The 72089-nt window shown below is 41.5% G+C and overlaps 1 protein-coding gene across 1 annotated transcript; it reads right to left on the bottom strand.

Annotated features, from left to right (window-relative positions):
* Positions 1-20346: 20346 nt before the first annotated feature.
* CD9 (CD9 molecule) lies at positions 20347-59466 on the bottom strand. Its single transcript, XM_063447823.1, has 8 exons — positions 59267-59466; positions 36436-36538; positions 34657-34754; positions 32043-32117; positions 28158-28271; positions 26835-26930; positions 26277-26360; positions 20347-20741 (listed from the first exon to the last, which is right to left on the bottom strand). Exons 1-8 carry the CDS (start codon positions 59330-59332, stop codon positions 20676-20678), a joined length of 702 nt encoding a protein of 233 aa, XP_063303893.1. The 5' UTR covers positions 59333-59466; the 3' UTR covers positions 20347-20675.
* Positions 59467-72089: the final 12623 nt, after the last annotated feature.

Raw genomic sequence — 72089 nt, 5'->3', positions numbered from 1 at the left:
ATTTCAGAAGAATATTTAATTAATTCTGTTATTTTTGTATTCCCTTTAATTTTTTGAGCAGTGTATATCTATACATATAAAAATATATACAAATAAAAAATATGTACATATAAATAGATATAATTACATAAATATAAACGTAGGATAAAACACATATGTGACAACTGTATATATATTTAAATTCTATGTGTATATTTATGTTATCTTTTAACATAATTAAGTCATTCTATTAATTATAATTTGAGGGACCAGCCTGACAACCCAGGCAGCAAGTACAGAGAATTAAATTTGTGTATTTTAAATTGTGTATTTTATTGCAGTAAAATCTAACAGTAATATGACATTCACAGTTAAAATGTCATGCAAAACTTTAAAAATAACACATTTTCTTAATTTTTCATACTTTTTTTAGATTTTATTCACATTCAATTATGTTGCATATTTAAATATGTGTTACGAAATGCACACATTATATATAAGTGTGGGTGCACTTAATATGAAAAAGGTGAATTATGGTTGAACAACATATAGCGCAAATTCCAGGTCAGTGAGAAACAGCTAAAGGGCCATCCCAAAGACCCATTAGACCAGTGATGGTGAACCTTTTTGAGCCTGAGTGCCCAAACCGCAATCCATGCCAACTTTTTTCTCGCAAAGTGCCAACACAGTAATTAAACCATAATACTGAGGTTTAAGTTTAGAAAACACAACTCATACAGTTGTCCGAACTAATTCTTCTCTTCTCTCCCCCCAGCATCTTCCCTTCTCTACCCACAGCATATCCCCCTCTCCCCCCAGCATCTCCTCCTCCTCCTCTCCTCTTCTCCCCCCAGCATCTCCTTCTCCTCCTCTCCTCTTCTCCACCCAGTATCTCCTTCTCCTCTCCCCAGATTCTCCTCTTCCTCTACCCCAGATTCTCCTCTTTCTCTCCATTTCTCCTCCAGCATCTCCTCCTCCTCTCCCCCTGATTCTCCTCTTTCTTTCCCCCAGATTCCCCCTACCTGGTGGATCCAATTCCTTCCTGCTGCTGTGAGGGGGTGTGGGCATGAGGGAGCACTGACTTACGTGCTGTTCCAGCACTGCTCCCTCCGTTGATGCCGCCGGGAAACAGGAAACTACGTCAATCAGTGCTCCCTCGCAGCCCTCCATCCCACCCACCAGTGGCACCTTAACAACATTATGGGCCCTGGGCCAAGCAGTGCACTGGGGCCCTGCCTACACACAACTCACAGGAATAACATTTTTAATTATAGATAAAATTAGGCTTATATTTATTAGTATCTCCAACAAATGCAATACATAAAATACATACACACAGACTGCTGAACAAATTCACACACAGACTTCTGAATACACACACACTGCAGAATACATAAACACCGACACACACACAGTCCGCTGAATACATGCACACAGTCCGCTGCATACACAAACAAACACACAGACTGCTGAATACGTACACACAGTCTGCTAAATACACACACACAGACTGCTGAATACAGACAGCCGAATACACACACTACTGAATACACACACACAGAATGCTGAGTACACACAGACAGACTGCTAAGTACACAAACTCCTGAATACATACACACAGTCTGCTGAATACATACACACAACACACACACATAACTACTGCATTAAGGGATGCAGTGTATGTGTTTGTGTGTGAAGTGCTGTGTGTGTGAGGGGTGCTGTGTGTGTGTGACGGGTGCTGTGTGTGTGTGTGTGGGGGGGGGGGGGGGAGGGGGGTGATGGGGTAGCCCATCTACCACCTACAGCTCCACTGCCTCTTGCAGCCCCTCTACCACCTGCAGTCATTCTAACCCCTGCAGCCCCCATAAACCCTCTAGCCCATACAGTTCCCCAGCGCCCTCTACTCCCTGCAGCCCTTTTAACCCCTGCAGCCCCTCTTCCCCCTACAGACAATAACATTTATCTCCTACAGCCCTCTACCCCCAACAGCTCTTAAAACAACTGCATCCCCTACATCTCCATTCCCCCCTGCAGCCATTCTAACCACTGCAGCCTCTATAACCCCTCTACCCCCTATAGCCCTTCTAACTCCTGCAGCCCCCTACCCCCTGCAGCCATTCTGCAGCCATTCTGCCCCTCTACCCCTTGCCGCCCCTCTACCACTTGCAGCCCCTCTACCCCTTCTAACTCCTGCAGCCCCTCTACCCCCTGCCGCAATTCTACCCCTACAGCCCCTCTTTCCCCTACAGCTGATCTACCCCTTGCAGCCCCTCTACACACTGCAGCCCCTCTACCCCCTGCAGCCATCCTATCCCCTGCAGCCCCTATAGCCCCTCTAACCCCTACAACTCTGCAGCCCCTTTAATCCGTCTACCCCCTTCAGCTCTTCTAATCCCTGCAGCCTCCCTATCCCCTGCAGCCCCTCTTCCTCCTACAGCCCCTAAAATCCCTGCACACCCTACAGCCCCACTACCCCCTACAGCTGATAAAAGCCCTGCACCCCCTACAGCCCCGATACTCCTGCATCAACTAAAGCCCTATTAACATCAAGCACCCACTACAGTCCCTGTGCCCATTACAGCTCCTATGCCCACTACATCCCATTTCCTCTGCCCCCACTGCTGCATCTATTTCTCTCTGCACCCACTACAGCCCCTATCCCTCCACTAGAGCCCCTATTAACCCCTACCCCCACTATAGGCTTTATTACTCCCTTTCCTCACTAAAGCCCCCATAACCACTACAGCTTCTATGTCCCTGGCATCCACTGCAGCCTTTATTCCTTTGCCCCCATTGCGTCCCATATGTCCCCAGCACACGCTACAGCCCCTATTAACATTTGCACCCACTATGACCTTTATCACCCTGCATCCTATGCTATGACCTCTAATCCTCCCCTACACCCACTACCCCCACCTGCAATTACTGTTATGATTTATTGGTAGAAATTATTAGTCCTCCCTAACGGGGGCAGCCTACAGATCAGGTAACTGAGGCATGGGGGGGCAGCCTACAGATCAGATGAGTGAGGGATGGGGGGCTACCTACAGATCAGGTAAGTGATAAGGTAAGTGAGGTATAGGGGGGCAGCCTGCAGATCAGATAAGTGAGGGATGGGGGGCAGCATAGTTAAGTGAGGCATGCAAGGAGCAGAAAAAGTTAGCAAGGAGCAGGAAGGGGCAGCAAGAAGCAGGAAGGTTCTGCAAGGAGAAGGAAGGGTCTGAAAAGAGCAGAAAGAGTCAGCAAGGGGCAGGAAGGAACAGAAGGAGCACAAAGGTAAAGGAGCAGAAAGAATCAGAAGGAGCACAAAGGCAAAGTAAGATAAGGAGCAGAAAGGGCCAGCAAGGAGCTGGAAATGGCAGCAAGGAGCACAAAGTGGCAGCAAGGAGCTCGGGGGGCAGAAGGAGCACAACGGTAAAGTAGGAGAATGAGCAGAAAGGAACAGCAATGAGCAGGAAGGGTCAGCAAAAAGCAGGAAGGGTCAGGAAAGAGCAGGAAGGGTCAGCAAGAAGCAGGAAGGAGCATCAAGAAGCAGAAAGGGGCAGCAAGAAGCTGGAAGGGGCAGAAGAAGCGCAAAAGTAAAGTAGGAGAAGGACCAGAAAGGAATAGAAATGAGCAGGAAGGATCAGCAAGGAGCCGGAAGGGTCAGCAAGGAGCCGGAAGGGTCAGCAAGGAGCCGGAAGGGGCTGCAAGGTGCAGAAAGGGGCAGGAAGGGACAAAAGGAGCACAACGGTAAATGAGCAGAAATAATCATAAGGAGCACAAAGGTAAAGTAGAAGAAGGAGCAGAAAGGGCCAGCAAGGAGCTGGAAAGGGTCTACATGGAACAGAAGGGGGCAGAAAGAAGCAGGAAGGGTCTGCAAGGAGAAGGAAGGGTCTGCAATGAGCAGAAAGGGACAGAAGGAGCACAAAGGTAAAAGAGCAGAAAGGGGCAGGAAGGAGCTGGAAAGGTGAAGTAGGAGAAGGAGCAGAAAGGGAAAGAAATGAGCAGGAAGGGTCTGCAAGGAGCAGAAAGGTGCAAGAAGGGACAGAAGGAGCACAAAGGTAAAGGAGTAGATCGAATCAGAAGGAGCACAAAGGTAAAGTAGAAGAAGGGGCGGAAAGGGCCAGCAAGGAACTGGAAAGGGCAGCAAGAAAGTAACTGGGAAGGTCAGAAAAGCACAAAGGTAAAGTAGAAAAAGGAGCAGAAATGAATAGAAATGAGCAGGAAGGGTCAGCAAGGAGCAGGAAGTGTCTGCAAGGAGCAGAAAGGAACAGAAGGAGCAGGAAGATAAAGGAGCAAAAAGAATCAGAAGGAGCACAAAGGTAAAGAAAGGGGAAGGAGCAGAAAGGAACAGGAAGGTAAAGTATGAAAAAGAACACAAATGTGCAGGAAGGGACAGAAAGGGGCAGCAAGTTGCTGGAAGGGGCAGAAGGAGCACAAAGCTAAAGCAGGAGAAGGAGCAGAAAGAGTCTGCAAGGAGCAGAAAGGGACCAGAAATAGAAAGGAGCAGAAGGGCGCAAAAGAAGCAGAAAGGTAAAGGAGCAGAAGAAGTCAAAGAGGAGAGAAGACAGTGTCAGAAGAATAAGAAGACTGTGTCAAATGCAGAAGAAGAAAAGGAGATTGGAGCAAGAAGGACAAGTGAAGTAATCCCACATCATAAGGCTTTGGTACTTGGGCCTGGTAGGGAAACTTTGGACCTTCTCATCTCCCCAGGTAAAAAAAAATCTCAGTGTTAATGTGTTTTTTATTTACTGAGTGTCAGAAAGTACAGAGTGCCGTTGGGTAGAGGATTGGCTAGAGCGGTCAGCTAGCACTCTAAGCCAATCAGTAGCTCCCATTCATAAATAAGTAAAACATTTTTATAAACCAGAAACTAGCGATTGGGCCTTAGAGCGTCAGCTGACTCTAGTCAATCAGTGGCACCCATGCCTGACGTCAATCTGCACTTCCTGACACTACGGTTTAGAAGCCGAATACCACTGAGCGACCTGGAGATCTGAAGCTGGAGGAAATCTTTGGGGTTAAACCATTTAAGAGAGGTTTAACCCCTTAAAGGAAAGAGAGCACCCAGGGGCCTCCTGGCATCATAGCATTTTCACTTAGTTGAAGTTGTTATGGTGACCAGAATGTTCCTTTATTTGGTTAATGGAACACTATAGTGTCAGGAGTACATGTATTCCTGACACCATAGTTGTGAAAACGCTATTCACCTTGGCTTTATGTGATAATGACTATGCCCCTTCATGACACTGTTAAAAAGGGGCCAAGCATGGATGTCATTATAATTTTAACCCCCTCCACCCCCCGAAAAAATTCCTGCGGACGCCCATGCACACAGCCATTATTGTCTAAACCGTTGGCAACAAAAGTGAGTACACCCCTAAGTGGAAATGTCCAAATTGGGCCCAAAGTGTCAATATTTTCTGTGGCCACCATTATTTTCCAGCATTGCCTTAACCCTCATGGGCAATGAGTTCACCAGAGCTTCACAAGTTGTCACTGGAGTCCTCTTTCACTCCTCCATGGCGACATCACGGAGCTGGTGGATGTAAGAGACCTTGCGCTCCCCCACCTTCCGTTTTAGGATGCCCCACAGATGCTCAATAGGGTTTAGGTCTGGAGACATGCTTGGCCAGTCACCTTTACCTTCAGCTTCTTTAGCAGGGCAGATGTCATCTTGGAGGCGTGTTTGGGGTCATTATCATGTTGGAATACTGCCCTGCGGCCCAGTCTCCAAGGGGAGGGGTCCATGCTCTGCTTCAGTATGTCACAGTACATGTTGGCATTCATGGTTCCCTCAATGAACTGTAGTTCCCCAGTGCCGGCAGCACTCATGCAGGCCTAGACCATGACACTCCCACCACCATGCTCTACTGTAGGCAAAGACACACTTGTCTTTGTACTCCTCACCTGGTTGCCACCACACACGCATGACACCATCTAAACCAAATAAGTTTATCTTGGTCTCATTGGACAACAGGATATGGTTCCAGTAATCAGTAATCATAGTCTGCTTGTCTTCAGCAAACTGTTTGTGGGCTTTGTTGTGCATTATCTTTAGAAGAGGCTACCTTCTGGGACGACAGCCATGCAGACCAATTTGATGCAGTGTGCGGCATATGGTCTGAGCACTGACAGGCTGACCCTCCACCTCTTTAACCTCTGCAGCAATACTGGCAGCACTCATACATCTATTTCCCAAAGACAACCTCTGGATATGACGCTGAACAAGTGCACTCAACTTCTTTGGTCGACCATGGTGAGGTCTGTTCCGAGTGGAACCTGTCCTGTGAAACCGCTGTATAGTCTTGCCCACCAAGCTGCAGCTCAGTTTCAGGGTCTTGGCAATCTTCTTATAGCCTAGGCCATCTTTATGTAGAGCAATATTTCTTTTTTTCAGATCCTCAGAGAGTTCTTTGCCATGAGGTGCCATGTTGAACTTCCAGTGACCAGTATGAGAGAGTGTGAGAACGAGAACACCAAATTTAACACACCTGCTCCCCATTCACACGAGACCTAACAAGTCACATGACAACAGGGAGGGAAAATGGCTAATTGGGCCCAATTTGGACATTTCCACTTGGGAGTTTACTCACTTTTGTTGCAAACGGTTTAGACATCAATGGCTGTGTGTTGTTATTTTGAGGGGACAGCACATTTACACTGTTATACAGGCAGTACACACTTACTACTTTACATTGTAGCAGTGTGTAATTTCTTCAGTGTTGACAAATGAAAAGATATAATAAAATATTTACAAAAATGTGAGGGGTGTACTCACTTTTGTGAGATACTGTATCTATCTATGTCTACCAAAGTGTAGTACAGTATATGAACTGTATGCTCAGCCCTGTGTCGACTTCTTGGTGCGTTTATAGCTGGCATCTAAGTTTAGCACACAGCATGGTCCATCGCTATGTTGCTCTCTAAATAACGTTAGGGAGTGCTAACTGATCTTTGCCCATTGAGAAATCAGCTTATACCCCTTTTAAAATGTACTCTCTTTTCCTGTCCTGTCAGCTGAAAGAGAATGGGCTAACCCATTCGTATATGCTGCCATTTTTTTCCAGACATTATGTAATATAGGAAGGTCCCAGTGGGGAAAGAAACACATATAACCTAATTTTTATAATATTTTAACTATTTTTTTTATATCTAATAAAAAAAAATATTTGTTATATTACTTACCCATCGTGTTCCTGATACCTATTGGAGTGAATGGAATACTAAAAAGGAGTTCCAGAACCGGTTCCCAACCAGGGTAGGATTTGTGATATGCGTATTTCTTACTAATGTCTGAGAGTGCAATCATTCCAGCAGCAATACTATTATTTAATACAGTATTGCACTATGTCCGGTTTATATTTGTTGTTTTTTTTTTAGGTATACAACTGTATCCCACTTGTTTTTGATATTTCTATTATATAATATTTACAGGGCATTTATTTATAGCTCCCTACTTTGTCATTGGACCATAGTGAAAAATGTAATATGACATAATATATATATCTAGTCGATGCATAACAGTATTTTTTTTTCTCTGTTCACTGTGGTGCCTAGCTATAATGTTATAATGTTATGTATAGAGTTTCTCCCTGTGGATTTGTCTCCCAAAAATATGTGCACCAATAGAGGCACTGTGGGTTTGCTAAAGATGACTGTCGGACTATCTCGGTTAACAGTCTGTGAAGGTTAGTTATTCACTAAATTTCAACTGCAGTGGTATCTATCAGTATTGCAGAATTGAGGATAAAATAGACATAACTATAGTGGAGTTGCAGATTTTTTATTCATTATTTTTACATCGGCTAATTGAGCCTTAAATCTGCTGTTCAGATTTTAAGTCACTACCATTTTGTGGTGAATACATTGAGGGGGATGAGACTGTAAAGAACTGAACTGGAGGGGATTGCCGACATGGCAAAATAAACTTTATGGAGGCAGCTGTAGGAAAATAAATTAGCAATTTGTTGCTATAGGAAGGTATGTGAGATGGATTAGAGGAGAAACATGGCTGTGAGGGAGAGGAACAGAGGCGTAATGGCTAGAGGAAAGGTGCCCAGGGGGTTATTGAAAAATTGAGGGATGCAGAGTTATGGGGGTTGCTGCAACATTGAGGGATGCAGAGTTGTACCTTAAGAAACAGTAGAATAACAAACAATCAAAAAACACATAACTACTCAAAAAAACATCAATCAGTATAGTGTGACTCATTTTCACAAGAAAACAGTTAAGTTACTTAATTCAAATGATTATGAATATTAGGCTTAGTCAATGTGGATGTTGTGTCACATAGCATTACCAGTAAACATCACAGCCTGTAGACAAAATGTCTATGACTGTGACTAAGTCAAACCATTTACATATAATGAAAACACACTTTGAAAGAATAGCCCTATGTATAAACTCAGGGTTATAATTAGTATTAGAAACATATAAAAAGTCCATATATACTATGCAAAAAGAACAATTGAATGCTTGACCATATAAAGGATACATTTATTTAGCAAGTAATTTCAAGTATCTAATGTATTTATTTATTTTGGAAACTAGTCTGTTAAAATTACATTTTAGAACATTAATTAAAAGCACTTTGGAGAGAAAAAAGTAAGTAGATTTTATTTCCAAAATTAAAACACTCAACTATTTTCTGGTTTTCCTGTTAAACAGAAACAGGTTTGCGTTAAATGGCTAAATCTGAACTGCAAGACTACATCCTGCTTAAAAATACATGTGTTTGTAATCATTTTTCATGGGCTCTTCCTAGCACTTAGTCATCTTTTCCATGCAGATGTTATGAAGAAAATAAAAAAAATACTAGAAAAGAGTGAAAAAAGATCATACGCTAGATGGCTCAGAACTTCATTTTATTTTATTTTTTTTACTTTGTTCTCTTAAACTTTATATAGACATGCCTATGAATTACACATTTATCATGATATACATTAAAAAAAAAAATTGTAAAATAAAATGTAATACACATACAACTGCAAGGCAAATTTGATGGGGTTTTCACTAAATTTACTTTTCTTTGAAGTTCATAAATCCTTCTTTAAAATCCATGTGTTCTGACTGAGAACCAATGAAAAATGATAAGCAGCTCAGAAATTGCCTAGTAACAGATTTATTACGAGTAACCTGAACCATTCTCAGAATAAAAAAAACTTGATCAAGGCCATCATCCGGTGTCACAGGCAATTTAAAAGAACACTATAGGGTCAGGAACACAAACATGTATTCCTGACCCTATAGAGTTAAAACCAACATCTACCCCCCCCCCTAAATATAGTAAAATTTTACTTGTAATCAAGTCTGCAGCTGCTGCCTCTGCACCTGATCTGCCTGCTTACAGCTGACATCATCAGAAGTGATTCTGTGAGCCAATCACAATGCTTTCCCATGGGATTGGCTGAGACTGTCGAGGAGACAGATCAGAAGCAGAGGCAGCACACGTCAAACACAACCCTGGCCAATCAGCATCTACTCTCAGAAATGCATTAAATCAATGCATCCTTATGAGAAACGTTCAGTGGCTGCATGCAGAGGACGGAGACACTGAATCCAGTGCTGCAGATTGTGCAGCACTGCCCCAGGAAGCGCCTCTAGCAGCCATCTCAGGAGCGGCTAGTGGAGTTATCACAAGGCTGTAATGTTACACTGCATTATCTATATCTACACAATGTTTACTGCAAAAAGCCTGAAGGGAATGATTCTACTCACCAGAACAAATACAAAAAGCTGTAGTTGTTCTGGTGACTATAGTGTCCCTTTAAGCTAAAGGCCATAGTTTGGGCCAGTGAAGTACTTTGTGGACCAGCTAGTGAGTAAATATATCTTACCTACTTGGACTGCATTGCTCAATGGCATCAATGGCTTCCTCGTAAGTAGCATCACTGGGATAATCTCAAGTCATTTTCTTCTAAAATGACCATGTGTCTGGCCAGATGCTTTACCAAGCATTAGCTGTAACTTGGCACTAGACAAAACCTAATTTCCTGATGCATGGAAGCACTCTGAGACCAAAAAAGCAGCAACATGATAGGGATGTGCATGGGCAAAAAATTTGGTTCTTCAGTAATTCGGTTCGGTTCGGCATTTCGAAATTCGGGACTTCGGCAATTTGGCACTTCGGTTCGGCACTTCCGAAAATTGGGAATTTGGCACTTTGGGTAAGTGTAGGGTTAGGGCTAGGAGTAGGGTAAGGGTTAAGAGTAGGGTTAGGGTAGAGTAAATGTTAGGAGTAGGGTTAGGGCTGGGTTATGGGGTTAGATTTAGGAGTAGGGGTACCCTAGCCCTACACTAACCCTAACCCAACCCTACCCCAAACCCAACCTGGTTACGTGGAAGTCAGCTGGGGAATGACCATGTGCCTACCAACGGTCCTGAGGAGGCCCATGGGGTGGTGACCCGACAGCATGCTCGCACCACCCAGCACGGCTCACACTCTGAGGCTCAGGTAGGCACCAGTAACATTCCCCTTGCCCTCTTGTACTGGGATACTCCTGACAAGTTTGGTAGTGGAGTGGTTTCTGGTCACTAGCCAGGCGGGGGTTGGAAAGGTAGCGGTTTATGTGGGAGAGGGGATTACTATACCGCATAGCGGAGCGGGAGAGTTCAGGGACAGCTCCTACAACCACCAAGCAGCTGGTGGTCCCCAGGAAATATCGACATGAGCTGTTGAGGATAGCTCATGATATCCCCCTGGCAGGGCATTTGGGAGTGGGTCATACCAAGCATCGACTCACCCAAAGCTTCTTCCAGGCATCTCCAACGACGTGTGGCAGTAGTGCTAGTCATGTGATGTCTGTCAGAAAGTGGGGAGGCAGGGCAAAGGGCACAAGTCCAAACTCCAGCCCCTGTATCTCCAACGATGTGTGGCAGTAGTACTAGTCATGTGATGTCTGTCAGAAAGTGGGGAAGCGGGGCGATTGGCACAAGGCCAAGCTCAAGCCCCTACCCATTATTGAAGATCCCTTCGGCAGAGTAGCTGTCGACATTATAGGTCCCCTGGCTAAGCCTAGCTCCTCTAGAAACAAATATATTCTGACCATTGTGGACTACGCTACTCGATACCCTGAGGCAGTCACCCTGAGCAATATTCAGGCAGGGACTGTAGCCGAAGCCTTGATGCAAGTGTTCTCTAGGATGGGTTTTCCCAGAGAGATCATCTCAGATCAGGGCACCCAGTTTACTGCTGAGATAACGCACCAACTGTGGAAGGTATGCGGCATTAAACTAATCCTGAGCTCCCCTTACCACCCCAGACTAATGGCCTGTACGAGCGCTTCAATGGCACGTTGAAGCAGATGCTCAATATCTTCACGGTGACTTGCAAGGATTGGGAAAGAATCCTGCCGCATCTCCTGATCGCATACTGGGAGATGCCCCAAGATTCTCTCAGTTGGCCACTTGGGGGAAGCAGGTGCAGGAGATACAATTTAGATATTTAGATGTAAGTCCCAGGAAACTGGGTTATATTGTACTAAGGGCCCAGGAAACAGAGCATTGCCTGTACCCTTCTTATACCATATTGTATGACGGGCAGGGCTCGAGGGCACTTTTTTCACAGCAGGAATGCCGTTCCCCCTGGCACTAACCAAGGGGCGGCAAAAACTGTCATGGGGGGCCATCTGATGAACTCCGGGGCGGGCGCCTGTCTACCTATCAGATGCAGCGAGGGAGCTATGTTCTCCCAGCTCTGCTCCCTCGCAGACGTCATATTCCGGCACCGGGCATCAGTAGACAGCCCATGAGGGAGCAGAGCTGGGAGAATATAGCTCCCTCGCCGCGTCTGATTAGAACAGCCGCCTGCCTCACTGCAGCCTCACTGGACCCATCCATGCCAGTTTTCCCAAAATGTAGGGAGGCTGGGAAATATCAATTCTAATAATAATAATTTATATATATGTCTGTTAGTGTGTGAGTGTATGTCTGTTAGTGTACACTACCAGTGGGATGAAGGATGGGGTAGGTACCAGTCACCTGGCCCTTACTAGGTATTATTGGAACCAGAATACCCTACACTTTTTAATTTTAATTTTTTATATATTTTCTGTGCTTTCCAATGCTGTAGTGTAGAGCAATGTATTGAGCTGCTCTCTACTTCGGCACTGAAAGTTTTAATTTTAACTGTTGTGATGAGAAAAAAATTACTATAAGTATATTTTTAAGTTAACTGTTTTTACATTAAATGTGTTGCTTGTTAGTTTTAGATATAGGAGCCATCTTTGTAAAAAAATAAATAAAAAAAAAATGTGTATTGTTAGCGAGGATGCTTAAAGGACCACTCTAGGCACCCAGACCACTTCAGCTTAATGAAGTGGTATGGGTGCCAGGTCCAGCTAGGGTTAACTAATTTTTTTATAAACATAGCAGTTTCAGAGAAACTGCTATGTTTATCAATTAGTTAAGCCTTCCCCTTTTTCCTCTAGTGGCTGTCTCACTGACAGCCGCTAGAGGCGCTTGCGTGATTCTCACTGTGAAAATCACAGTGAGAGCACGCAAGCGTCCATAGGAAAGCATTATGAATGCTTTCCTATGCGACCGGCTGAATGCTCGCGCAGCTCTTGCCGCGCGTGCGCATTCAGCCGACGGGGAGGAACGGAGGCGGAGAGGAGGAGGAGAGCTCTCCGCCCAGCGCTGGAAAAAGGTAAGTTTTAACCCTTTTCCCCTTTCCAGAGCCGGGCGGGAGGGGGTCCCTGAGGGTGGGGGCACCCTCAGGGCACTCTAGTGCCAGGAAAACGAGTATGCTTTCCTGGCACTAGAGTGGTCCTTTAAAGGGAAGTCCTTTGAAAATTGAAGGTAATAAGGGGAATAGTCCTCCAGTAACAGTTTGTCTGACAGTCAATGGAGTTGTGTTCTTGTAAACAACGAGGGACACAAAAACTACTACATTAACCCCTTTAGGACAACTGTTTTTGGAATGTTGTACTATTGAGGACACAGGCTGTTTTAACACATTATATATTGTTTTTATCACTTTAAGGTCGACTTTCTTTACATACCATTATTTTGTTCAGATCATGTAATGTATTCTAAAAAAAGAAAAAATAATAAAATATGGTGAAAAAAAATGAAAATTCCCCACTTTTTCTGACTTTTATTATAAAAATAAAATAGACAACCCAGGGTGTTCTATCTGGAGTATTTTGCCACCTTTCATGAATCCATTTTTACCACTAATCTTTGCAGAAAGAAATATTTTTTTTTCCCCCACAGCTTGCAATTCAAGTGTAAATTTATTGAAAATGTAAAAGGTTACTGTCAAACAACACCCCGGTATGTGTTCAGCATCTCTTTAGTACAGTGATACCACCCACACATAGGTTTGTTGAGTTGTTTGGTGGGTAATAGAAAGTAATGGGATTGAAACATTTTATAAATCAATTCTGACTTTTTTTTCCCCACACTGGGACGACATCATGCAGCTTGGGTCCAATATCAAATTCTACCCCCCCCCCCCCCAATAGCATGCATGTACACAGTCACACATATACACCCAAAACAATTTTGTGGATGCAATTTTACCAACCCACCCGTTAACATCAGCGATAGATATAAGCACGCAAACAAAATAGATGTGTTGACACACATACAAGACAATTGAATAGAAAGAATTAAAGTGCTATGCACTTGGCCATTTAGATGTGAAAAGTGGTTAGAGAGCATCCTGGGAATCAATTGCCCTGCCCACGTAAACATTACTAATCAATGAGTTCTCCCCAACCAGGCAAGCATTTAGTAAAAGGAGTTCTGAAGGATTTTCCAGAAAGGAACTGCAATTAATGCATTAAATGTGTAAACCTTGTATATCACACCAATGAGCAGCAAATGCATAAACCTTTTATATCATTCCAACGACAAGTAAATGCACAAACTTGGTACATCATGCCAATTAACATTAAATGCATAAACGTGATACATTATGCCAACAAGCAGTAAATACATAAAAAAAAAATCTGCCAGGTGCAGAGCTGCAGACCATGTGGTAGAGATCTCACACTTGAAATGTCAGAGTGGTGCCGTGTATCCCACACCAATGCTCTGATTGGCCGAGCTCAGAAGATCTCCATCACATGGTCTGCAGCTCGGCACCTGGCAGAGCTGCAGACTGGAGGCTGTGTTGGGCTCTCACTCTTACCCTGCAGACTACGTGGATGGGCCCCACACCAAGTGGCACACAGAGCAAGGCGCTGGCCCAAGGACCCGACAGCTCAGTGTGCCCTTCTTCCCTGGCACGGATGGGATCTGCCTCAACATCTGAATTAACGACAGGTTTGATGAGCTTGCTACATTTTAGAAACAGATTTGCGCAAGCCAGTGCAAACCGGCTAAATCCGACCATTGGTAATAGGCCACATTTGGGGGAGAAGGGTGCATTTCAGTTTTCCAACATGGAATTTTGATGTATTGTCAACCTGCGCCTTTGTCCTATTTAAGACATTTCTGAAGCCGGACAATATCATTTACCCCCATCAAACCATATCTTTTTGAAAAGTAGACACCCTAGGGTGTTTCAAACTGTGGCATCTTAACACTTTCTGTGCACCAATTCTACAACCTACCTTTGTCAAAGCTTTGGATTTTTTTTTTTCCACACTTCAGGCCTGAATTGACAGATCATGTTATCTCCTGAGTACAGCAATACCACTCATACATAGCGGTACTAAACGCCATATTCGGGAGGTTAACATTTCAGTTTTATAAAGCATATATTTTTAAAAAGTAGATAAAATGTAAAAAATATTCAGAAAAGATTTCTCTAAAAAAATGAATCACAACTGGCATTCCCCTATTACAGGATCAACCAGTGTTTGTAAGCTGTATGGTAGAGCTTGAAGCAGTCTCCAATCAGAGCTTTCAATCAGACAACAGGTAATGTTACTTCCTGGTTTCGTTGGCTCAATGCAGCTGCCCTCAGGAGGCAACAATTGCCCAGAGCACGTGACTTACAAAGACTTCTCATTGAGCTGCATTAGGAAGTCTGTGATTGGACAGCCACAAAAAGTCTGGGCTGGGTTAGAAGTGCTTGCAAAGGCAACAGACATGAGAAGTGCAGGCTTTGCAAGATGATGTTAAGAAATATCCTCATTAAAATAAATAAATAACCCAAGTAAAAACTTCCCTTTTAATTGTGTATATCTACCAAACAGTGATTTTTATTGTATTTGGGCAGTGGAGTGTTCCATTAAGGGGTTTTTATTTTATCAGATTCTGTCCAAATCATTCTGGCTGTTTCACTCCTTTCTAAGTGCATGAGCTGTTCTGACACAGAGCCTGCCTCCCACCAGCTTCATATCTCTGAATTGATTGGCACAGACTGAACCTCTGACTTAAAAAACAAACAAAACAAAAAAAACTATAACATTCCCTAGCACAACATGTAGATGAAAATGGATTCTCTATCACTTAAGGTTAAAGGGACACTATAGCCACCTGAACAACTTTAGCTTAATGAAGCAGTTTTGGTGTATAGAACATGCCCCTGCTCAATCCTCTGCCATTTAGGAGTTAAATCCCTTTGTTTATGAACCCTAGTCACACCTCCCTGCATGTGACTTGCACAGCCTTCCATAAACAATCCCTGTAAAGAGAGCCCTATTTAGGCTTTCTTTATTGCAAGTTCTGTTTAATTAAGATTTTCTTATCTCCTGCTATGTTAATAGCTTGCTAGACCCTGCAAGAGCCTCCTGTATGTGACTAAAGTTCAATTTAGAGAGTGAGATACAATTATTTAAGGTAAATTACATCTGTTTGAAAATTAAACCAGTTTTTTTTTTTTTCATGCAGGCTCTGTCAATCATAGCCAGGGGAGGTGTGGCTAGGGCTGCATAAACAGAAACAATGTGATTTAACTCCTAAATGGCAGTGAATTGAGCAGTGAAATGATCTATACACTAAAACTGCTTTATTTGGCTAAATAAAGTTAGGTGACTATATTGTTCCTAACAGGTACCCTTTAACCCCTTAAGGACACATGACGTGTGTGACATGTCATGATTCCCTTTTATTCCAGAAGTTTGGTCCTTAAGGGGTTAAAATATTTTTCCCACTTCAATCTACACTCAAAAACAATTATGTTCAAGCAAAAACCAGATTTGATACCTTTGTAAATATATTAAACTGAAAGAAAACAAAAAACACAACCTAAAATCACTTTGACATAAGTATTCAGAAACTCAGTACTTTGTTGATCCACCTTTGGCAGCCATTACAGCCTCAAATCCATTTGAGTAGGATGCAACAAGATTCCACACTTGGATTTAAATTTCTGCCATCCGTCTCTGTAGATCCTTTCAAGTTCTGTGAGGTTGGATGGGCGTTGTCAGGGAATACCGATTTTCAGGTCTTTACAGAGAGCTTTGGTTGGGTTCAAGTCTGGTCTCTGGCTCAAGACCATTCACAGAGTTGTCTCTAATCCAGGGGGGGAACCTTTGGCCTAGTCTGATATTCTGAGCACTCTTGACAAAGTTTTCATTAAGGAAATCTCTATATTTGGCTCCCTTCAGCTTTCCCCCACTCATGATAGGTCTCCCAGCCCCGGCCAATGAAAGCACCTAAAAAAGCATGTTGCTACCACCATCATGCTTCACCATTAGTATGGTATTGCCAGGTGATGAGCGATGATTTTCCAGACAAAATGCATTGAATTGAAGCCAAACAATGTAATCTTCATTTCATAAGATGAGAGAAACCTGCCTCTTCTCAGAGTACTTTAGATGCTCTTTTGCAAATTTCAAGAAAGGCTCCCACGTGAGGATAGGATGCCATAAAGGCCAAATTGGGTTAGCGCCAGAGATGGGTGGAGATGGGAGAAACTTGTGGAAGGACAACCATCGCTGCAACACTCCACTATTGTGACCATCCGATTCTCGGTCCCTTCTCTTACCAAGGCCCTTCTTTCTCAGTTTAGCCGGGTGTCTTGAAACTTATGGAGGCCACTGTACTCTTAAAAACCTTCAAAGTAGCCAAACATTTTGAAGCCTTCTCTTAATCTCTGCCTCAAAAAGTCATGTCTCTTTAACATCATGGCTTGATATTTGCTCGAATATGCATTTAGAGCTATGACATTTAATATAGATGGTTCTTTCCAAATCATGTTCAAGGGGCGGGGCCGGGCCGCCGAGCTGAGAGGCAGCAGAACAATATGCCTCCCGGCCTGAACGCGAAAAAACGCTAAAACTCGGCATATAAACTTACTTAATACCGAAATGACCGACACATCCCTATCAAGCAGCATCCAAGCTTCAGGGAGATCCCAAACAGGGACGGGTACCGAGTCAAGAACACCGCAAATACAAAAGCGGACCTACTCGCCATCACAGACATGGAAAATGGCGGCACCCAAAGACACATCGATCACTGATTGGCGGCCAGCGAGACGGCAGACTGCCAGCTCCGCTACCCACACGGAGGACCATACCGTTACGAGAGGCGGCCCGGCCCCGTTCCCCCCCCCCCCCCCCACCGGCCGGGGGGGGGAGACAGACCCGGCCACATGGTGGTGGCGCGCCCCGGGCGAACGATACCGCGAGGGGTTTGAGCAGACCGCCTGCACGGGCAAAGGCAACCAGAATGGAGCCCGCCCGAAGATCTGCCTCAGACAGAGAGGCAACGGGAGCCAACCATGGGCGGCTCACACGGGCCCTGGTAGAACCGAGCGCTAGACTGATCCCCCGCGCTGAGTCCCTGACCGCCGGAGAAGTGGATACCCGGGCTTCTGGGTCTGGGAGGTCCCCGGAGAGCCATGTCCCCGATGCCGTGAGCCCGGTGGGGCGGGATTGTGCCACCCTCCCGACGGACCGGTGGTCGCGGGGGTGGAGCACCGGCCCCAAGCATGTGGCCGACACCGGGCGAGACACTGGAGTACACACCTCAGGAGGCCCACGTGGAGCTGGGGAGGTGCAGGGAGCGGATGCCCCGAGGACTTTTGTGGTGGGGTCCGACGGACAGCTACTACTCCTGAGTGCCCACAGCACTGTGGGGATCCGACCGGTGAGCAGAGACCGACATGGGGAAGAAGGAAGGAGGCCTGGCGACCCAGGGACGGTGTGGTTGCAGCGCCATGGGAGACTCCCTCCGGACGGCTAGGTGGTCTGACAAGGCCTTGCTGCCGTTCGATAGTTCACAATTCTTTATTTTCCTCTTTTGATCTTTATTGAATATTTTATTTTACATATGGTTTTTTCTTTTTTTATTATTATTATTTCCACGCTTGTATGTACAATTTAAGCAATTAACATCAGTGTGCAGGTCCTCCACGAATCCAGGGGCCGTTAATAAGCCCAGCAAAGCATGTACCCTGCTTTCACAGCCCCACTAATTATTACACACAATGCGAGGCATGCCAATATTGCCCTTGACTAGCGGCAGCAATGATGTAAACAGGATGTATTGATGCCTCAAGATGCCTGACTAATTTAAATTAATGCACGTATTGTTACAAAAGCTTCACAGTTTTTATATTACAGCCTCAAGCCAAACACAGTTATATATTACAGCATGTTAAATGACATGGTTATATGCACAACCCCTTTACCAGAACTACATGGTGTGTTAAGCCAATTGCTTTATTTAAATGCGCATAACCAAGTTTACATGTTTCACGTTGATCTATTTCTACTTAACTATAAACATGTGAGATAGACAGATAAGGCGCGGGCCAGGCAGCAAGGGCTTCGTACCCTGCGTTACTAAATGTGCCTAATGTACTTGATATATCTAACTCTGCAAAATTTATGTGTGCTTAATTCTTGTCAAAGCTTGGTTACTTTGAATCACTCGCATACAGCTACCAGCGCCTTTAATCACTTTCAAGTATTGCGTAATTGCGTGCAGAGTACATGCAAGATGAGCACTAGCTACTGAAAAGACGACTACCCTAATGAAACATATAGCAGTAAATCGTTTTAATTGCATAGATCAGTCGACAGTATGTTATGTTATCCAGGTTATGACAAATCCGCCTTTGCGTAGGCGACCAAATGCTTGCACTTCTCTATACTGATGCTTACGCCCCTGCGTGGGCATTTACCCGCTTTCCCACAAATCAATCCGAGATATGCGTTTATATTGTGAAAACAATAAACATATTCAAAACAAATCATGTTCAAAACGTATTGAATTTGCCACATTTGAACTCAAATCAAAGTATAAAAACATATCAAGTATTATATAATGGAAATGGGATCTAAGCTAAATTTCAAGTGCCATGGCAAAGGGTCAGATAAACTTATTTTTAAGAAGCTTGCAACATTTCAAAAATCAAGTACTGTGGATCTAAATACTTATGTCAAATGTGAGATTTTTTTTTTTATGTTTAATATTTTTGCTATGGAAACTCCCTAGCCAGTGTAGGAGCGGTTCAAATGCCAGCATGCTGGCAACATGGCCTGTGAAAGCAGACTGTAGGAGGAGCTGAGGACAGACCGGAGGTGGAATTTACATGAAGAGTAACACCCATTAAAGTTGAGCCATGAAGCAGAGGAAATGGCAGTGCTGGAACAAGCTATGATGAGTAAAATCTCAGTATTTTACACTGAATGAAGCATTTATCTCTACTATACATGATGTATACAATGTATTTGGGCAGAATTTAGCTACAGCTTTGAAATACCTCTTCTGCAACTGTCACTAGTCTAATACTATCCTTACCTTTTTGTGTCATTTTACCCCACTCCCTCTAGCCTGTAAGCTCATTGAGCAGGGCCCTCAACCCCTCTGTTCCTGTGTGTCCAACTTGTCTGGTTACAACTACATGTCTGTTCGTCCACCGATTGTAAGGTGCTGCGGAATCTGACGGCGCTCTATAAATAATAAAATAATAATAATAATAATAAATAATACAACTAATTTGTAGCTTATAGAGGTCAGTTAATTGTTAGAGTTCCCAGATATGATGGGACCTCATAACATACATTTCAAAAAGAGGGGCATGTTTCATTTCTCTAGCAATGTGTTGGGGGAGGGCATGGCATTTATTACTAAATTATTGTATGAATGATTTATTAAACTAAGCAAGCATCTACAAACAAGGTTGAAGTATATGTATACATACTCATTTATGTCTAAACCCAATTCGTTTAAAACCCTGATATTTCAAATACAAGCTTATAGTGGAGCTTCTTTTTCTTGCATATAACCAAGGCATTTGGATCCAATGAATTGTGGCACACCTCTGTAAGCAGAAAACATGGGAGATGAGCAACTAAACTTAAAACTTTTCAGTACTTATTTTCGGGAGGCCAGAAATGTATACATAGCTGCATCAGCAGCTGGCTCATCAGCTACCGGATTCCTACGGATCAACTTGTCCAGACAGCTCTATACAGATGCATGTTAATAGTTAAGATCAGAAACAATACACATTTTATAATTTTTTTTTTTTTTTAATTAAGTACCAAATTATATTCAACATAAGTTATATTTTGATTAGGATTTTAAGAAAGCAAACCGATTAATCTAAATTGGGTACACTGAATACAGTCTTTTGTAGTTATACAATATATATATATTTGTGTGTATTTAACCCATCAACAAATCATGTACCTTGTATCATTGGTTTACAATTTAGACTTATAGTAGCAAAAACATAAAAAAGGAAAGCAAACATTGCATTAAAAGAAAAACAAAAATATAGCACAACTTCTTAGAAAATGAGGTTTGGAACATTATGAAGTCATTCCCCCATATTAATGTTTCTATACAAATCTCCATTATACCATTTCCCTGTTATTTCGGATTGCACAACAGAGAACCATGCTGAAGATCATGCCAAATATCTGGAAAAGAAAAGAGACAAATTCATTAAAAAAAAAAAAGTCTCTTTAACGTGGATATTTGTACATTTATAATTTAGCAGGGATCAGAGAGAGTCCAACTCCTTTCAAGAAATGTCAACTTATGAAATTGGACTCACAATGAAATTTCAAACAGTTTCAGTTTGTACAAAAAAGATCAGTAATGTAAAATGTTAGCTCCCTTGATGGAGAACTATTTTAGATGGGAATTATTCCAGCGAACGTGCTCTGCCAATGAATTATGTCCAAATACGGACAAAATAAATACTGTAAATGTGGTTTCTCTGGGTGCTCACAATACTAAGCTCAAGTTTCCATTCCACTTTAAGGATCAAAATGTTTGAAAATGGTGTGCCTATATACTGTACTTCTACTGAAGTACTTCTCAACTACTTAGATAGATCATGAATGTAACGGCTGTAAAACCAGCATCACACTTATTAGGAGACTATCTTTTATCTGTTAACCCAGTCACATAACTTGCATTTACCTTTTATGGGATGTTCATTTAAAAAAAAAAAAAAATTAATGTAGCTTTAAAGATTAAGCAACTGACTTCACAATCCTACTCAGTCCTGGCACGGTCAGTTCAAAGTTTACATTGGAGAAGAAACAGAACACATTGTCTCTGTTTCACCTTCTCCACCTTCACCTCCATGTGGATATTGGAAGCAAACTGTATGGACATCTCTCTGCTGATGGGTTGGTACAGAGGCGGATTTATATCAAAAGTAAAAGGCAGAGCTCCTGTCATAGAGCCCAAATGAAGGCCCTCCTTTCCAAACTAGAGGTAACTGAAGTATTAAGGATTTCTACATTTTTTTTATTTATTAATTTTTTTATTTTTCGAAAATGTATCACAATAGACAGTACAGGACTTTAAAAAATAGACAATAAAACAATAAATACGTTCCGACAGTTCTAGCCCTCTAAGATACTGAATCTTTTAATTTATTACCCTTAATTATCCTCTTAATTATAAATTAGACGACATACCAAATTTAGTATCTTTACTTCAACTTGAGAGAACCTTAAATAGCTATTTACTGTCTATGATAAACCATGTAAACATAAAAACAAAACAAACATAAAGTCATACTGTGCCGAGGTCTATATATCCTGATAGATAATGCCTTACTATGGGGCTTGATATTTTCCCCTTTACTTATAATTTTCTTATACTTTCTCTTTTCTTCTTTTTTTTTTTTTTTTTTTGTTTTAAAGAAAATGTACGTTATTAATAGCCAAAAAAACGGCTTTATATAGAGATGCAAAATATAGAAGCATTACAGCCCCATGAACCTTATCAACAGTGTTAGCTCTGTAAGATGTAAAATTATTAAGACATTTTTCTGATCTGTCTATATTCATAAGTTATTTGTCACAGTAAGTTTATCATCTTTTATTCTTCTCAAAAAAATTGTTTTTATTATTGTTCACTACGTAGTTTTTAACAGTAATGTCCAATACTCATACTGTGCTAAAATCAAATAATGGATACCACTATTTTCCTTATGTAGGGCTTAACTTTTTTACCCATTCCTCCCATTGTTCTATTCTTGGATTAGTATAGTTGTCTTGTCTCAGGATTCCAATCTCCATTTTGCAATGGTTCAGGACCTGAAAATTTTATCATGTCCCAAGAGGGGGAATCAGATAATTTCCAATATCTCGCCAATGTTGTTTTAGTCTCCGTTAAGATGTGAATCACTATATCTTTTTTGCTTCTTGAAATTCTAGGCCAACCTAGATGTAATACGAAAGACTTACAGGTAAAGTCAAGATCTACTTTTATCACCTCTTGACAAAATGTTGCTACTTTATTCCACAGTTGACTTAGGTTTGGGCACGACCACCAGATGTGGACATAGTCTGCTCTAGATGAGCCACATCTCCAACACTTATATTGAGAGGATGAGTACATTTTTGCCAGTTTAGTGGGGACAGAATGCCATCTATTAATGATCTTATAATCACTTTCAGATGAATTTAAACAATGAATAGCCTTAGTTACGGCATTATTTGCATTTATCCACTCATTTCTTGTAATAGTAACCTGTAGGTCTTTTTCCCAAGATACAAGGGCTGGAAATGTTGGGCTTGATTTATATAATTTATATAGTTTAGCACAATGTGATACTAATTTTTTATTACTTTTAGAGTCAATTAAATTCATGAATGTATGTAATCCTTCAGATGACTCTATGGCCCTATGTTTATGTAAAAATGCTTTATCCTTAAATATGTAAATTTCTCTCTATAGGGAAGGGAAAATAGCTGCCCAATGTCCTCAAAGGACATAATTTGATTCTGTTGCATTATTTGGTCTATATTATTAATACCATTAGCCGTCCAGTTTTTTATTTTTAAATCTTCTATATTGACTGTCAAAATGTTGAAAGTTATATCCGTGATAATTTTATCCAGTATCTTAAGTCTCTTTTTCCAATTTTTCCACTGCCATAATAAATTATCCGTAATAAGGCTTATGTTTGTATTATTTCTCTTTTGTAGACTCCAAAATATAGCCAATAAGTCTGGAGATCCCAGTCTTGTAGCTTCTATTTTTGCCCAGGCTTCCTCTGCGGAGCTCTCCTTTAATGATATAATTAAATGAGCCAATGCGCATGTCTCATATGTCTCTAGAATATCTGGGACCCCCAACCCACCCTTTTTGGAACTCATATTTAGTATTTTTTTATTCACCCTCGGTTTTTTTTTCAGCCATATAAACTTCTCAAAAGCTGTCTGTATCATTGTAAGGCATGGTTTGGGAATTTTAAGAAGTATCATGCGGAATATATAGCTCCATTTGGGCATTAAATATGATTTTACAACATTTATTCTCCCAATCCATGATATCTCTGCAGTTCTTAAGTCTTTAAGTTGTTTATTTATTTGTTTCATCATAGGGAGAATATTGTTCTCTATGATTTTATTTGTATAAATTTCTACATTTTATCTTTCAGATTCCACTTTAAAGTTGAAGGGACTGAAAATCTCTGAACGGTCTGTGAATGTTCAACTGTGAATAACTGCTCAATTTAGTGAAATTAATTTCAACTATTTCATGGAACAATATTGCTGCATGCAATGGGAAATAACATTCACAAACATTTCCAATTATAAACCAATATTCTACAAGAGTGCTGTCCAACTTCGTAAGTGTTAAATCCCTTTATATTTATTTAAATCACTCGCTCATATATCCCATATCACTCTCTCATATATCCACCTCCCTTCCCTTATTTCATCTCTTCCTCCCATGGATATTCTCAAATTCTCTTTTAATCACCAATTTCCTTTAACATTCCCAACTCAGCTCATTACAGCTTTACATTATATTTATCACCCTTCCCCTGCTTAGTATGGTCCATTTTCCTTTAAAATCAACGCTCTCATATTTAATGTCCTTACTCTCCTTCCTAATATCATCTTCTCTTAATTTAATCCTCTAAGCCATCCATTTTCATAATCACTTATTCTATTTCGCCTATCCCTCATACTCCTCTTCTTCTTCAGTCTTTTTCATTAAGTATCTAACTGCAATACTGATTGTAGTATATGTACTCTCTGAATTACCCAGTTCAGCTTTCCTTCCCATTTCAATTCTCCTTCCGTCCCTTAATCATACACCATACCATTTCCTACAACCCCTTTCTATCTCCCTAACCATCTTTCACGCATCACTCTTCCATTTTTCCCTATCTCTGTTATTTCAAATCTCGTTAGTTTCACTCATTGCTGGAGTCTGTGCTGGTATCAGTGACATCAGTCATGTTAATATTACTGCCTCCTGTCACAGATACCAGCATGGGTAACCAGATAAGAAACATACCTACACATGGACTGTTCTGCTCAAGAATTTACACAGGTCTCTCCGCTTTCTCTTCGACTTGGTGTCCCAACTTCTCCATATAGTTATGATTGTTTTAACATAAAAAAACTAAAAAGTGACTGTACAGTATGTGGCAGTATATGGCAGAGTCCACTGATATCACCACAGTATTACCGTATCTAAAGTGGTGGAGGACCTTAACTGTACCTAGAATTCTGCCTTTACAAGCCTGTACCACTGTGTAGATAATCGGCTTCTGCGTAAGCCGCACTGCATTCTGCCTTGTACACCTGTCTTTAATATGCTACTGTGGGCTTCTGCGCAAGCCATATTATTGCAACGACATCCACACATTAATTATGTGTCACGCACGAAAATAAAGAATTAAAAAAAAAATAATAAATAATTTACACAGGGTTATTCCCTAAAAAGTCAGAAATGTCAGGAATTTAAAGTAAATTCCAAATGCAATGCCAAGATAGTTCTACTGGGAAAAAAAAAAAATCAGCTATTCTTCCAGTATGTACAAATACAAAAAGAGAAGTCCTGCGCTTAGTCCCATTACTGCTGGGCCAGCAGCAACGACTACAATACACATCAGCCCCAATATATAGTAATAACCAAAGAAAAGAAAATGTTACCTGCGCTTTCTCCTTAATCCCTATGTATAGTTAGACAAATGGGGGGGTCTGCCTTGACGTTGGCAGGCGGGCATTCCCACCAATGGCCATTGGAGCAACTAAATGACCTCCATTTGTCTAAATATACATAGGGATTAAGGAGAAAGCGCAGGTAACATTTTCTTTTCTTTGGTTATTACTATATATTGGGGCTGATGTGTATTGTAGTCGTTGCTGCTGGCCCAGCAGTAATGGGACTAAGCGCAGGACTTCTCTTTTTGTATTTGTATTTACTTTGTATCACACAGCCTGGTTACAATGCTGCTGCCCATCCCATGTGTTCCCTATTAAGGGTTAATAAGTATAGGGGTGTATATAAAAAATACCCCTTTCTGACTCATTAGAGATTTCTTTGCCAGAAGCTCAAGGAAGCAGGCTGAAGGGTCAGTGTTAGGACCCGCTTAGGGGTGTCTGCCTTGACGTTGGCAGGCGGGCATTCCCTCCAATGGCCATTGGAGCAACTAAATGACCTCCATTTGTCTAACTATACATAGGGATTAAGGAGAAAGCACAGGTAACATTTTCTATTCTCCCAGTATGGCGTTTTTGGCCTTAAATTTAAAATTAACTTTAACATTTAAAGGATCACTATAGTGTCGGGAAAACAAAGCGGTTTTCCTGACACTATAGTGCCCTGAGGGTGCCCCTCCCGTGGTGCTGAAGGGGTTAAAACCCCTTCAGCAGCTTACCTTATTCCAGCGTGCCTCCAGCGTGGCAGATGCACCTCTAGTGGCTGTCCGGAAGACAGCCACTAGAGGCTGGTTTAACCCCAAATGTAAACATAGCAGTTTCTCTGAAACTGCTATGTTTACATCTGAAGGGTTAAAACCTGAGGGACCTGGCACCCAGACCACTTCATTGAGCTGAAGTGGTCTGGGTGACTATAGTGTCACTTTAAGGTTGACTATTCTCACTTGAATAACCCTGATGGACCTCAATTACATTAAATATTATATTTTCAGGTTAAAACACTGGAGAACAAAAAAAAAAGTCACTAACCATGATTACAGCTATTCCAATTCCTACTGCTCCAATGATATGTAATTTGGTATTAAAAACCTTCTCAATGGCTGCAGGGCAGTTCTGAAAGAAAGAGGTAAAACAAGATTTGTTTTATGGACAGTACTGATTAAACAAAACATTTACTGTTAATTATGCTGCGTGTGCACACTTGTTTAGGATCTTTCAACGCACAATTGGTGTTTCTTATAAAAGAAAGTTAGTGAAAAACATCTAAAAGTGGAGGAGTTGGCCTAGAAGTCTATTAAATCCTGCTATTTTTTTTATTATTTTTTTTAAATCACTTTCACCAGCACAGTTCTAAACAACAGCACATTTAAACCAATAAATACAAAATGAAGACATCTTACTTGTGCCACTGGGTTTAATGCTGAGGAACTCACTGACAAATATGGAGAGGCCAACACATTAAAGGGAATTAAGAAAATTTGTCTACATCAGATAGCATGTCTACATGTAATTTAATGTGTTTTAATGTAAGACCAAGCTCTGTGTTCCAAGACAGATACACTTTAAACTGAATATATTTCTTTGTACCTGAGTTGTATAAGCAGTAAGGATTCCGTTCTCACCAGGGCATATTTCACTTAACGTAGCAGGATTCAACGTTCCTTTGTCTCCACAGCATTCAAACTAAGGAAGGAGAAATAAATAAAACAATTTAAACAAAACAAAAAAGTCCTTAGCAATTTGTTGTTCTGGACAACATGACTTTAAATTTGTTAAAATTTTACTGGAAATGTCAAAATAAAGTGACGCTAAATAATGACATGTAACTGGTTGCAAGGCTCTCGATAGAAAAGCTGTTCGTCCAACATGCTTGCACCAAATAAAGCAAAGTTTAAAGGACCACTATAGTGCCAGGAAAACACTAATTTTCCTGGCACTATAGTGCCCTGAGGGTGCCCCCACCCTCAGGGTCCCCCTCCCACCCGGCTCTGGAAAGGGGAAAAGGGGTAAAACTTACCTTTTTCCAGTGCTGGGCGGGGAGATCTCTGCCTCCGATCCACCTCCGTTCCGCCCCGTCGGCTGAATGCGCACGCGCGGCAAGAGCTGCGCGCGCATTCAGCCGGTCGCATAGGAAAGCATTTACAATGCTTTCCTATGGACGCTTGCGTGCTCTCACTGTGATTTTCACAGTGAGAATCACGCAAACGCCTCTAGCGGCTGTCAATGAGACAGCCACTAGAGGATTTGGGGGAAGGCTTAACCCATTAATAAACATAGCAGTTTCTCTGAAACTGCTATGTTTATAAAAAAAAATGGGTTAACCCTAGCTGGACCTGGCACCCAGACCACTTCATTAAGCTGAAGTGGTCTGGGTGCCTAGAGTGGTCCTTTAATGAGGAGGCAAATAAGAATCCACTACACAAATAGATACATACCACATGCCCACGTGTTAATGTAAAAGTACAAATCTAAATCCATCACTCCATATCCAAGCTCACCATTTGTTCACTTCTCTTTGTGTAACAAGAGTTACACAATTTTTGCTGCTACACTAAATACCAGATGCTTGGCTAAGTCTTCAAAATCTTGACTTTTGCAGTTACACTAGGCCTACAGAAAAATGTACTAATCTATTGTTCTATCCATTGCTAGATTTGTTGTTTATATTGTTAAAACATGGTATCCACTCAAATAACTTTCAGAAGAAGTTGGCTAGATCTATAGCTTCTTTGCGTACTTATAGGAAGTTCTAGATCACTATCAGGTGCCATTTTGTGTCCCACCTCTTGCAACCGAGAAGATCCACAGAAAAAGCAGGAGTGCACCATTAAATGTCAGATATTCAACATTAGGCACATTGCATTAAATTCAAATACACTCAAACCTTTGTAAAACAGAAATTTAACTCACAGCCTTGTGGATTCCAATCAGAGTTCCTTTCAGAGCTTCCTTTTTGGAATTCTCTTGAGTATTTTGATATTGTTGTAAAGTGTCCGTATAAAATGATTTCAGTTCTTCAACAATCTATAAGGAAACAGAATTTAAAAAAAATATAAACATGAAAAAGTGAAAAACCACAACATACGACCCTTATCAAAACTCTTAACATCAGTTCCTCCCCTCCAAGAAACTGAAAAACTACTACATTATTCAGGATCTATAATGGAGTCATTTAATGTGTTTTATACACTGCATACCACATGGAAATTGGTACTAAATAGAGGAAGTATACCAGAGTGAGATCATACACACAACAGAAGAGCAAGAGAGCCACAATCTAGCTTCCTGCATGTAGTTTTACATTCCTGTATGTTTGAAACACTGATCAGGTCACAAAATATGGTGAAAGTAATATAAATCTAACTGAAGAATGCAGAACACCAAACAGTCAAAGAGAAGTTTTAAAAGCAACGCAGTTTTAGAAAAAAAACACTCCAAGCACCAGTATCTTAACCTGTTGTGGTTATGGTGCCGTGATTGCCCTAGCAGTCACCCCTAGTAAGGACTGAAACAGGTCTGATGGGTGCCACAGCTCAGCGAGAGCTTTTTGGCTATCACTGAACTGCAGTAGAGGATTATTTGATTAGTTACAGTAGGGGAGGTGCCAGGTGATTCCAAGTAGTATGTAGTGGTTATGGTCCACAGTCCTTTTTATTATAAACATTTACATATATAGCACCAATATTTTGAGCATTACTTTACAATTATGCAACTGGGATATCTGTCAATATTATTTTGGATGTCAATTATTTAAGAGATGACAAGTGAGAAGTTAAAGGGATACCATAGGCACCGAGACCACTTCAGCTCATTGAAGTGGTCTGGGCACATAATCCCTATTGCACTTAGTGCTGCAATGTAAAACATTGTAGTTCCAGAGAAACTGCAATTATTAGATTGCAGGACTAAGACTACCTAGTTGTTAAACAACTTGTGGTCGCCTAACTGAAGCTGGATGTCCTCACACTCTGCATGAGGACATCCAGTGTCAGTAAGATCCCTACAGGAATGCATTGAAGCAATGCTTTCCTATGGGGAGGGCATAATGCATGCAAATATTGTCTGTCAATGTAACCTCTGCAGAGGTTCAGATTAGGGGATTAAGTGTAGCCCATCAGGATTCCATTCCTGAAGTGGTAGTTACAAAATAAATTCTTGTTTCAGGGCTTTACCCAGGGAAATATCCCTCGGATTGTGGACACTACAGACACCAGCCACAGGGATTGGGGAGCATATCTTCAGAAATGGACATTTACTGCAAGAGATATCCCTTCCAATCTTCTGGAATTGCTGGCTGTCTTCGGAACTATAAAGAATTTTCAACATCGGCTTGTACACAAATCAGTGACAAATTAGAAAAGACAATGCCAATGTGGTGGCATATATCAATAATCAAAGGTGAACTCTAAGTTGCAGAATGATGAGTCTGAGGATACCTCTTATGTTTTGGGTTCAACATCACCTTTTGGGTTTGGCAGCTATTCATCTTCCAGGATTACAGAACACTGGTAGACTTTCTTTTCTGGGTGGAGATTGATCCAGGGGAATGGTGCCTATTGGGTAAAGTCTTCCAGATTATAGTGGAGAGAGGGACATTCCTCACGTGGATCTATTGGCAACTTGCAGAAACAGCTAAGTCAACAGATTCTTATTGAGGCTCTAGGAAGAGACGCACATGCAAATGTCAATTCAACCTGGCATATGCCAGATTTCCACCCTTTCCTCTCTTCTGAAAAGATTATTGCAAGAGTCACTATCATCCTGACAGCTTTGTATTGGCCTCACAGACCACTGTTTCCTCTTCTTCTGAGCCTCTGCAAGGAACATTCATGGGATTTCCCCAAGAATTCCATCCCTCCTCCAATCAAGGTTCTGTGCTTCATCTAAACCCATCTTCCCTAGCCTGAAGGCATGGAGGTTAAAAGGGAAAGGCTAAAAAAAATTAAAGGTTTCTTCTCGGAGTAGTGGATAGCCTTTAGGAGGCCAGGAAGCATTCCACTTTAACTACATATTACAGTATGTTTCTTCTTCCAGGGCTATACCTAAGCAAGATATACAAAATACCTCTACCAGGGATGTTCTGGAATTCCTACAATCTGTACTTAAGGAGTTGTGTTATAATACTTTGAAGGTGCATGTTTTAGCTCTCTTTGCCCTTATTAACCACAAATGGGCCTTTGACATGGATGTAGCCAGATTTCCCAGAATGGCTCCTGAGGTGGCTTCTACTTTTCATATAAACTAAGAAATTGTGCTTTGCATTATGCAAAATTAACACCAGGAAATTGAGCTTTCAGTGCTTAACTTGGCAAGATGTTCAATGATCAATATTGATAGGTCCTCAAGCTGGCGCTCTTCTCAAAAGACTATTTATCATCCCTAATGGGCACAGGAGAGGTCTTCAAGCTTCTAAAGAAGCCATCAGTAAATTAATTGTTTCAGCCACTATAGAGGCTTACCAGGCCTAAGGAGTCCCTTTTCCTGATGAACTTAAGGCTCATTCTATTTTGTCCTTCTGCACTGCAGCAGCTAAAGTTTTTCCAGAACTGATTTGCAGAGTAGCTACTTGGTCCTCGGTCAACACGTTCATTAGACATTAGCAGTTGGATGTTAGAGAGGGGCAGTTTGATAACTTTGGAAAAAGTGTTCTCGCTCTGTCCAATTTTTAATTATGTTCCTTTTTTTCTAATGATTGGGTTAATGCATTTGCATTTGGTAATTTTGAGTGTGTGTATCCTTTCCTTCTCTGTTATTGCTTGGGTATTACCCATTGTTGTGCTGCCATGGATATGGAAAGGAAAGGAGATAATGTATTCCTACTTGTAATGTAATAATGTATTCCTACTTGTAATGTAATAATGTATTCCTACTTGTAATGTAATAATGTATTCCTACTTGTAATTTTCTTTTCCTTGTCATAGGCCAAGGCAGCACAAAAATCCCTTCCAGGGATATTGCTGGAAACAAGAATGAGGGTAAGAAGGGGTATTTGTAACTTTTCTTTTTATTTGTCCAACTAGGGATAGGGAGAAGCTACTTATTGTTATACTGTAATGGCCTATGATCAGAAAATGAAAAGAACGGCAAGGAGGAATACATTTTTTTCCTATTATATTAGATTCACAAAGTTGACAGCCATTTTTTTTATAGTTTACACAGAAAGAGCGATACAGTGGACTTATAACTGTTCCATAAACTACAAAGGCTCTCTTACGGGTAGTACAACATGATGTTTGGCCATGCGAGCAATCAGCAGGCTTTCTTGCAAAGTCTCTAAGTTCCCATTCAATCTCCATCTTGAATGGCACGCATTTAAACATGCAAATCACTAACACATTTTTCCCCATTTTGAACTCGTTACTATTAAAGAAGATACAAATAAAAATGTAATGGCTCATTAAAGAGTAACCCGTTGTATTTCCATGACAGAAAAGCACATTGCTAACATTATTACCCAATACATACAAGGCACGTGCAGGCTCTAGTAGTTTATTAACAGAGCAAGAGAAAAGCAATTATAAGTTAAACAGAGTGTACAATAAAAGAAGTTTAATGTGTAGGGAGACTGTATCTCCCATCGATGGGAGGTGTGACTAGGCTGCATAAAAATGTGACTTAACTCCTAAGTGACAGAATTGAATAGTGCGACTGCAGGGGCATGTTCTATACACCAAAACTGCTTTATTGAGCTAAAGTTGTTTTTGGTGTTTAGAGTGTTAAGTAGCAATGACTACCCAAAAGAAGAAGAACATTTACAACAAATACTACAAGTGATGATACAGGTTGGAAGCTTACCTTGTCTTTATTTGCAAATCCCCATATTCCTGCAGCAATTTCAACAGCGAAAATAACAAGGAGGAAGGCAAAAAACTAATGGGAAAAAGATAGATATTAATTATTGAAGATTACAGACATGGCAGTTGAATCATGCACAAGCTTTCTATTTAAAAGGATTGTTAAATATCAGAAAACAAGGATGTGATGGCAGTTATTTAAAAATGTGTTTGCAGGGTCATCATGCTATAACCAAGAATAGTCAGATTGGAAATTGGAAAGGTCCTACCAAATCTAGGAATATATTTTATTTGAATCCCTTAAACTGCTCTTGTGCAATGGGGGGATTTATAGAGGAACAACTAGTTGCCCTTTACTCTTTTAGTCCCCTGAGGAACTTGTTTTCATATTTAAGCTATTTGGGGTTTATGACCGTCATTACCCGCACAGTCCTATTCTGTTGACTCTAGGATCAAGTTCATATTGACCCTTAAGTCTCCTTTCCTTTTTTTTGTTCTTTTGCAATGGTTTGCTAAAATAAATCCAAAAACCAGCTGTGTGAAGTTAGCACTCTGTATTTTTAAATGAACACTATAGCTCTAGCGTTAGGAATACAAACAACGGTACTCCTAATGCTCTCCCCAATGATAAATGGGAAACTCCCTCCCCCACCCCTACCCAAAAACTTCATCGGAAAAGGCGAAATCCAACGCTCCTAACAGAGCAATGGGGCCTATTGCACATGTGTGGCAAGTGCTGCGCACACATTCAATCGCTCCCATAGGCATGCATTGCACCCTATGTTATTACATTTTAATTGAGCTGTGAAAATGAATGTGCTGGTTTGGTTTTGTAGATATAATGGTCACATTCACACCATTAGACTTCAATAACCCAGTGAATGTGGTATTATTGTGTAATGCACAAATATCTCCAGCACAAACATTATTTTTTGTGACACTAAGCAACACAAACAAAATATAATGTGCACTCTCTCTAAATCGTCACAAACTAAATTTTGCGGCATAAAAGAGAACAAACGCACCACAAACAAATGGTACTGTTCTCCACCTAGCAAGGGAGGAGGTGTGGGAAGCTGATCTTTCATCACTTACCTTAAGAAAAACAAGGTCCCCACCACCTGGTAGGTCCATAATATTGGGGGTTACGTTCATTGAATGAGAGTTTGTCAGTTGTTATAGATTGTTTTTATTTTGCAGCCCTTGGTTGCATGTTTAATTACTCGAGAGATACCAAACAAGTTTTGAGTATTTTCTTTGAAAATCTCCAGGTGGCAAAGGGCTCATACCTTGTAACAATGGATGTAATGTATTTTATTCGATCACTTTACATCTTCTGAATTTAAAAGAGATTAGTTATCATTTGGTTCGATCTAGTGGTTGCTGCACTTTATCATGTTTATGGTGCAATATTTCCCCATCCTATGCCAACCTGTATTTGGATTGGTAGGTACCCCTATTGTTTAAAGGCAACTTATTTATATTTAGTGCTCCACTAGGTTTATGTGAGTGGGTTTGTGTCACTCAATTCACCTCTCACCTCTGAGTGGTTTGTGCATTTAGGTGATGCTCCCTCTATACTGGACAGCGGCTCTGTCAACCTTTGGACTGACTATAACACTAAGTTTTTTAATATTGCAGGAAATGTAATCATTCATTCAAAATCTATCCAGTTCCCACTGAACGGAGCAGCTACAAAGTTGGATGGAGAATGAGATTCTAATCCACTTGGTCTTGATAAGTTAATCACAGTGATGTAATGCTAAAAGGAGCCTAATACTGCTGTACGTTGGTGATTTTCTATAGAGGATTACAAAAAGGAATTGTGTTTCTTAAGGAGCAATGATGGAATTGCAGGTTTGATTGTCATGTTATGCTGTATAATTATCATGAGGATGGACAATCATCTTGGCAAAACTGCCAGGTAGGGACTTTAAATCCATCTGTGAACCAATGATCACTGTTATAAAGATTTTCCATAGTTGGATTTAATGTGAAACTCACAGAGAAAAAAAAAACAAAAACAAAAAACACAAATACAAAAGTACCATCATTTGTACATCTCTGAGATAGAGGGGTCCTTATTAGAAAAGGTACATCCTAGTGTGGGAACACTCTAAACACCACAACCAGTACAGCCTGCTAGCAGGGATGCCCTGACGCTGCCTCAAATGAGTGGTCAAAACATTTTAGTACAGTTTGACAACTTATCTTGAAACATGGCAGGAGAAGCCATGTGTCCATATAAAATAAACAATACTCTCAGCCAGTCAGCGAGGTACTGCATAACTCAGTATTGCTAACCAAACTCTACTGCAGCAGAAGATCAGAAGCAGGACTGTGCCCACAGGTTCCTGGCGTGACCTAGGTAACGTGCCATCCATACTAAAATGTTTTGAGTACACACACACTCATTATACATAAAAGATGTGGAAAAAAAAAAACAACTTTTATTAATTATGATTGTAGTTTTACTTTTGTGTTTGTAATATTGCAAATTTTAATGTCTGATCTATACAATGAAGAAAAGAAAATCCCTGCTCCAAATTATATATAAAAATATATACATTACATACTTTTTTTTATTATTTCTGAGTAGAACAAATTAATATTACCAGTCCAAGCATGCACTCCGACTCCTGAATTGCACCACAGCAGCCCAGAAATCCAACCAACATCATAAGTGCTCCGGCTCCGATCAAGATGTAAACTCCTGCAATCACAGATATATCTCAAAAACAGGGAAATGTCAATGAAATGGCAGTGATTTGTGGTCATGATTAAGAGCTCTGCCTGCAAGGAAGAAGAGTATCATGTTTGTCGCCAGCACACTGTGCATGCTGACAACAGATACAAAATATGTACAGAATTGACATTAGGCAGCCCGGAAGAGAGATTTGAGTCTCGTCTCATGTGCTGGGAGTGCAACTAGCCCCAAGCACACAATTAAGAATAACTTCTGTGCAGGGTTTCAAGCAGAAACATAGCACATACCGACTCATATCACCATGACCACTTCAAATCACTGAAGTGGTCATAGTGGTTGGAGTAACCCTTTAAGTTGTAGTCATCTTGGGGCTTAGAGCATCATATTAAATAATTAAGGTGATTCACTAAAAGTACTAATTAGGTCCTTAACCCCTTAAGGACACATGACATGTGTGACATGTCATGATTCCCTTTTATTCCAGAAGTTTGGTCCTTAAGGGGTTAAAGGGAAACTACAGCCACCCAAACCACTTCAGCTCATTGAAGTTGCATGGGTGCATTTTCTAAGTTTACCTTAGTCCTGCAATGTAAATCGCTGCAGTTTTTCAAAAACTCTTGCAGTACTAAGACTGGCTCTAGTGACTGTCTAACAGAGAGCCACTAGTGGCGCTTCTGGGAGTTTTCTGGACTATAGGTCCCCTAGACTCTAGGTCATTCTCTGCATGAGAATATCCAGTGTCTGTGAAAACGCCATAAGAAAGCATTGAGGCAGTGCTTTCCTGTGGGGAGGACCTAATGCACTTGCACTTGGTGCTTTGAAGGGGGTATACTTTATTCCTTTATCATACTTTTCCTGTGGCTACACAAAATGCTCACTAACGCAGAAATTCCACCTGGACCAGCTCTATTTCCATCATATGGTGATTCACGGACACGGTCATTTTATATGTTAAAGTTGATGGACATGGAGAGTTGCAAAGACAGCACATTGTAACCAAACTTGTCGTTTAAAAATATACCTTGCATTTAAACACTGATATTCATTGTAATATTTATGTTTACCTGATTTTTGTAGACAATTTCACCCCCACCACCCAAAAAAAAAATACTGAAGTATTTTTTTACATTTCCCTAAAGTGACTCCGTCATCTAATCTCCCATTTCCTTTTCTTTTCCTGTTTCAGAATATTCATCTGTTAATTTCTGACCTTTTTATATTTGAAAACACAAGACTACTTTGTAAGGCAAGCTCCAAAGCTCGACTGCCTTTCTTAATTGAGAAAAGAAGAGGAACTTGCCCTAGGCTCCATTCTTTGTCAAAATTGTCAAGTGTAGGAAAAATACACAAGACAGATAAGTCCCTACTTTGTCATATGTTTTAAAGAGAAACAGATCAGATATGAAGAAGAGACAACTCTGAAAAAGGAAGAGGAAACAATTGGAAAAAAAAAGGCACGTTTGGTGTGATGGAACCACTTAAAGCGAGAATTCAAATTGAACTTTAAAGTTTAGGCCAAAGGAAACAGAGCATAATGCACAGAATTTTCCAATTCAGATATGTTGGGATTTAAAATTCACTTTAAATTCTCTGTTTAGTAAATAATCATTCATACATAATAAACGACCAACGCTTGCTATGGCCTAAATCAACCAGCACACACAATGAACAGGATAGAGAAACTTACCAGTGTAGAACGAACTTGGGTTTGTATCTGATTCAAACATACTTTTCGTTTGACCATCGAATCGAAGCCATAATCCTATTGCAAGCACAGCCGTTCCAGCAAGCTACCATGATAAAAAAAAAAAAAAAAAATGGAAACATTTTAATAAATGGCAGTTCTTCAATTCTTATATTTGGTGTCACTTACACCAAAACTTAATACTACACCATCTACAAGAAAGAGTTCTAGCAGGATGTTTATGAATGGAATAAAATAGCGGTGCAAAGTTCTATTAGTGGTGCTATTTCCATGGAAACCAGTGATAATGCTAGCTTAAGCATGGAAACTAGGCAGAATGCTTGGTGAAATTCCATCATGGGAAGTACTCACATAATTACATTTAAAACAATAAGGGGTGACAATATCAATGCAGAATAAAAGCATATCTACGTGTTAACTTATAGAACCACTAAAATGGTGTGGATGCAGTTGCCTATCAGTGTTAACCATGCAATGTAAAACATTGCTGTTTTGTAGCAATTGCAATTACGGTATTCCAATGCAGGTTTCAAAACAGCTCTAGTGCCTACTACTAGAAGTTCTTCCTGTGAGAACAGAATCTCCGTTCCCTATCAAATTCTGCTCTCAGCTGCTGCGCATGTGCACAGAACATTGCAAGACCAGTATGAAATAGGAAGAAAGACAGGTAATACTAACCTTCAAACACTTGGGGGTGGGGGCATACACCTACATAGGTAAGGAATCACTACATGCATTAGGATTACATATTTGTATTCTTAAACACTATATAGTATCCTTTCAAATGCACTCTTGATTCATCAGAATAAAAAGCTAAACCTACAACATTGTTTTGTGCAGCTTTGGAAACGTCTTTAAAAACACATTCAATGCTTACTTCTAACATTATAAAAACTAGGGAAGATCTAAGCTTGAAATAGATGAAGTGAGCTCACATCTCCTTCCCACATTTTCCATCCATGCGACTGACTCACTGTTTCTCTGTTTAACAAAACAACACTGTGCAGCATCCATTTTAGAAGGAGACAGTTGATTACCAGGCAAAGCTCTGCTCAAACTGATTCTAGTTTCCCTAGCTTTCCTGGTCTGGAACTTTATCTTCCCATCAGGCTTTATTAATGGACATTTTCTAATGTACTAAATGAATGCTTGTAAGCTTGTCACAAGTTTGCCATCCTCAAAAACAGATCAAATTACAACACAATTGGGTACTGTGCCATTTTATATAGGAAATTGAGTCACAGTACAATAGTGGATTGCCAACACATACAATATACAGCAACATTTTCAACACAGACACCCTACCCAATTCTGTATTGCATATGATAATTATGAGCGTGCACAAAAACAAAACAAAAAAAAAATAACACACACAAACCAAAAGAGCACTTAAGGGTTTTGAACTAACTATGCTTTGGTTTTATTCTGATAGACTACAAATACATAACTTTTTTTGTGTGTCCATTTAAATATAGACTTGCTATATAAAGTTATTGAGGACTAACATTTTTATCAAGCTCAGCCAACCAACCGCTGTATGAGGTTGGTTGGATTTGTATTCCAAAGTGGTTTAGCAAGTGGTTGACTCACTATCCCATTACATTCAATACTAGTTTTAAATATAATGCCCTCCAGCTTTAGCCAGAATCTCCTAAAACATTTAATGTATTGTGAAACACAGAAATACATTATGTATTCAATATAAAAAAAAAAACAAGATATACTCACCTCTGTTGCAGTACGGTCATCTTCTGACATTTGTAGGTGTTACTCTTTGTGTAACACCCACCTCTGGTCAGTCATTTGGCCTTCTGTTATTTGCTCTACTTGGAGACACATTGCCAATCCTTTCCTACACTCCCTAGCCAGCACTAGCAACATTGGCTAAAGAGTTTCCATAGCAGCCACAGAGCATATGCAGTGGTTACTATGCTTCGGAAAGCATAGTATGTGGTCTTTTTCTGCTCTTTTGTCAATCAAATTATTGGCATAAAGTCTATGTGAGATGGGAGAATCTATACATTTGCTAGCAGTTCTGCTAGATCCATGTAGAGATGAAATGGTATGCTCTTTTAAGAGACAAAAGATCATAAGTGGTTTGGGACATGGCAGGTACCCTTCAAAGTGTTATTTTAAGCACCAAACCACTTCAGCTATCTGAATTGTCCATGGTGTCTGGAGTCGGTGGTACGTGCAGAGTTCAACAACTTTGCTCATGGAGGTGTAACAAGGGTTCACGGGTTAACGTCACTTCAGTGCACAGATCTATGCACAGAGGTGAATTCATTAATTATGAGTGATCCATTACATTTGCTCAATTAGCAGAGAAAAGCACCAGGGTGTCCCTACCATCAAAACCACCACTGTAGTGGTTATGAGAATTGGTGTAACACTTCAAAAGTGAAAGTCGTGTTGAAATGGAGTTTGTATGTACATGGTACCTGTGATTCAATCAAGAACTTGTTATGCATCATTTAAAAAACCAAAAATAACTATTGTGAATAACATTGTTAATCTTTTTGTATGAAATGTAACCATTTGACTGGGTTTTGTCTTTGACAATAGGTCGTGCTCAGACTTGAACATATTTTGTTTTGATTATCAGTACAAGTTACTGTTTATTGAATTAGTATAGCTAGAGATTGTGGCCCATTGATGATGTTGGTTAACAGTTTACATGTGCAACATATGACATTCAAAGGGTCACACTTACTGAACTAAAGTTGGGACATACTGCATCCCATTAATAGAATTACAACTCAAAATATTCACAAATATGAAAATTGGCAAGGATCCTAGAATGTCACTATAGCAACTATTGACTGGATTTGATCAACCTAAAATAATTATGCATTTATGTGACAAATTATGCATTAAAAGAGCATGAACATTGCAAATACAAAATAGCCCTGCCTCACTTTGTCAATCCGACTTTCTTGATGGTCAGGATTGAGTTCTTCATGATCATGGCCAATCAGATGCTTCTATATAGAGAATCACTGATGGCTCCATTGTGTGTAACACTACAGTGCACCAATACAAACGTCCTCATAGAGAAGCATTACAATACTCCTCTATGGGAAAACTTCAACACTGAATGTAAAGACATTGCCGTCTTTACATGGAAGTTGCTCCAATATCAGCTCAATTGACGGCAGGAATAGCATCGAGGCACCAGGAGCACTGTATTAAGCTGTAGTGGTATTGGCGATTTCAGAAATCTATATAAACGTTAGCCTTTCAAATTAGACTTACCTCACCAATTACATTTTCCTCCCTATTCAGTTATATCCTATTCTCCGTCCTCATCCCCCAAATGCAGGATGGCTACTTCTGTCTCTTCACCTTCCAATCTAGGAAGCCAACCTTCTTTCCCTAGTCACAATGCCCTCTTTCTCTGCAGTCCCAGACAGGATGTCTCTTTAACTTGCATAAATGGCATGATGCTCCTTTCTGATGATGTCCCAATACTTCCCTCTCCAGCCAGGATTTTGCCTTCACTCCCTCCCCAGTCAAGAGGTTACCTTTTTCCCCACCTCTATCCAGTGTCATTAAATGTAGGAATACTATTAAACCAGTTAGTATTTAACTTTGGGCTGAAAAATGTTCAAATATTAAAATTTAAAAATCCGTTAGTAAACAGGTTTTATATAGATTGCAACGTATATGTTGATGTAATTCAAATAGTTCAAACTAGTATAAAATATGTACATGTTTGAGTTTTGCATGTTTCAAATTCTCTTGTAGCATTTCACAGGTTTTAAAAGCAGTGTAATAAACTTATAAAACAGAGCTTCCCAAACCAATCCTTAAAAGGGGCACCACTTTTTAAAAAAATATATATATTTTTGTCTGTCTAGGGGCATTCTCAGGATTTAGGAGTGGTTTCTCCTCAACTGTTATGGAGTTAAGCGAGGACAACCATCCTTACTAGTAACTCTGACCCATTTTGTCACCTTAAATGTACAGATGAAATTCATATTTTTATATAAATATGCCAGCTCATAGACGCCTGAATATTTAGTGTAAGACTTAATATGGGATTCTGGGGTTTGTTCTTTGAAGTAACAATTAACAGGGTTTGAAAGAGTTTATTATCTAGAGTCATACAAAAGGTCTGTAAAAGCCAAGGGGTGGTGGCGGGGGGACTGACCACAATGGTGACAGGATGTCTTTCCAGTGAGCTCTTAATGAAACTCAATTAACAGCGACTTTAGCCACAATTTTGAAACTGGCAGCATACCCTAGGCTTACCCATCTGATTGACAAGTCTGGGAGTGTTTATCGCAGTCCGCTGAGGCCATCCTGACTCTTTTCTCTGCTGAGGCTGCAGGAACTGGGGAGGGGAGAGGAGGTCGGTCTCCCGAACCTGCAACCCTCCCACCTTTCCATTTGGACCTGCGGGGGTGATCCTGATCCCCACCCTGGCAGCTTCCTTGCTCAAGCCGAGACAGGCAGACACCATTGGCACTGAATACGGAGATACCATATAGAACTGTACCATACTCATAACAGACAAAGGCTGATTGCAATGCTGACCCCCTTGATGCAAGTCACATCACAGCCTGCTTTGTGTGTATTGCAGCATATGCTTTATTTTTCCTTGTTTGCTTTAGTTTAACACATCTGGTTAATGTTCCCTTCTGCTCCTACATTTTGTACCCGCAAGATTTTATGGATAATGCATCACTCTCTGTCACAGTACAAGCTGGACATTTCTCATATTCCTATTATATAACTGGAGCTTTCAGGGGTGGAAAACCTCTGCCATTTAACAATCATTATATTGTTTACTTACATTTTGTTATTTTCTTTTATCTCTTGATGAACTCATGTAACAGTAAAAAAAATAAAAAAGGGATATATGTCTTGTTCAGACTAATATCTGATATATTATATACCAACCTTGATAGCCAAGCTACATACTCTGAAGTCATTACCTCTGTGCAGTGGCGTACACACAATCCATGGGGCTCCGGTATAAAAATGATCCATGTCCCACCCCAAACACATACATACAGACATACACCGCCTGACAGACATACACACATACATACATAGGGTGTATGTGTGTGTGTGTGTGTGTGTGTGTGTGTGTGTGCGCCTCTGTATGTATGTGTCTGTATGATACAGACACATACAGACACACATACATACATAAACAAAATGTGTAAGTCACCCTCCTGTTTCCCAACTTTTGCAGGAGGGTGACTTTCTCTGGGGTCCAGTGGGAGCTCAGCCTGCTCTCTGATAGCTGGGAGGAGTGACTGGGGCAGTCACTTCCTCTTAGCTCTGTCTGTTGTCTTCCCAGCGCTGACCGGGTCCCCTGGAAATCCATACCCATCGGGTGGCCCTAACAGCATGGACCACCTGATGGGCCCCTTCATGTGCGGCATCTGCGGTTTGCTGCGCGGGCTGGGGCCGCAAAACATGGTGGCGGGTACCCGGTCGCAGGGCGGCCAAGCCCCCTGGAGTGATGGGCCCAATCGCAGCTGTACGCCAGTGCATCTGTGTGTACTGCTACCATCACAATAAATGAAAAAGATTGACAAAAAAAAAAAAACTATGTAAAGCACTACAAGCATTGAATGCCAAATGGTACATTTTTTTTTATTCTTTATTTAAACAATGCAAGACCACCCCCCCCCCCCCCCCCCCCCAAAAAAAAAACCCACAATATTCCCTACACAGAATAATCAAAATTTTGGTTGAAGGGAGGTTTCCACTGGATCTACAAGTTTCCTGTCTCCTAATCATTCACGTTTAACTTACTGACACCAGAAAATGTTGAAATAGTGGGTGGATTCCAGTTGCTAGGGTAACAAAACATACCACAGCTGAAACACAAACTATAACACACATTAAAGAAACACTCGGTTTCTTTAACCCCTTAAGGACACATGACATGTGTGACATGTCATGATTCCCTTTTATTCCAGAAGTTTGGTCCTTAAGGGGTTAATGTGTGTTATACACCTCTGTTCCGGTGTGTCCAACTTGTCTGGTTACAACTACATGTCTGTTCGTCCACCCATTGTAAAGCGCAGCGGAATTTGACGGCGCTCTATAAATATAATAATAATAATAACTATAATATATGGTGCCGAGAGTGATAGTACATACTCCCCTCCCAATTTTCAAGTAGTAAAACGGTTTAGGAATGGATTGACTTTTTACCTGGGGGGTGTGTGGTGCTGCTCCACATCATATCTCTGCCAGAAGCTCACAACATTGAATTAAACCTGGCAGTGTAGGGCTTAGTTCACTTGCTCATAGTGATAAGCTTACACTTCTGGCAAATTACTTAGCCATGCACTGCAGGACTTGGCTCAGGATAGCAAGCTCCCAAGCTGTGAAGAGGTGATGAACTAATGTGTGGTCTCCTTAAATCAAGGCGCGCCAGGCATCATAACTTTAAGGACGTATGGAGCACCCTGATTGGTTGATCATTTCCTTCTCCTGGCAGTGCTAAGAAATTGAAATGAAAAACCTGGGGATTTATTGCAAATGCAGCAACTGCAAATGTGAGTGAGTATCTCTATCTACCAAAAAACTTAAATTGCTTGTATCACACATTTTTTTGTTTTATTTTTTTACAATATTGGTGCCTATTTAAAATGGGGTGATCATCTGCACAAAGACACAAAACATGATTTACGTAGTAAAACAAGTTTTATAAAAGAAAATTACAAAAATAGTAAATCTGTCAGAAAAAGGAAGGTGCATTGAAGTGGTCTGGGTGCAGTGTCCTAGGTCCCTTAACCCTACAAAACTAATTATTGCAGTTCATACAAACTGCAATAATTAGTTTTGTGGGGCTACTAAACCTCCATTGGCTGTCTACCAGACAGCCACTAGAGGGACTTCTGGGCAATTTGTGGTAGCCTCACGGATGTCCGATCGTGATTGACCGAGGGGGAAGCTATAGGGACAGAAAAATCTAGACGAGTTTAAGCCCCAGTGTTTTCTGACCCTAGCCATTCCCTGCCCACTAAACCACTACGGATAACGCTTACCCTGTGGGATAAAGGATATAAAACTTGTATTTTCCTTAATAAAAAGGAATACACTTGGGAAATGTAATAAAACAATACTCTTTGTACTTTGTATTTCTTTGTATGGATCAGATTAGAACTGAACCCAAACAGACACCTCCAATGAGAAGGGCCACAGAACGTGGTTAGACAAGGAAGGGCTGTCCTTGAAGAGGTTTAATAAATATCCCCTCAAAATATAGGCAAAATAAGCAGGTTTTGTAAGAATGCAAACTCCGGGAGCCGGAACAGAACGTCACTCCTGCCCCAGCAGTGCGTGAGGGAGAAGAGCAGGAAGAGCTTAGTTCCCTCACCACCTTCATTAAGTGCCTGCCCACCCAGCCAGCAGAGCCCGCAGAAGCCAGCAGCTCCAAGGAGTCGGTCTGCCCAGCCAGCAGCCCCAGCAAGGAGCCCAGCAGGAGTCAGGGACAGGATCCACTCAGGATCTTCCAAAAGGTAGGGAGGCTGGTTGGTGAGTATGAGAAAGTGTGCGTCTGTGAGTGAGTGAGTGAATGTTTGTCTGTCAAATCAGTGAGGATATTTGTGTCAATGTGTGTCTTTCAGTGAGTGTATGTCAGTGTATGTGTATTGGAGAGTGTGGGCTGTTTAAACAGTGCGTGTGTCAATGAGGGCGTGCGTCTGTCAGTCAAAAAAGTGGCCTTGACATGGAGTGGAGGTGCAAATTTAGATTAGGGGGGGTGTCTGAATTTAGTCGTGCCTAGGGCAGTACAAATCCAAGATTCACCACTGCCTCGAAGACCTCTTTTGAGCAGTGACCCAAAAAATATGACTAATTGCCTAATGTTAATACCGTGTTAAAAAAAAAAAAAAAAAAGTCAGCATGCACTGTAATTAGCCTTTACGACTAGTGCACACCTGAAAGGTAAACCTAGATCTGCCTATATCTCAAAAACTGCCTTTCCTACCTCTGTATAAAAACAGTCCTCTTTGCTGGCCCCGTGCAGTGTCTGCGTAATATGAGTAATTACGGTGACCAGCACCCGCTGTCGATGGAGACCACACAATATCTGTCCCAGTCCTGCACACCCTAGGACCTCCACAAGCAGAAAATTGCAGGGCTAAAAGGCCCCCCTTAAAAAAACAAAAAAAAAAAACCTGCAACTACAGGTCCCATGGCTTTTTATAAATTCCATAACCCTTTCATCTTTGGATTAGACAGTACAGTAAATTTTACTTTCAAGTACAAGAGGATGGTACGATTATAAACAAATAAGATTTGATAAAAAATGTTTTACTAGAAGACCATTTAAGAAAGTTTAAAGTCTCATACGTGGGGTGGGGTGGGGAGTCACACACACACAGACAGACTTACAACAAAGGTAGCAAGCCATTTTCTGTGAAATCTCAAGGTGGTGGACGTTACTACTGATGTAGTTGAACCAAGTATTTTTAAACTCAACTTCAACTTTTTACTACTGAAACCACACATTTACAATGCTGGAAAAAAAACAAAAAAAAACGAAAAACCTTTCTATTTAAACGGACAGGCAAATCAAGTGAGTTTAGAGAGCTTACATGTAAATCTATAAAGAAATAAATGAGTCATGGAAAATTGGTAAAATCAAGTTCGGCTTCCAGTTTTTGACTTTGAACATGTAAATAAATTCCTAGATTTAGGGTGAGGGGGACTCTCCCAGAGAGAGACATGGTTTTTTGTTTTTAATTACCATCGGAAAATTGGTGAATCACTTCTTGAAATTGAGGAGAGCATATGTACAAATAGATTAACACTAAGTAAATGACAAATCAGTCTATGAGGGCTAGCTATATAATAGGCTTTATGAATGTGCTGTCTACAACATGGGTAAGCAACACACAAGTCTTCTGGGGCCAACATTGGTTGGCAAAAGCTCATGGAATTTGTAGTTCAACTGAGGGAGACTAGCCTACTATTTATCACAATGTTCTGTATGAAAACAAAGTAACAGCTGCATAACTGCATTTATAAGCTTGTAACTTCAAACTAAATGTCAGATCTATTTATTGCAAAATGTTTAAAGAAACAAAACTGACGAAAAAGCAGATTCTAAGATAGGTACAAAAAGGTCAAACTTTGCATGTAGTTGACACACACACTATTCAAATACATTATAAAGTTTCCTTGTGACTAGGGGACTAAAAGAGGAAGCATCCTGTCTTATGTTGCAGATTAAAGGAACACTCCAGTCACCTTGAAAACATCAAAATTAAGTTATTGTGTAAAGTTCTCATATGCTCAGGCTTACATGCAGGGGTTAAACCATTAATGAAGGGTTTAACCCCAAAGTCTTCAGTCCAGCATCTGTCAGCTCTGCTTCCATACAGTGGATTATGCAGTAAACAATGAAAGGCTGGAACTGACTAGAGAATATCTACTGTTAAAGGTAAAAAGTGTTTAAGTGGCCTAAAGTACTAAAAGCTGGGCAATAACCATGGAAACCAGCAGGTATATTTGACTCCCCATTTTAAATATGTAGCTCACAAAAAAAAAAAAAAAAAAAAAAAAAAAAAAGAAACCCCACCCACAACTGGGGAAAAAATAAAAATTAAACATACATATACACACACATACATACATACATACATATATTACATACACACTATTTGAACAGAAGTATTGGGACACCTGACCAGTACACAAACAGGGATATTTATGACATAGCATTCTAAATATATATTCCCACAAAGTTGGAATTTTAGCATTGTCCAAAATGTCTCGGTATGCTGAAGCATTTGCCTAGCACAACTCCTGAAACTCCTTTACAGTTGGCACAATCAGGCAGGTAACGTTCTCCTAGCATTAGGCTAACATAGACTCACTCACCAGACTGCCAGAGAAGCATTATTTGTCACTCCACAAACAAGTTTCCACTGCTCAAAAGGCCAGTGGCGGCATGCTTTACACCACTGGATCTGACACTTGGCATTATACTTGGTGATGTGAGTCTTGTATGCAGCTGCTTGGCCAGGGAAATCCATTCCAAGACTCTCCCACCACCCAGTTTTAGAGCGGATATTAATGCCAGAGAAAGTTTGGAACTCTTTAGCGAAAGAATCCGTAGAGTTTTGGTGACTTATGCACCATGAGCCTCATCACTCTTTTCTGTATCTTTATGTGGTCTTCTGCAGCTTAACGTGGCACAGTTGCTGTTCCTAAACATTTCCACTTTCCAACATTACCACTTACAGTAGCAGGGATTAAGTTTCACAAACTGACTTATAGCAAAGGTGGCATCCGTACCACACTACAATTCACTGAGCTCTTCAGAACGACCCATTTTTTCCCACAAGGGTTAGTAAATGCAAACTGCATGGCTTGATGCTTTATTTTATAAAATGGGTCCAGTTATATACCTGAATTCAATAATTAAGATGTGTCCTAATAATACTTTTGTCTACACACTATGAAGCCCCCCTCCCAAAAAAAAAAAAAACCCAAAAGAAAACATACAAAAAATACAATATATAAAACACACACCTCAAGAGAGCGGCACTCATTATAAGGAAGCTGTTGGGACCAATTTATACAACATACAAGATTCACTCACTGACTAAAAAGCAATTCAAAGCTCACAGAATGCAAAAGGTTTTTGGTTGGTTGATTTTTTTTAATTTTTTTATTAAACAACATGTATTTCTTCCCTGACAATACTACCCTACTTATTAGTCTTGTTCGAAATAGACTAGACTGGTATTTTGTTTCCTCCCCAAAGCAGAGTGGGTAGATTTGTATTGCAGCCACACCTATTTGCTTTAATAAAATCATTTGCCGTTTCCAAGAGCACCGTGCAAACAGCAACATAAAACAAAAGAAAAAAAACACATCTATAAATCTCATACCAGATTTATCCTGTCTCTCCCCTCCCCCCCTCCCCCCCAATCCCAAAATACAAATAATACCAACTAGATTAATGTAGTGTAATCTCCCCCAGTCCACAGCATATTTCAAAGCATAGGGCCATGTATTACACACATTTCTCTTGCATTACAGCTAAGGTGAGAAGGCATTCTTGAAAAAGAATACAAAAAAATTAAACGCAGTGTTTGGTGGGTCACGATGCAGGCAAACCCCTCCTTCACCAGTGAGACACAAAATCAGGAGTGTCTCATTCTAGTCTATAGGGCCTATTATTCCATGAATCCCTGTCCAGCAGAGATTTATGCAATAAGTAGTCACTCCAAGAGCAGTTCCACTTATCATATAGGATGAGTGAAATCGCCATGTGAACTCCCAGTATCATATTGTGGCAGCCAGCTGTTTATGGTTACATAAACTAGGCTGTGTCACTGATTAGAAGTCTCTGACTGTATTACCCCCGCTTCCCTACCATATGGTGACCTCCAACTCTCACGTACTTCCAGACCTGGTGACTGCAATGATGACAGTGTTGGTCTTCTCTCAGCTCGTTCTACCCTTTAACTTATTTCTTCTGTACTGTCCTTTAACTGCCCTTCTTTCGAGGCCCATGCCATATGCCTCTTTCAACACTTCTTGGTATGTATTGTGGTTATCACTTTACTGACCACACCCTCTCTGCCTAGCTCTCTCACTTCCTGTCCTTGGAGATTTTAACATCTGTATACATGCACAGATTACCTCCAAAGCCTCTAAATTCAGCTCTAGGACTGCCTCCTTGGGACTCATTAGGGATGCAATGACTGCACCACAATATGACTCATTTGACTTTACGTTGCAATTCCCCTACCCATCATGCCAGCAACATCTTGTCTTCGATCACAAACTTCACCAACACATCTTTCCCTTACTTTGATCACAACTTGCTATACTACAATATTATCCTGCCCCCACCCAATCAACGTGTCATACACACCTGGACTCTACAGAGAACTGAAATCCCTGGATCTGCAGCAGCTTTCAATTGACATCTAACCTTTCCTCTCACTGATCTCTACTGCCACATGTTCTTCTATAACAACTACCCTCTACAACTCTACATTTTCCAAGTATCGTTGATAAACTCCAATCATGCCAGCCATGTTCATCAAAATAAATGCCAACTCTAGCATACCAAATTCACTGGATAGCTCTAAAGTTGCTCAAAAATGTTACTGGAGGAAGTCTTCGTATGGCTGACCACATGCACTACAAATGTATTTTGTATTCCTACACCTGCGGCCGTGGATGGACCAGGCTGCAGTCAGGTGTCTATCTAGTGGGGAAGAGGGTGACCAACACTTTTCCCATCTAATTTTTAGCAAATTATCAGGACAATTAATTCAATCTGCCAGAATTTTTACTACTTTGCATTTTTTGCAACTTAACCATTGTGAAAACTGAAAAAAAATTACTATGAATAAAACGGACATTTTTAAAATCAATTTAATGAATATAAAATAAATATAATGATGGAATGTAACCATTACTTCTCAGACCACTTTGAAAAATATGCCACAGTGTTCCTTTAACGCACTGCAATTTGGTCTATAGTGAAAGTTTCACATTTTGAATTTAGTAAATCCCCAAGTGTTTGGGGAATTTAATATGTCTGGGAATTGTCAAACCAGAAACTCAGGTATGTGCATGTCTCCATTCTACCCCATTACATAAAAGTGGTTTTATTTTAAGAATCCTAAGAAGTGTATTCACAGTTAAAAAATAAATAATAATAAATAATATATAAAGAGAGACCCCAAATTTAACATGATCATGTTTTTTTAATCACAGTACAAACGTTAGTGACTATAGTGAAGATTCTGTTAGAGTTGTTTCTATGGCTACCACCACTCCCTGATTTTAATGTTGGAAGACAGACTGAAAACCCCCACCCACCATTCCAAAGTGGGAAATACCTTGGAATGCATGAAGGAAAACAAAAGTAATACATATGTAATGTTTGACAGCACAGTGGGATTTCCTGGTGTGGTAAAGCTTGAATTCTAAACAGAACCCTTGCTAATGTTTTGCCACGTTCATGGCAGTAATGTTACAAACACGTTGGGTTTTATTTACTTAATAGTGAATTTGAGTGCATTGTCAACAAAACAATCATAAAGATAATGTTTTTCCAGCTCTGCTATTCGGTTTAGAAGAAAATCCAAGCTTGAAGAGCCCGTTTGCAAAATTAGATGATATAAAGCAACAATCAGCTGTTATAACAACAGGAGGGATGGGCCAGAACCCTTCTAGTTTGTGGTTATTTTTATTTTATTTTTACTGCAAAACATTTCATACAAGTAATTTCCAAGTAAACAGTCAATTTGTGATGACACAGATAATGTAATCACTTTTTCATTAAGTGGCAATTTGTCAAAATTATGCAAGAACCAATTGAAAGCAATATTTATGCTCTTCCAAAAAAAAAAAAAAAAAAAAACAGCTACAAAAAGCACTAAAACGCCAAATTTCATATTCAGCATGTTGTGTGTGGTCGTGTCAGACTAATTTGCACAGAACTCATCTTGAGTTCTTGAACCCACCTGGAACTCTTAATACTCACACCCCAAAGAACAACTACAGCTTATTGAATTTGTTCTGGTGAGTAGAATCATTACCTTCAGGCTTTTTACTGTAAACACTGTCTTTTCAGAGAAAATGCAGTGTTTACATTACAGCCTAGTGATAACTTCACTGGCCACTCCTCAGATAGCTGTTAGAGATCCTTCCTGGGTCATGGCTGCCTAAAATGCATCCAAACATTCAGTGTCTCCTCCCTCTGCATGCAGACATTGAACTTTCCTCATAGAGATTCATTGATTCAATTCATCTCTATGAGGAGATGCTGATTGGCCATGGATGTTTTTGAATTGTGCTGGCTCTGCCCCTGATCTGCCTCTTTGTCAGTCTCAGCCAATCCTATGGGGAAGCATTGTGATTGGATCAGGCTACAACTTCTGCTGATATCAGCAGGCAGTGGGCAGGTCTAAATGAAACAGGCAAAAAGCATGCAGCTGCAGACTTGAATACAAGTAAGATGTACTATATTTAGGGAGGCATGAGGGGACCAGGGTGAATAGATGGTGGTTTACACACTATAGGGTCAGAAATACATGTTTGTGTTCCTGAACCTATAGTGCTCCTTTCACTAGTGTCCTTCATGGGGCAAATCAATGATAGGCTGGAGAGACTGGAAGCTCGTAGCCTTCCTGCCGCAACAGAGCCCCTCACGGCTGAACTTGCAGGCACCTCTCAGTCACAACCTGGTAATACTACGCCCACCAGCGTGGTATCACAGGTCATTAACCCAGCCCACATGGTACCGTTGAATCTTAAAAAGGACATCCTGGAAGGCAAAGACGTTAATCTCGTCTCTCTTCTGATTGCCTCCCAGGATGTCACAATCGCTCATACGGGGATATCTCGTAGGTCCTGAAGGCTAGAGACTCAGTAAGAAACTGTCAAATCCAGACTGTTATTTCTTTTGGGATTTACAGGGATGTGTTATGTTCAGTTCACCCACATAGAAGGGAGGAGCTGAACCTCTATAAGCACAAGCTGGTGGGTCTTGGCAACAAATACGGTGGTACGTATTTTTATGACTACCACCGGTCATTTGCAGCGAAGGCATTGGCAGCTCTGGCCCATTACTATGTCAAGATGGATTGGAGCCAACTGGACACGGAGCTGTTCCTCAGACACTTCGCTGGGCTAAGGACCCCAGCTTGTGCAATATGTGCAGCAACCATGCATTCGGCCAATCTCTGTCCGGTTTCACCTGACACTACCCCAGCCATTGCCATCCCAGGCACTACGAGGGAAGAGAAGCAGGGCAAGGATAAACTTGGCCGTCCAATAGTTTACTTAGGCAAGTCACAAATCTGCAATTACTTCAGTGTAGGGGCTTGTGCATATAATGCCTGTCGACTGTTACACGTATGCTCATTGTTTCAAGGCACATGCAAAAGCCATGTGCCCAAATAAATTGCATCTTAAACCCCATTTGACATCGGTTAATATTGGTGTTCTAGCTGATCTGCTATCCACTCACCCTTCTAAACATCTGGTGGAGTTTTTAATAACAGGTTTTTCATAAGGTTTCCACATGGGCCTAATTAACATGCCAGCGGGGACTTTGAAATGTAACAACCTACAATCAGCCATGGCCAACACGGAGTCAGTAGAGACATTATTACAAATAGGACGGGAGCAAGGGTTTGTTTTAGGGCCATTCAAAGAGCCTCCTTTTTCTAGCTGGAGGACTAACCCTATTGGCCTGGTCACGGGGAAAAACACAACCAAGTGAGATTGATCATAGATCTCTCAGCACCACATTCCTCTGTAGTCCCTATCCTTAACTCTCTGAAGAATTCTCACAGGAGTACTCTACGATCGACTAAGCAGTGGCAGCTATATCAGCTGGCATAGGGGCTTGGCAGAGCAAGATGGACAGCGCAAATGTGTTTAAGTTACTGCCCATATATCCATCATTATGGCACCTGCATGGCATTAACCCCTTAAGGACACATGACGTGTGTGACATGTCATGATTCCATTTTATTCCAGAAGTTTGGTCCTTAAGGGGTTAAATGGAGGGGTCTCTACTGTTTTTTTTATTAGGCTCACCTTTGTGTCAAAGAGTAGTCCAAAAAGGTTTGACACTTTTGCGGAAACCTTGTGTTGGCTTCTCCTGAATACATGCCGGTGCAATAACGTTATCCATTATCTGGACGGTTTTTGGTCATAGAAAGTAATGCATCTCCCCCGTGCACTCTAGACAAGGCGATAAAGACATTCCACACACTGGACCTAAAAAGACGGAAGCTCCAGACACTATAATCAATTTTCTAGGGATACAGCTTGACTCTGTGGCCATGGAAGGCAGCCTACCTCAGGGGAAAATTACTAGCATCCGGCAAGATATAGACTACTACATACAGACAGGCTCATGTAATAGGAAAGAATTGCAATCACTGCTTTGCTCACTAAATTTCGCTATGCGAATTATCCCACAATGAATGGCTTTGGGGTAATTGGCCAGAGGAAGTGCAGGACATAGAGGGGTTCTACAAGAACTCAGCCCTTTTTGAGGTATATTCAATCGTAGCAGCCGCGTCATGTGGCCATTTATGGTCAGGGAAACCAGTACAGTGCTTTTCAGACAACTTGGCAATCTGCCACATCATTAACAAAGGCCGCTCATCCTCATTAATGATGAGGTTTTTAGGAAACTGACGTGGCTAGCAGCTGGTCGTTAGTTTTACTTAGTATGCTACCTTGTCCCAGGCATTTTGAACACTGCAGCTGATCAGTTGTCTTGTTTCCAATTTCAGGCTTTCAGAAGGTCCCTACTTACCGCTTCACGATCGGCCACGACCTCCTCCCTGTTCCAAGATCTAATCATGGATTAGACGAATTACCGCGCCATAGTTCTATTAAAACTGGCCCTATCCACTAACACGCATAGCGCATATGACAGGGCGTTTTTCTTGTGTCAGAACATCACCTGGCCAACTTGTTTGACATAACATTGGTGACTTTCGCCACCTCAAGTTAAAGTTATCACACAACACCATAAAAATCCAACACCATATGTTCTCCGCTTCTCTCAACAACTCAAGCTTTCTCACAGCATACCCCATCAAGACAATACTTAACAGCATATCCAATGCCTACCCCACAACGTATGCTACCAATTAGCAAACAATTGTTCAAAAATATGTCGGACTTACTGGATACAGCACCATTTGAACCCCGTACTAACTCTGTCATAAAAACAGCCATATACTTGGCCTACAGCTTTCTGAGGCCACAATAATTCACTATTAGGGGCCAACAAAACAGTCAAGGTTGCTTTCATACCTAAGCAAACATTAAGACCATTACATACTAAGCCTACCTACGACTAAAACAAGTCACATTCCAAGTACCAGCTTTTCATGCTATGATGACGTCCCTTATGGCATCCATTGGCACAATTAGTGACAGGCTGGACAAATTGGAGGCCGGTAGTGCTAGTCAGTCCACTACAAACACGACGGTCACCACTCAGCCTCTTGCTAATATCTTGCCCGGTAATACCCTGACAGCTACGGCAATTATAGAGTCTATTGATCCCTCACATATGGGCCCAGCTCACCTTAAAAAGGACATTCTGGAGGGCAAGGACGTTAACCTAGCTTCATTGCTCATTGCCTCCCAGGATGTCTTAGAGAACAGGACCTTTGCTTGTGGGGACATTTCGGTAGTCCTAAGGGCTAGAGACCCTCGCCTGAACAAAAAAATTGAACATCCCAGAATTTGTCTTAGGGTTTGGTATCTATAGAGATGTATACTGCACTGTTTACCCAGGGAAAAGAGCTGAGCTGGATGCGTACATGCACAAGATGGTGGATCTGGGGCACAAATACGGTGGTACTGCGTTTTACGATTACCACCGTTCCTTTTCTGCAAAGGTGTCTGCAGCTCTGGCTCAATTCAATTTACCATATATACTCGAGTATAAGCCGACCCGAATATAAGCCGAGGCCCCTAATTTTACCCCCAAAAACTGGGAAAACTTATTGACTCGAGTATAAGACTAGGGTGGGAAATGCAGCAGCTACTGGTAAATTTCTAAATAAAATTAGATCCTAAAAAAATTATATTAATTGAATATTTATTTACAGTGTGTGCGCGCATGAGGGCAGTGTGTGCAATGTGCGCGCATGAGGGCAGTGTGTGCAATGTGCGCGCATGAGGGCAGTGTGTGCAATGTGCGCGCATGAGGGCAGTGTGTGCAATGTGCGCGCATGAGGGCAGTGTATATACGGTAAGCATTAATTGGAATAAGTTGGACACTGAGCTATTCTGCAGGCACTTTGCAGGCCTCACACACCCAACTTGTGCAGTATGCTTATCAGCAACCCACAGCACAAATTTCTGCCCTAATACAGCCGAGGTTGAGCAAAACCAAGCAGCAACAAACCTCCCAAGACCTACTAAAGGTTTGAAAGATAAACTGGGAAGAGATATTGTCTTCTTAGGCAAATCCCAAGTGTGTAACAATTTTAATGCAGGCAATTGTGGTTTTAGCTCTTGTAGATTGATGCATGTATGTTCACACTGTTTTAGGGCCAAGACAATGTGCCCAAATAAAGCTTTCCCCAAAACCCTATCTCACATGCGTGAGCCCGACACTCGGATGCAATTTTTGGGGATACAACTGGACACCGTACACATGCAGGCTAGCCTCCCTCATGAGAAAATTGAGCGTATCCTGGCAAGCATTGACCATTACCTACGGCAAGGTTGTTGCACCAAAAAAGAACTACAATCATTGCTGAGATCGCTTAACTTTGCAATGAGAATCATTCCCCAGGGCAGATCGTTTATTTCACACTTACTATCCCTATTTCCACAATTTACCTCAGACACATCAAGTATTACATTAGACAACCATGCAACATCCGATTTGCGTATGTGGGGAATTTCTCACTTCTTGGAACGGGCGAGCCATGTTTATACCACCTCACTCTGACACTTCACCTACACTATGGACAGACGCAGCAGCAAACACAGGATTTGCAGCCATATGGGGAGACCAATGGCTCGGGGGGCCCTGGCCAACTGAGGTCAAATCACTCACAAAATTCACAGAGACCTCAGCTTTATCGAATTGTACCCCATTGTGGCGGCGGCCGTTACCTGGAGAGCCCATTGGTCCGGTCACATGGTTAGGTGCTATTCTGATAATATGGCTACTTGCCATATTGTCAATAAAGGCCGGTCATCATCCCTGGTAATTATGAGGCTCTTGAGACAACTCACATGGGTAGCAGCCACTTGTCAATTCTTTATAACATGTATTCACGTTCAGGGTGCACAAACATCGGTGCTGATCACTTGTCTCGATTTCGTTTTCAGGAATTCTTCACGACACTACCCACCGCCTCCAGACTGGCAACTCCAGCCCCACTTTTCAAAGACATGATAATGGATTAAAAGCTTTGTTAGATCACGCACGTCACATTTCTCACCTGGCACTTTCCATAAATACTAGAAACACTTACGATAGAGCATTTCACATATTCAAGAAATTCATCACTGATTTCCACATTCACGACATGTTCACGTTAGAATCAATACTGGGTTTCACTTCCTTTTGCCACATTAACCTTAAACTATCATTTAACACAAAAAAACTATACCTTACGGGAATTCAACACCACATGCTTATCCAACAACCCAACGCTACGAGTTTCCTGTCCTCATATCAAATCAAGACAGTACTTAACCCCTTAAGGACCAAACTTCTGGAATAAAAGGGAATCATGACATGTCACACATGTCATGTGTCCTTAAGGGGTTAAAGGCATTAAGAAATTGGACGCACATGGCCCCTCAAAACGCCTACCTATAGACAACATATTTCATGAACTAGTCAATTTGTTAGATTCCTCTCCTTTTGAGCCCAGGACGAACACAGTAATAAAGACAGCTATATATTTAGCTTTTTATGGATTCCTCCGTCCCAACGAATTCACGACTAAGACCATTACAACCCCCGATTACTTGAGAACCATGGACTTGGGGAAACAGAACGACCATTACCTACTCATGCTAAAACAATCAAAAACCAGCACCATATGTCATACTGTTACGATCCCCTTGTACCCTACTCATAACAAATGGTGCCCTGTACAAAATTTTGACAATTATCTTCACTCACTCCACAAACAACCTTTACAACCTTTGCTCGAACTGCACGGTAACATTCTGACCACAACAAAGTTTATGCTCTATGTACGTCTGCTGTTGACTAGACTCGGCTTGAACCCTAGTCATTTCTCACGTCATTCTTTTCGAATCGGGGCAGCATCTGCTAACCACATACCCCTGCACATAATCAAAACAATGGGACGCTGGAAATCCTCAGCTTACACTCTCTACATACCCAATCCTGTAAAAGAATTAAGACTAGCTTTCTGTGACTTATCTAAATAAAGAGTATTGGTCACCGTATTATGTCTTATGGTATTTTATTTTTGCCCACTTTTTACAGGCCTACTGCTCTGTCGGTTTCGGCACACCACAACCGACTAGTTCCAACCAATTGATATTAATGTTATTATATGCTATGATTTCTGTATACGGCTATATTGCCACTACCACAAATATATATATATATTAATTACACACATACACATTTGAAAAAATTACAAAAAATGTGTTTCGACTTTAAGAAAGACCACAGGCAGACAAGGTGTGGCAGTTTCATGATGTCAGAAACCAGCACTCCCTAAGTCAATTCACAAAACTAGAACACCTATTAGAAAAAGAAACAGGCATGGTGGGAATAAACTTTAACATTTAATTTGAAAAAAAATAAAAAAAAATAAAATTGCCAATACTAAATTTTCCAAATTTAAAGGGGATCAAGATGACTTCAAAATGAAAAGAAAAAAAAAAAAAAAAAAAAAAGGTTTAATCAAAAACAAACAGACAAAATAGGCATTTTTTTGAATCCCAGAAGGGATACAGACAAAACTAATTTCATATGCAGAGAAATGAGTAGAACTCTCTCTCATTCAGATTTGGATGATACAAGATCACATAACCAGCAAAACCAAAATACTAACCCTCTTTATGTCTTTTGAGAGGAATGATGAACAAGAGCCTCATTTGAATACACCATTACCACTCCAGAGCCGTTATACCTGAGCCAGTATTACACAGGCTCTATTAAATATCTACCAAGAGCACTGTTTACTTATTTGTTACTGTACTACTTCATAGGAAGTTTATTTCGTTCCGTTATCAGTGGAAAGAAACCATATTAGGGTATTTACATTTTATATTGGCTTTGACACACTGAAGCACTTGCACTTTCTTGTGTTGCTGTATGGGCCATTGGGAGTCCAATCATATGAGATTGGGGAGGCTTGTACTATGGCAACACCACATAGGATGTTTTAGTTATATTAAGGTGAGATGGAAACCCTGGATTTTTAAAAAGAGCATAATCTGTCTTTATGTAACCACACTGCCACTTTTAAAAAACAGTCAAACTACCGGTAATCATTTCCACACAAAAATAATTTCAATACTAAATATAAAAGACAGTTGTCTAACTTACATACAATATACACACACACACACACACACACACACACTTCATTTAACAAATTATTTTATTTAAGAAAATGAGATATGTAAAACCTTTTGAATTTATATGATCTTTAAAATAAATTAAAACAGCAACAACGAAAATGACCAAAACTGGGTGAAAAGCCATCTTGCATTGGCCTAAAAACAAACAAACAAAAAACAAAAAACTAGGACTGATAGTCCTCGGCCAAAAAACTAAAAAAAAAAAAAAAAAAAAAAGAAGATTAAACAATTTCACTGTACAATTCATCCTTTATATCCTCTGGAACACTTATCAACAATGAACATGTAGGAGAGGCAGTGCTCTACTCTACCCATGGCATCCTATTGCCAAGCCCTTAATTATCTAAAAATAGAGTCATCCAGCATAGTTTCTCTCACTAAAAACACAAACACAGCATCTATATTTCCAAAATATAAATAAGTCACAAGTAGTGGAAAACAAAAACAAACCAACAATACAATTCACATTTTGAAAAAGGTTTTTTTTTTTTAATTTTTAAATGTAATGTTTTCCTACCAAATCTATGTGCTACACTAAAACTACACTGTAATTTACTAACTTTGTCTCTCTCTCTTTGCTATAGGCCGCTAGGGAATGCCCAGAACACTGTTTTATAATCATGGGCATATCAAATGTAGTCAACATAAACTCATTAGTTAAAACTCCTCTATGGCATCCTCGGGTCCATTCAACTACTGTTAATTAAAAAAGGTGTTGGTAGAACTCTACAGTAGCACATGCTGGAACTGGCACTGGCCTTCACTCAGATATCAAACGCAGGATGATTACAAATTGCACTGGATATTAGATCCAAGCAATAAATTAAATAGCCAGGGGTATCAGATCCAAGCAATCAAATCTTTTAAGTGTACATGTATTCAAAAAAATACAGAGGTATAGAACTATTTGTCAATACAGGACACCACAGCACTTCTAGCTCCTATCCACGTGAAAACACCTGCAACAGGTGTTTAACCCTTAAGGACACATGAGATTAAATAAATCACAAATATATATATTATTTTTTACTTTTATTTTTTTTAAGCCACACGCAAAACACACTACAAAGAATTCCCTATGCAGCTTCCCAGAGGTGGTGTCAGGAAGCAAGACTAATTGCTCCGTTGGATCCAGAAATATCAGCAGGGGAGTTGATTTAACAAACACAAGTAAAAATAAGGAGCATCAGGTTATACAGAGTGCTTACTTTGAGAGGCTTGTTTACAATGGTTCAAAGTGGCCTGGGAGCCTGTGCCCAGGGTACACAACGATCTCTTTTCATTTTAACCTTTTCACAACAATCTTTGCTCTGTTTTACATTTTATTCTATGTAAACACAACAACCAGAACAAAAAAAAAAAAAAAAAAAAAAAACACGAACACTCGAGGTGGGAGATTCATCTGCTTCTGACATCATGTCTAGGGGTATAAGAGTTAACATTGTATCCACCATACATGGAATGCAGAATTACAATGTGTATTTCTATTGAGGGCTGCGCGCACACACACATACGGTAACGAAAAATAACGTTGTGTGTATCACTCTAAAGCTAGGATTTCTCGTTAACCCTTTGTTTGGCAGACATGCATGCAGATCCTTCCCTCCATTGACTAATCCCAGGCTCCATACAGGGGGATCCCTGACCCTGCCCAAGCCCTGCCCGCTCTCTCTCTCCCGGTTACAGCAAGCTTGAAACCGCGTAATGCAGACTACAAGAAACGAGCACTCACCCAGAATATGAAGTTAAAGATAAACAGCAAGTATTTGATACACTTCGTCCCTCCCTTGACTGGCATGGTGGTGAAGGATGGATGTAGTGAACACTGCAAAAGTTGATAATTCACCCACGTAGTCTGGCAGGCAGGGTGTGTAATGGATGTCGAGGCTAGCTTTCTTCAGTTACTTCTTGTACACACCACCCTCCCACATAATATACTGGAACAGCGACCCCTGCCTGTGGATATCCACAGTACTCAGCTCACCACACCTACCTGAGTGTTGTAATCTTTCCTATTCTATTTCCTGTGGAATTCCTGTATTCTCTGGTTTCAAATGAACTCGGCTTGTTTGGGTTGACCTGGGCTATTTTATGTCGGTTCAATGTGACCTGGCCAACCGTGTTTAGCAATGTTTTGTAATGAAAAAAAAATACTTTTTTTTTTTTTTTTGCTGAAAGATTTAAGAATTTTCACTAAACTCAGAATAGTAACAAATTAACTTTGGAAACTGATGCAATAGCTGATCTAGAAAAACATATATATCAAACTGCTATGTCTTATCTTATGTCTTAGTGCCCATTGCAGCCTCAGTTTTGCGGTTAGTAAATAACCCTGCATAACTAAATTCACTAAAACAGGAACTGTTTTAAAACTGACAAGCAACATTCGGGTTTGAATTGATCATATTGAAAATTGGACAGCAATATTTAGGCTACAATCGATGAACTATGACTATACCTGAATTATTGAATTGTTCCAGATTAGTTATTTTCAACTAAATATTTTCTGCAAAGCCATTTTCATTCAACTTGTCGATTTCCCAATGAATAGGCTATGTTTGCTAATAGACACTGGCATTCATAGTCATAAGAATGACAAAATAGAAAATGTAGGTTTTTGATCATTTAGTCAGCATTCGAAAGCAAATGCATCAATTACAGAATTTCCACAAGACCCAAATTTTGGTCTGCGCCATTCTGCCATTGCAGCGCTTTTTAGCAGACATGCCTCTACTCATAGCAAAGTGATCAGGGGCATGAGGAGATAGTAAAAATGTTTATACTTCCCCCATGCCCCTGCCAGTGCTGCACACAGTGTGTGTTTACATTAAAAAGCCTGCAGGGACAGACTATAGACACCAGAACCACTTCATTAAGCTGCAGGGGAGGGAAGGAAGTGTCCACTAAGGGAGAGGGGTGGTGAGGAGAACGTGGAAGGGAGGGTGAGGAGAATGGGAGGTAGGAAGAGTCCACTAAGGGAGGGAGGGAGGGGGGGGGGGTGAGGAGATCGTGGGGGAGGGGGGAGACCTCTAAGGGAGGAAGGGGGTGGTGGAGAGACCACTAGGGGAGGGGGGTGAGGAGAAACCATGAAGGGAGGGGGGGGTGAGAAAAGACTACTAAGGGAGGGGGGAGGGAGGATAGACCACTAATGGAAAGGGGGAGTAGAGACAACTAATGGAAAGGGGGGGGGGGAGGAGAGACGACTGGGGGGGGGGGGGCAGAGGAGAGCACAGACCACTAAGGGGGAGATGAGAGACCACTAATGGAAAGTCGGGGAGAAAAGGAGAGACCACTAAGGGATGGGGGGAGGAGAGTAGAGACCACTAAGGGATGGGGGGAGGAGAGTAGAGACCACTAAGGAACATGGGAGGAGAGCTCTAAGGTACAGAAGGGAGATCTCTATAGGACAGGGGGCAGGACAGGGAGCTCTTTCACACTATGCACACACACTATGCACACACCATGCATCCCTATACATACACAGAAACACAACATGCTTCCCTTTAACACAGATAAACACACAATGCATCCATTACACACACACACACACACAATGCATCCTTTGCACACATACACAGAAACACACAATGCATCCCTTACACACACATGCAAACACACACTGCTTCTCTCACACACACAAACACACACACACACACACAAAACCACAATGGATCTCTTACACACACTCAATGCACCCCATACAGACACACACACTGCATCCCTTGCATACACAGAAATACACCTTGCATCCCTTATGCATACAAACACAGATTCACACAATGCATCCCTTACACACAACCAGAAATACACAATACATCCCTTATACACAAACACACACTGCTTTCTATCCCTTACACAAAAATACACTGCTTCCACTACACACAAACACAATGCATCAACTACACATACTGGTATCCCTATACACTACATTCCATAAGCACACACATTAGATCCTCTACAATAACGCATAACACATCCCCTACACACTCCACTCCCTGTGAGCTAACTCATGGATGGAACATGTAGGTGTACTTATGGGTGGGCATTATGGGCTTACTCACCGTCAGGCCCTGGGGCCCAGACCTGAGCTGTGGGCCCCCCAAAAATGGAGCTGCTTCCCGTTCTCCAAGAACATTGAATTTTGTGACCACAGTTACAAACAGCCTCCAGAGATCCTGTTCTACACCCAATGGCGTACACACAATCCATTGGGCCCCGGTGCGAAACTGATCTGTGGTTCCCCCTAGCCCTCTCTCCCCCCCACGACAGACACACACATACATACAGACACACATACATTCATACATAGAGAGACACACACACACACATACAAATAGATACATACAGACACATACACACACACACAAGACACACACACATACAAACAGACAGGCACACATACATGCATACAGACAGACACACACACACAGGCACATACATACAGACTAACACGCACACAGACACAGACAGCCACACACACACACACACACACACAAGACACACATACATACAAACAGACAAGCACACATACATACATACATACATACAGACACACAAACATACAGACACACACACAAGACACACATACCTACAAAGATACATACAAACAGACAGGCACACATACATACAGACAGACACACACACACAGACATACAAACAAACACACACACACACACACACGTTTAAGTCACGCTCCTGTTTCCTACCTTTTAGGTGCAGGAGTGTGACTCCCTGGGGTCCAGTGGTGGCTCAGGTTGATAGGAGTCAGAGTTCCCACTCTGAGTACCTCTGCTTCCTCCTACACGGGCTCTGTATGTTAGCTGGGAGGAGTGATGTGCAGTCACTTCCTCACAGCGTGTGATGTAATCACAGCGGGCCGGGTCATGCTGTTAAAGCGCCCAGTGCTATCCAGGCCCCCTGACAATCCATACCCATCGGGTGGCCCTGACAGCATGGGCCACCCGATGGACCCCTTGGACAGCGGCCATGGCGGTTTGCCATGCGGGCCGGTGCCACAAAAGATGGCCATGGGTACCCGGTTGCAGCTGCAGTGACGGGCCCGGTCGCAGCTGCGACCCCTGCGACCGCGGTATGTGGAACCAAACTTCAGCCAGAGCCCATCAGTAGGCTCTCGTTATTTCTCGTTATAAGTAGGCAATCTAGTATATTATATATATCTCTAATTTACCTCACATTAAAGGGACACTATAGTTCCTTTAGTGGTCTCTGCTCTCCCCCCACCCTTCCTTAGTTGTCTCTCCTCACCCCCCTCCCTCCTCTAGTGGTCTCTCCACCACCCCCTTCCTTCCTTAGTAGTGTCTCCGCCCCCACATTCTCCTCAACCGCCCCACATTCTCCTCACTCTCCCCCTCCCACGTTCTCCTCACACTCCCCTCCCTTAGTGTACTCTTTCCCTTGCCATGTTCTCCTCACCCTCCCTCTCACGTTCTCCTCACCACCACCCCCCTCCCTTAGTGGGCCCACCTCCACACATTCTCCTCACAATGCAAGTTTAGACAATATTACAAGTGAACCAACGAAAGTGCTCTAAATCATACATACATTAGGCTCATTTGGGCTTCCTCAGTTGGTATGAAAGTACTTATTTCATCATCTCTTTTAAAAAGACTCACTTCCAAGCCCTTCTGGTTCTGGGTCTTTGGGTTGGAACGCATTGTGTCATCCAACCTGTGCCACCTCTTCGTCTCTTATGTGGTCCTGTCAATGCTCTCAAGATGGTTTTCAGTCTCTCTTCTTCGAATGGAACGCAACGTGCTTTCCAATTCACTTTTCCCCACGTTGGAATGCAACGTGCGCTCCAACACTTGCAGACATGACTTGTGATCTTCTTAATGGAATGCACCGTGCATTCCAATACTAAAACTTTAAACTGAAACGCACCACTAGGTGCAATCTGATGTTTCCCTCAAAAATATGCCTGCATACATTTCCATCTCTCCATCAAAGTGACCTGCATACATTTCCATCTCTCAAAGGAGAGTGCTCTGAACAATATTGCAAAGGTTGGAAAAAATTAAATGTTTAGTATTCACTTCTGCTGTATGGAAGGTGGGGGCATAAGGAAGGTTGTCAAACTCCAATATACTAAAATGGCCCCCTTCTTCTTATTTTATGTGATGGCTCGTTTGCAAGCACTGGCAGGCTACCAGACTGTTAACTCTCGCACCAACGAAGGTTAACATAACTTTTTGAAGTTATACACTAATTTACATACACAGTATGAAATAGTGAAAGTGTGTAGCGCTCAATTTTATAGACTTACTCCACAGGAAATCCTTCAGAGTATGAAGGGTTCATAATCTATTTAAAAAAATAGAGAAAAATATAGTGCACTCTGTGCAGAACATTGTGATTATACACCACACGATAAAAGACACACTCACGTGGTTTAGAGCCTATTGAGGATTGGCTCTAATCACTTCCGCCTTGTGTCCTTTAGGTGACACACACCTTTCACTCCAGGTAAATTTTATTCCTCAAAAGAGAGAGAGAGAAACAGGGAAAACTCACCCTGGTGTTGAAATCCTCAATACAATATGACAGCAAATTATGCACATAGGTGAAGGTTGCTTCTCACCTGAGAGAGAGCCTGTGACCTGGCTCAAAGTGAATCAGCATATGAGTCCTTTTAGGGATGACTCTTTCCCTCTTTAGCAGGATGGAAAATGCACCAAATATGTATTCCAAATAAGATAACTATTTATTACATAAACTTAAAATCAAATGATACATACAATATAAGGTGAATCCGAAACGCGTTTCGCCGGTTCCGTCCGGCTTTCTCAATCGGTATTTTCCATCCTGCTTGCTTCCTGGTTATAAACCCCGCCTTCCGCCCTGATTGGTGGCCGGAGATCGAATGCCATCCAATCACGGGCGTCGCTGCGAGGGAGGGCAAAGTGCTCCAACTGTACTGCTTTATCCCTTAATGCTGACGTCATCACGCACGTATGATCGTGCGGACGGCGTCATTTCCGGGAATATGAAAGGGTAGCATTTCTTCCATCAGTCTCAAAGACCCAATCATTCTCTTTTAAAACGGTGGGCATCACTTCCGGTCTCACAGGTTTTCTCCTTTAGTCTATTATAAAAGTTCATACGTCCATTTTGAGTGATGGCAAAAGTCCTGGAAAACCGGAAAGGCCATCCATAGCAATATATACAGTCTTCAATCCTAAAAATATGCTCATATACGAGCATTTGAGGATAAATAATAGGCAATAAAGTGCATCAGTGGATTATAAATATACCGAAGAAAATATACATCTATACATAGAGGGGAGCATATTAGAAATTAAAAGTATGGTACACAAGTGTTAATGATGTTTTTATCTAAGTCACTAAAAATCGAATCATTAAGAATATCTTTATAAAAATATATAAAAAATGTCTAAAAAATGTGCAAAATTGCAATTATAAAAAATATAGACTATATGTTAAAATCATAAAAAGTGGCATAGTTCAAAATCATCATTAAGACCATAAGGTTGCATAGTGTTCAAGTTAAAAATCCATTTCATCTCTGTTTGTCCAATTTGTTTGTTAGGATCACCACCTCTCCAGTTACCCACTATTTTTGGAATTCCCATAAATTCCATCAATTGGGGATTACTATTATGCTGGTTCTTAAAATGCAGGGATACACTATGATTTAGGAAGCCTTTTCTGATATTCCTAATATGTTCCTGGATCCTAGTATTTAGGGTTCTGTTAGTTCTTCCCACATAGGCTAATCCACACGGACATGTAATCATATAAATTACTCTAGTTGTATAGCAGGTGATTATTTGTTTAATCTTATAGTTTTTGTTTTTGTCTTGTGGGTGGCAAAATTCTCGTACTGTCCTCCTGCTATTATTAGAGCCTTTGCATGCTCCACACATACCGCATCCATAGAATCCATTTTTTTCTTTAAAAAACTGGTTTCTTAACTTCCTTGAAGGTATATGATTTTTTATCAGTGTCCTTCTAAGATTCGGTACACCCCTATATACAATATCAGGTGTATCTGGGAGTATTGAGTTCAATACAGGGTCATTTTTTAGGAGTGGCCAGTATTTTTGGATAATTTTCCTTAAACGTCTGCTGTTATGATTAAAATCGCAAATAAACTTTACATTCTGTGGCTCTACATTTCCTTTTGTTCCTTTATACTCTATTAGCTTTGTTCTATCCACATTTTCTACCTCACTAAGGGCTTTTCTTAGGAGTTCTTCTTTATACCCCTTTTCTCTAAAATCTTCCATTATTTTTTCTGATTGTTCCTGAAATCTATGTGGATCAGTGCAATTTCTCTTCATTCTCAGTAGCTGCGCCTTAGGGGCGTTTAACAGCCAAGGGGGGAAATGGCAGCTATTCTCCCCTATATAGCTGTTTACATCCACCTTTTTAAAGTGGGTGCAGGTCTTAAGTGCATTCTGTTCAACATAAATATTCAGGTCTAAAAATTCTACAGAGTTCCTATTAAAATTACTTGTGAGTTTAATGCCCCATTCGTTATCGTTCAGGTGGTTTAAAAATGATATAAGTGATGTCTCATCTCCATCCCAAATAAAAAATATATATCATCAATGTAGCGGCGATAGGTCACGAGGTTCGCGTCCCATCTATGGTCACCATGGATGAATATCTCCTCCCAATGTGCCCACTGGCTGCTAACAGGCTATAGAAAGTAAGATTCTGACAAAATGTTCACTGAAGTTTTTATGGAAAAAGTCTCTACTTCAGCTTTAGCCACCGCTTGGCTATTTCATCGTAGAAAGGGCTGGGCACAAATTCAGGAATGTGGGCCAAGGCAGATTTAAGAAATTAATGTAACCTTTTGGCTCACATTAGAGCCTTTATCAAGCAAACAGAAACAACAGCATCAACAATATTTATAGAGTGTAACAGAGGGTGTGTACTTACATTAAAAATAAGTACACACACTCTTTTACACCCTAGAACAGGAGTAAGTAACCTTTTAGTGATTCTGTGTCAAACAAGTCTTTAATTCTGTTTGTGAGCTGTTCCTGTTTTATTTTTTAAATTAATGTGTATGTATGTTGTCGTCATCTTATTGTATCATGTATGGATGCTTCTGGATGCATTGTAGGGTTGTATTTGTGTGTGTGGGCTGTGTTGTATTGCATATGTGCACTAGTTCGCGGTATTGTGTGTTATGTATGTGGGCTATGTATCATATTATGTGTGTGAATGTGGGCTGTGTATGCGAGTTGTTGCAATCAGGATTGTGTGTGTGCTGTGTGTATGTGGGGAGGCTGCTTGGGGAATAGCATGAAAGGGGTTGCTTGTGGGATTGGGATTGTCAGTTGTGTTGTCTTTGTGTGGGCTGCTTGTGAAGCTCTGTATACAGAGCCAGCCCTACAATTGGTCCAGTTGGACCCATGGCCTCAGATAGCACTTTAAGGAGGTGGCAATTTCACGCCCTAGGCACATCAGGACCTATTTTTTTTTTTACAGGTATGGTGTGGCTCCACAAGGGAACCTCACACACTAAATTAGATGGGGAGCAACTCCCTCCTTGCGCTCTGTGACACGTTACTACCCAGCGAACAGTTTAAAACTACAGGCACCATGCCAGTCATCGAGAACCCCCTCCCCTGCCATGATAGGTGTGACAAAGTGCCCTTCGCCTCTGGTGCCTGGAGAGGACTAATTGCCAGCCTCTTGCCATGTGACTATGGTCCCTGGGAGACTTTGCCAGTTAAAAACACTATTTGGACTTATTGGTGTTTAAAAGACTGTTCTGGTCCTTTAAATGGTACTGGCACAATTCTACAATCTTTACTATGGCACTTCGGATTCAGCCAAAGTAGTGGAAGTGGCCGCCATTCGACAACCGAATACGTGGCGGTGGCCATTATGATTCATTCGAACGCGGTCAGCTGTGTTTTGCCGTCGAGTTCATGGAACTAAAATCGGCGACTCGACGGCACAAACACCGCTGAAGTTTACCTTCTTTTGGAACTCTTACCAGTCGAATGGAGCCGAGCGGCGTTCGAATATTCGCATTGACATTACTATTTGCACAAACGGCACCCGTTCGTGAATTCGAAGGACATGTGAACTGGGATAAATAGGCCGGCCGCACAGCTCAAATCTATGGAACTCTTTTGGGAAGGAAAGCCATGCTTGCGGTCGGTCAAAAGTGACTTATACCTATCTCCCAAACTCCTGAACCGATTCGGGTGATTTTTTTATATGTTTGTCCCCTAGTTATGCTTGTTCTGAAAATGTAATGTGAATGTGATGTATACTTTTATAGTTATGAATATTGTGTAAAACTGTATATTTCTCTGCCTGTGATAATTAAGTTAGCCCATTGTGTTTAGTAATTATGTCACAGGCAGAGGGGATGGTTTGTGTGCCTTGGCTGGGAGTGGCTGACTGCATTGTAATGTGTTTGATTGGCTGTTCTACAAGACCATGTGGGTGGTAACCTTGTGGAAAATCTTGTATAAAAAAGTCCTTTGGTGCTCATTAAACAGACCTGCTTGACCCTTTCTTGAAGCCTTGGCTCATGCTTGGGGGATGGGATAACTACACTCTGGGGATTGCTAGAATCACACTATACTCCCCAGGGTAAGCTCTTGTAAGAGCTGTTCTTGTTCCTGCTACGCTCTCTGGACGAAGAGAGATCAGCCCACTGGAAGCTGGAAGCCTTGGGTCCAGGGTGGGTGAAGGACGGCGAGACCCCGGCGCAGCTGCATCGCTGGAAGTGGGGTCTGCAGTGCTGATGGTGTCTGTCGTTTGGAGTGCTTGGAGTCCTCGGAAAGCACCAGGAGCATCGATTGGCGGAGGTACTCGGTCGGAGTGCCAGTGGTCCGTTACAATAGGTATAACAGCAGGGAGAGCAGAGCCGGCACTACCGTCTCCTAGGGCGCCGGCTCTATCAGGGCGGCGGCTGACTGCCACTTGGGAAAGGGGGAGAGGCATGGAAGAAGGGGGGGGAGAAACATGAAATGGGGAAAGCGGAAGGAAGAAAAGAGACAAGGATTAGACGGGGAGAGGGACATGGAAGGAAGGGTGGAAGAGAGGCATGGAAGGAAGGCAGAGAGTGACAAAGATGGAAGGAGGAGAAAGACTTGGAAGGGGGGAAGAGAGACATGGAAGGAAGAGGGAAGATAGAAATGAAAGGAAGTGGGGAGAGAGACATAGAAGGAAGGGGGAAGAGACATTGAAGGAAGAGGGAAGAGAGAAAGGGAAGGAAGTGGGGAGAGAAACATAGAAGGAAGGACGAGAGAGCCATGGAAGGGGTACTGCCTGGAGTATTGGGTGCTATATCTAGTGCTGTGGGAAGGGGCAGTAAGAGAGAAAAAGTGCAAAGAATAGCAGTGGAGGTGGAGAGAAGGTAAAGGAAAGCAAGTGTATGCAGGGGTGCATTTGGCACCCAGGGCGGATCTTATATTTGGCACCCCTCCTCCCCCCAATTTTAAAATGTAAAAAACAGCCACACATTTTTTTTAAATGTAGTTAGCATTGAGCAGTGTTTGTGTTTTTGTATAAAGTATGTGTGAAAATATTTAGAAAATTGGGCAGACTAGATAGGCCGAATGGTTCTTATCTGCCGTCACATTCTGTGTTTCTATGTATGCATTCTGTGTAGTGTATGCAGTGTGTGTGTATAGTGTGTATGCAATGTGTGTATAGTGTGTATAGTGTGTATGCAGTGTGTGTGTATAGTGTAATGCAGTGTGTGTGTGTGTGTATGTGTATAGTGTGTGTGTTTGTATAGTGTATATGCTGTGTGTGTGTTTTGTGTGTATGCAGTATGTGTATAGTGTGTATGCATTGTGTGTATGTGTATAGTGTGTATGCAGTGTGTGCGTGTGTGTATACAGTGTGTGTGTATAGTATGTATTCAGTGTGTGTCTATAGTGAGCAGTGTGTATTGATTGTGTGTGTGTGTGTCCCGACTCTTACCTGTGTCCAGGGAGCGGAGACACACTACATTCCCTTGTCGTCTGGTGTCGTCTGGTGGCACAGCATGGTTGTCCAGTAAAGAGGGGCCCAGGAGTCTCCACGTTCACTTCACATCCAGCAGCATGTCCTCTGTTCTCGTGATCCGCAAGAGCATTGCCGCGGGTTGCTATAGAGATGCTCCGCACTTAATGGATGCTGGAGCGTTGCCATGGCAACCCACAGCATTGTTCTAACAGATCACAAGAACAGAGGACATGCTGGATGTGAGGCAAACGTGGAGTGTCCTGCAAGAGGCTTGGTCCCTTAACATAGGTAAGTGCGCCCCGGGCTCCGCCCTAGTGAGTGGCACCCGTGGTGGACCGCCCCCGCCGCCGCCCCTTAGTACGCCACTGGGTTTGTTTCAAGAACCCTACAAACTGTTATCAATGTACTCCCTTTTGTTCCCTAATACCCTGTTCGCTAGTCAGACTGTGCGAATCCATTCCACGACCAGTTATAACTATTTATTTGTGTATACGAACGACGGACCACCCAGCCCTTGGCGTGTGCGCCACTTAACCCCGGTCACCTTTTAAAGTACCACTAAAGAAATGTACTCCCTACTTGTATGGACAAGAGTTCACTCTGGTTACAGACCATAACCCGTTGGTATGGCTCAACCAGGTCGCTGGGGACAACGGCAAACTTTTACAGTGGAGCTTAGCCTTACAGACGTTTAATTTTACTATCACCTACCGACCCGGGAAGCAGAATGGCAACACTGACAGGTTATCTCGACAAACAGACCTCAGTCCAGCCTAACTCCTCGGTCTGGACAGCCTTAGTCTGCCCCGAATAGGGGTCAGACAGTGTCTGCCAGAGTGTTTCACAAGGAGGGAGCACTGTTACAAGAACCCTACAAACTGTTACAGAAGTACTCCCTTTTGTTCCCCAATACCCTGTTCGGTATTCAGACTGTGCAAATCCATTCCACGACCAGTTATAACTATTTATTCGTGTATACGAACGACGGACCACCCAGCCCTTGGCGTGTGCCACCACTTAACCCCAGTCACCTTTGAAAGTACCGAACAACCGACCACCCCACAAGCGGAGCGTGCCGCTAATTGACCGCCGGGAAGCTTCGGTTAACCACGAGCCTAATTGACTGTCTCAGGGTGGCCTTGTTCGTGTAATAATTCACTAAACTGAACTCACGAAAGACTCCTGAACGAGGCCCACTCGCATCGTGGTGTGTGTTCCCAATTAGAACGTTGAAGCTGCGGTTAACCGCAAGTTAAGTACCCCCTTTCATGGCAGTCTCCGTTCGGTTCACGATTGGCTAGGACAACCATCCTGTGAGCGGTATTCGCGGAATTGTTCAGCCGCTACTCGTTACAGGGGTTTTAGGTCCAAGTCCTGCTCTATCTATCAACCTGAAAACATGGCCACCATCTCGTGTTCGGGACAAAAGACACGAATGGACTTTATATCGAGGAGACTAGCCATATCGCTCGTGAGTTCTGAGCGCTATTCGTCCATCTGCTGCGCTCAGAACTGGGCTACATAATGAACGGTGGAATGGGAAATAAGTCTGTTAAAGTATTAAAGTTATGTAATTTTATACGGTTTTATATGTTGTAATAAAACGTGGGATTTTGGGCGCTTGGAGATAATTACATTGTCCCAACCGTTGGACTCATTATCTCCAAGCTGGGCTGTAACAATTTCAAAGGATACATTGTGTTACTATTGGTCAACTGCTCATATTGTCCCTGTATCCCATCAGGTCCAGAGGGGGCTGTCCCTGGACCTGGGGTTTTGCATAAATAGCGTTCCCTGTGTGCCATTAAAAAGTTTGTTTTACCCTCAACTCGCAGACTCGACTCGCGTTGTAGGGAACCGTGAATCCTAGCTCTACTATAGCTAGTGGGATATTCTACACTTACAGGTTCTTGCCAATTGAAGTAGTGTTCGACTCTCCAAGTTTGGGAACCAGGACATCCAAGCGGTCCAACCTCCCGCAAGACTTGAGGCGACCGTAACAGGGTGTATGTATGTGTATATATAAAATGACCTAGGACATGGTCAGCAAGGAGCTAGAAAATATACCTTTACCTTGGGTGGCAAAAAGCTTTGCACTGGCCCTGCCTGTAAATGAGTGTGTCTGTGAGTGAGTGTGTATTTCTATCTGTGTGTGTTAGTCAGTGTGTGTGTGTGTGTGTGTGCCAGTGTGTGTGAATGTGACTGCGTAGGTGTTCTTGTGTCTTAGACCCAGCAATGTCTTGGGTCAGCACTGTCTGTGTATATGTGTTTGTGTGTGGACTGTTTGCAGTATTTGTATGTGGAGGAGGCTTCTTCTGCAGGATTTTCATCGCGCTGCTCTCAGATTGTGCAGTTTCTTCTTCTCAAGAGCTGGAAGGCATTAATCCTAATTACATAATCCTAATTCTCAAGTGAATTGAGAGCTGCCCCTCAATGGCTGCTACAATTTTGCATAGATTTCTGAATATGTCCCACTCAAACCAATGTTAGGCAAGCTCCAGGGGAGATCTTTTTGTACAGTTTGTTAGGGTCCAGCAGCCTTGTGTACCATGCAAAGGCACCTGGTTTGCCATGCATGACATGAA

Source organism: Pelobates fuscus, chromosome 3 (genome assembly GCF_036172605.1).
Source record: "Pelobates fuscus isolate aPelFus1 chromosome 3, aPelFus1.pri, whole genome shotgun sequence".
In the NCBI taxonomy this organism is placed as follows: Eukaryota; Metazoa; Chordata; class Amphibia; order Anura; family Pelobatidae; genus Pelobates; species Pelobates fuscus.
The sequence above is the reverse complement of the archived record's forward strand: the minus strand, read 5'-3'. Positions and strand labels throughout refer to the sequence as shown.

What these genes read in the sequence shown, in the direction of transcription:
- CD9 (XM_063447823.1), bottom strand. Translation starts at nt 59,332, where the DNA reads ATGCCAGTCAAGGGAGGGACGAAGTGTATCAAATACTTGCTGTTTATC. An exon ending in CGGAGTGCATGCTTGGACTG is followed by an intron (nt 32,118 to 34,656) that starts GTAATATTAATT and finishes TTTTCCCATTAG; the next exon opens with TTTTTTGCCTTCCTCCTTGT. An exon ending in TTACTGCTTATACAACTCAG is followed by an intron (nt 26,361 to 26,834) that starts GTACAAAGAAAT and finishes TCTTTCTTTCAG; the next exon opens with AACTGCCCTGCAGCCATTGA.